The 71,372-nt window shown below is 45.7% G+C and overlaps 1 protein-coding gene and 2 long non-coding RNA genes across 6 annotated transcripts; 2 read left to right on the top strand and 1 right to left on the bottom strand.

Annotated features, from left to right (window-relative positions):
* The first annotated feature begins 36,591 nt into the window (after window positions 1–36,591).
* LOC135423600 (uncharacterized) lies at window positions 36,592–39,581 on the top strand. Of its 2 annotated transcripts, none has more exons than XR_010434846.1 (2): window positions 36,592–37,403; window positions 38,597–39,581. It is a non-coding gene; the product is annotated as an uncharacterized LOC135423600 (long non-coding RNA). The 2 variants fall into 2 exon arrangements; XR_010434845.1 differs by having other exon boundaries at window positions 36,592–37,407.
* Window positions 39,582–54,759: 15,178 nt separating this feature from the next.
* YTHDF1 (YTH N6-methyladenosine RNA binding protein F1) lies at window positions 54,760–70,268 on the bottom strand. Of its 3 annotated transcripts, none has more exons than XM_064674039.1 (5): window positions 69,881–70,268; window positions 69,472–69,496; window positions 67,888–67,967; window positions 62,338–63,861; window positions 54,760–56,275 (listed from the first exon to the last, which is right to left on the bottom strand). In XM_064674039.1, the coding sequence occupies exons 1-5, from the start codon at window positions 69,905–69,907 to the stop codon at window positions 56,249–56,251; spliced, it is 1,683 nt and encodes a 560-aa protein (XP_064530109.1). In that variant the 5' UTR covers window positions 69,908–70,268; the 3' UTR covers window positions 54,760–56,248. The 3 variants fall into 3 exon arrangements, with proteins under 3 accessions (XP_064530109.1, XP_064530108.1, XP_064530107.1); XM_064674038.1 differs by having other exon boundaries at window positions 62,262–63,861; window positions 69,881–70,267; XM_064674037.1 differs by lacking the exon at window positions 54,760–56,275 and having other exon boundaries at window positions 61,747–63,861; window positions 69,881–70,267.
* A 35-nt stretch (window positions 70,269–70,303) lies between these two features.
* Window positions 70,304–71,064, top strand: LOC135423599 (uncharacterized). The gene is made up of 2 exons (XR_010434844.1): window positions 70,304–70,357; window positions 70,808–71,064. It is a non-coding gene; the product is annotated as an uncharacterized LOC135423599 (long non-coding RNA).
* The last annotated feature ends 308 nt before the right edge of the window (window positions 71,065–71,372 follow it).

Raw genomic sequence — 71,372 nt, 5'->3', positions numbered from 1 at the left:
GCCAGGAGAAGACAGTGTGTCCTCTCAGATCTCTCCCTCCACTCACACCACTCATTTGGACCCAAATTACAGAATCTGGTCCTTGGCAGAGTTCAGAACTCCTTCCTCTAGTTTTGGCTAGATGAACTTTCCAAAGAGTTTAATTTCCAAATTAAACTCATTGACCTCCTGATATATTGCCCTCACACACCACATGGCTTTTGTTTCATCCCATTCCTTCATGTCAACATTTATATTTTTGTTTCAACATCAGCAATACAGAAACATTCAGTTTCCTGGTACTTTTTAAACATCACTTCTTTGTGCTAATCCAGCTTAACTCTGCATGAAGACAAACCTCAGGACAGGCCTTCAAAATGGCATGAACTTGGGCCACTTCAGCACTGACAATATTTCTAAGGGTTTCAAGAGCCAATATAATTTCAATATCGTGTTGTGTTTTGCAGTATTATATTCTGGTATTTTCTAGCAGTACACTCTGACAAGGAAATTTTCCTTCTCCATGTCCCTTTTCCCCCATTATAACAATACCAGGATACAGAAGCGTGCAAAAAAGAAGGTGTCTTCTCTCTAAAGTCTTTATTTTTCCTTCCTCTTCCAAGAAGAAACTCAACAGGAGCCAGAAACGACCAGAAGAATTTATCCTGCAGTCTGCTAGTTCAAGCTTGTTACTAAGTTAAAAATCAGAACTGATGTCAAGACTGGTGGTACCAGCCCACAAGTGTTTCTCCTCCAGCAAAATGATTTTTTAGAACTTCGTGATTTCCTATCGCTTTAAAATGTTTTCAAGCCTGAAAACTTTTAATAAAATGTTTTGGGGCAACAAGCGAAACATTTAAGTTAAAAAAAAAAACTTGAACTGCAGCTTGAAAAACCCCTTAACACTTTTTGTAAAAGCTGCTTTCAAAAGTGGGAGGTTTTCCTCCCCAGGAAATATGAAGAACATCATGTACAGGTACTCGTTCTACTGAAAAGACATTTTCATTTTAAAAATTCCTAAAATATACTGGCTTCAGGAATCAGTTTTAAAAACAAACTGATCTTCTTGGGGTTTTTTGTTTCAGGGTAACATCACCAGCATCTGAGCCAGGGCAGCAATACCTGCCCTGACAGCTACATATGGACCAGGGCATGACTTCCATTGCAGATTCAGCAGACAGGACCACAATATCCATATCTCTCCCTTTTGGCAGAGCTATGGTGCATTATAGCTGCAAACCTCACCCACAGTCCTTACTCCCAGATATTTAAAGGTCTGATTTGTCCTTAACAAGTGGCCCCCCATGGCAAAGAACCCCACTGGTTTCACTGGGACCATCCAGCCCAGAAGCATTCGCAGCATTAGCATCCCCTGTGCCCCCTGCAAGGCTTTTCCTGCGAATCAGTAACACTCATCTCACAGCCTTAAACCGATTTCATGGTAGGATGGAGGCAACCCACAGCCTCTGACATTGGCCTCCAACACGGTGTCACAAGCTTTGCCACCTCAGCAAGATGGGTGCTTGCCAGGAGGAGCAGGCGGCTCAGGATGCAGCCTGTATTCTTCCTTGAAAATAAAATATATTAGTTTGAAATGCACGTCGCAGCTTATAAATGCCAAGAAATTCCTCTTGCCACGTGAACGTTTCCAGAACGCTGTGCTGAATTAAATGGATTCAGCTCGCTTTCAGATCCACACATACAAAGAGACAGGTTGATAGATAAATACATTTAGGGTGCAGACAGCTCTGGTCAGTGGACAATTAAGGATGGGAAGACGACGATGCCTGGGTAGCTTCAGATCCAGAGCACAAATTATTCCTGCTAGAGAATTCTATTAGTAATATTTGCATCTTGCTAATAGAAATCCAATTACTCAGAATGACTCTGAGCACATTATCCATTTTTAGCAAAATTTGCCTTATTCTGCAAACAGATTTTTGCTTCATCGTCACTTTACTTTTGTTCCCGCGGTCCTCTGGGATGCAGCATCCTTCAAGGACATGTCAGAGGAGCGTGCTATCCCGTCATCCCCTCGCTTTGAGGCCTAGCAGCTGAATCACCCCCAGCCCTATTTTCTTTTCCAGTGTTAGATTAGCGAGAGGGCTTATGACCTGCCATCTGTCACTGCAGTCTGCTGACTGTGAGGCTCTGCTCTCTCCGCAACATTGCTGAGGAGGTGGAAGGCTTCGGCGGGGGAGGAGGGCAGGGGAAAGAGCCTTTTCATCCTGCTGCTGCTCCTTGCTCCAAAGCCATCCCTTAAAGCCCAGGGGAGGATGCACCAGGCTCACCAGGGAGGAGAAGCACCCACCGAGGTGGTTTTTTTTTTGGTTTAGCATGGTGATATTTGCTGTCCGGGGGCTCTCTCGGCGTGACAACAAGTCTAGTGGTACCTCGGAGGCAGCCTGCTCTGGACCTGCGGCTCCGCATGCTGTTTGATCACACCTGCTGAAGCTTTCCCAGCCTTGCCAGGGAGAGCCAGGCAATGTGACCATGCATCTGGCTTCCTGGCAAGGAGAGGGCTGCCTCTGGCCCCGCGCCAGAACAGTCCATCTCCTCCTGAAAATAGTGCACCATTTAAAAAAAAAAAAAAACACCAAAAATCTGCACAACCCCCCTGCTCACGCAGAGCCAGGGACAGCTTTGTCACCCCCCACCAGTGGGAGACCCAGGGGTGCTACCACAGGACCAGGAACCAGCCCACAGGGTTTGGGGAGAACACAAAGCATCAACTGCTGAATTTTCCTGCTTGGTTTAGAGTATTCCAATTGCAAAACTCCTGCCCTGAAGAAAGGAAATAACTTCTCATTGCAGCAAGGAGTCCTTAAGACAGCAACTCTCCTTGAGAGCTAAGGGAAGGAACATTCCCACCTCCTGTTGGTTTGCTTGGAAAAAAAATCTCTGCAGAGCTTCTTCAGTATTTTCCACTAAGTCTCAGTACTGTACCAGAACTCACCAGCTCCATCTCTGCTACAGCAGATGGAACTTTTTCAGATCAACTTACTTCTCTCAAAAACAAGACAATGTACAATGTGAGCAAACATTCAGTCAGTCCAGTTGTGGTATCAAACTCCTCCCCAGAGCACTTCCTTCAACCTTCTATTCCCAAAATGGTTTCTACTTCAATGTCTAGCCTAACTTGTTCTCCCAGTTTCTCTGCTGGGATATGTTCAGGTCATTTCCCCCCAGTGGCCATTAATGTTGTAAACTACAATATGTAAGGAAAACCAGCAGCCTGAGAATGAAAGACCTGATTTGGGACTTTGTGCATCATTTGGAAGAGTGAACCTGCCCATACACTGAGCTCTGGTGCTTGGGGAGGGGCTGTCCTCCAAACTGGCCTCCCAGCAGGTCCCCTGCCTTCAGTCACCACTCAGGTCTGCCAGCACTGGGCTGCTCACATCCTCCTATGCCATATGAGAAGTCTCCAGAGATGCTTCTCTGGCTGAGAAAGAAGAAAGGACTCAGGAACCAAAGAAAAGGAGCAAGCTAAACTATTTCTTCAACCTTAAATTCCCTGGGATTGTTTCAGCACAAGCTGGTTCAGCTTTGAAGATCCAAGCAGCCTCAGCCAGAGCTCCAGTAACTGGAATAAGGTGTGGGGGTACACTGCCACCTTGCCAAAGCATTTCTTTATACAGAGGCCCCTCTGTATGCACAGGTAAGTATGAAAATAATCCTTGCATGTCATGGTCAGATGCCACGTCCTGCCGCCCCTTTCCAAGCAGTGATCCATCCAGCAGATGGTATTGTTGACAAGGAGCCTGTGAAACTGGCACTGCCAGTCCTGCCTTCCCCGCGGTGGTCCATGACCTCACCACAGAGCTGTTCTGGATGTTGCTAGGCACATGTGGGTAGTCTGATGTTTGCAGGCAGATATTTCTAGAAATAAGATTATATCTCCTCCTGACTGATACCAGCACTAAGTACCACCAAGCCAGGGCTTGCTTGCCCCTGGACAGCCCCATCCGTGCCCTCTTCCAGAACATTTTGTCTGGATGGAGTATGAAGATTTTGGCCTTGTGGACACCCAGAAATCCCAGACAAGCAGCCCCTGGACACACACAGATCATCTCAGCACATTTGGGTTTTCTGCAAGTGGTCAAGCTATTTTTGCAGCATATGTGCAGCAGGCCAAACACAGCTTGAAAAATCACTGTACATGTGTTACCCGGTGTACACACACATATTTCTGCACGAGAAGCCTCCATCAGGAGCGTGACACCTTTTATCATAAGGCAGCAGGACCCAAACATCCAGCACTGCTCTGAAGCCACGCACACAATTTGTGTGCAGACACAGCAACAGTGTGCACAGGCATAAAATTAACTGAGCTGCGTTATCCCCTCCAGCAACTCTGCATTCAGGGATGCTGCAAAAATACAATAGCAAAAGAGCACAAAGGACAAAGATGTGGGTTGTAGAATTTGGCATCATAGCAGAAGCTGTTCAGCTTCAGATTTTCTAAGACAGTCTGGCCTTCTGCAACCCAAAGAGCACACAAGAGGTACCGTGCAGAGCTGGCACTGAACAAGGCTGCTGGGGGTGATGCAGACTAGACCCCTGCACATGCTGCAGGACTCACTAGGGTACCTTGGACTTACATTTCTGGACCCAGCCAGCCTATTTCAAACAGCTGCTGGAATTGCACCCAGGTACATGATCAGGTAAAGCAACAGGCGGAGACACAGGTTTCCAGTGAAAGTCCAAGCTTTCACTTTCCAGTGAAAGTCCTTGCCTGCCTCACACAAGTTGATACCAGTCAAAGGAATTACATCCCCCAACACAGAAATGAGTTGGGAAGACTTGCTGGAGTGCAAGTCTAGAGGGGCAAAGACCATTCAGCCACTGTCCCTCTCCCTGAGGGCCCATTACAGCCCATGACTGGCTCCTCTTTGCACCAAAACCACAGGGGAAAGCAGTGCCCCAGGTTGGCTCGTGGATGTTTTGCAGCATGAACCGTGCACGTCAAATTCTTGTGCATTAGACATGCAGAGAAGCCAAAAAGTCATTTGGAAATAAGGAAGTGCATAAGTTACTCTAGCTTGAGGGCTCTAGTAATTTATGCACCGAGAATTTATACAGGTCATGTACCTATTTACTTTGCTGTGCTCTAAAAAAATGCACAGTTACCTTAGCAACTTTAACATTGCAAGAGAGTACAGAGCTTTCTTAAAGAGACATTGTCAAGAGCGGTCAGCCTGACCGGCCATTCCCTCGCTTCCCTGTGCCTGTTGGATCTGCATCCTTGTGCACTTTTCCCCTCATATCAACTATACATGTTATTTTAGCAGTGAACAAACCATCTCAGAGCTCACTGACATCATCTAACAGTAAACAAAAACAAGCCTACCATGTGCGAGAATGAGAAAATGTCATCAAAAAAATAGACAGAATTTACTCATTTCATCATCCTGACATGTTCTGAAAGCTTAAAATGATTTTTCAATTTGTGGAAATTGCCTAGACTCTATAAAAACATAAAGCATGCTAGTTACACCTTGGGGCTTTCAGATTTTAAAAAAACATTGTAGAAGAAATCTAATAAGCTGACTAGGCAATAAGGACCCAACCTCTCTAATTTGTTTTAGTCAATTCTCCTCTCTCTCCAGGATTTTTCACTAGATTTTTTTTCATAGAGGTTTTTTTTCCCAAAGCCAAATTAAAAGACAGTCTCTAAAAAATGTTCCCTAGTACCTAGAACACAGAAGTAGCTCTTCAGAAGATAAACACTTTCTCTGCCCATCATGAGAGGTCTGGTCTGGCACCATGAGGTCCCACCGAGTTTGCCACCAACATTTTGCCAACCCTGTGAAATATGTGAAAAGTTTCACAAACTAAGGAGAAGTGTCTTATAAATTCCCCAAGCTCACAGTCATGGAGAAGGGCAGTGAAGTATAAATTCAGGATGTGGAGGAGAGCACAGCCACCCTGCTCAGGGAATCAGCCCCTTTCTGACTCAGATGCCCAAAACAAGTCCTGACTGACCCCGAGCACCCCAACACCAGCACAGTTCTCAGTGTGGCTTCAAAAACACAAACTTGCCATCCCAGATGATTCACAATGCACTTCACCAGCTACCAAAAACCCTCCTGCATCTTCTGCAGCCATTAAAAGCAGAGTAAAGCAATGACAGGACACACTGTCAGGGAGGGACTGTGCTACAGAAAACAACAATGATTTTCCACAAAACCCTTAGGGCCACAATCAGAAATGGCCCAGAAATGCTGCACTGTGGCACTGCTGGAATTTTGGCCCTTCTCTTCCTTCCTACCCACAATCACAAGCCATTGGAAACCACAAAGGACACAGTAAAATATCTTCTTTTTCCTTCTACCTACATAAACAACCAGCCAGCTTTCAGTATTAAAAAAAATAAAGTAATGGTTTCTCTCCAAACAACTCTGATTTTGCAAACCTTAGAGAGCACACAATAGATTTAAACAACAGCTTTTTTTTTTTTCCAACAGCTATAAATGTGATATATTTCCTGCAGCATCCTGTGAATAGTGGAGGTGCCTCTTTTTTGCACATAAAGGTTATGCATGTTGAGCTGGGGCAGAGAGAGCAAAAGTAAAGCTATAAACCTCCTGTTTTCTGGCAACCACTTTATTCATACATTATCAAGAAAGAGTCAAACTGTGTCTCCTTGCAATCACGAGTGCAAAAAAAATAAAAATGCAAAGAAGGAAGATGTTGACTCTCCCTGATGAATAGTGTATGTCCACAGCCAAATTCTACAGCTCTGGGCCAAAATGGTTGGATATTAAATGGGATGTGCCTAAGAATTAGGGGAACTATCTACCAAGTGTCCCTTTTTTCAACAAACATAGCACACCTTCAGGGCTCCATTTCAGGAAAAGATGTGGGAATGGATCCCAGAAATCACCTTCATAAGCAGCATGAGTAGACTCCCTCCATAGCAATGTGGCTGAGCTGGGAATTCATTCCTCTTTCCTCTTGCCCTTATGGTTAAGCTCAACCAAACCCTTACGATTTTCTTTTAATATTGCCCCCAATTGTCCCATCCACATTGTGTAGACGAGACAGTTCAGAACAGGCTTGGCAATAGAGTCCAAAGGTAATGCTCTCTGCATCTGCAGCAGGGCATGGAATGAATACCTTGTTAACACCCTTCCTGCACATCACAAACCCCATGGAAACCAACAGAGGCTGCTCAGAAGATAATGCAACTTTAAGCCCTGTCAGCTGTTGCAAAGAAGCCTCTCCTCTACATCCAACTTCCAGACGCGCCGGCAGATCCGCACCGAGGAGCAAGATCCCCGTGTTTCTGAGCCTCCCACACAAACAGCACGGCTACCATCCAAGGCAGCATCCCACCTGCCTCGTACTCCCTTCTCCCACTGCCCTGGAGCAGAAGGAGTCTGGGAGAAGAGAGGAGGATGGGGAAGGGGGGGGAGGTTGTGCAGAGCCGCTCCTCTCCCCCATCCTCCCCCCGTTGTCCTTCCCTGCTCTCCGTAGCAGGCAGCAATCTGCCTCCTGTGCCCAGGTACTGCAGGCAGTGCCACTTTGCCAACGCACTGTCAGATCTGTGCTGCGTCAGAACGAGCCCCACCACGTTAATTCAACTTGGTGGATTAAAAAAAAAAAGAAAAAAAAATAGAGGGAAGGCAGGACAAGGCATAGCAGATGGCTGAGGACAGATACTGCGTCCCATTCTCTCTTGCTCTGCAAGGAAAGAGCTTCATTCTCTGCTGTTTATCATGCTGCTCCTAGATGTTTTTCTTTCTATCTAAAAGAATGCAGAAATTAATGTCCAAATACCCAAGGTTCCCATGTTTTTGTTGCCTCCACTCAGATTTTGTGGCTTTCCATCCCCATTGCAGCTCTTGAGGCCACATGGCACAATGAGGGTGCAATTGCTATGAGATAATCACACCCTTGGGGTGTTATTAAGCACAAGGCTATGCCTCGTGCCTCTCACTCTCCAGGGATGTGATTATATCATGATAACCAAACTCCCCAGAGACACCTTATTGCAATTATGACATTTCTTTCAGGTTTATGTATGAATACATTATTCAGGGAAATTACTTTGATCACCAGAAACTTCCACTTAGTGTTCAAATACTTAAACTGGATGGTTTACCGAGATGAAGTTCCTTCCTTACAGTGTTTGACAGGGACAGAAACAGGGCTTTTAATCTGAGCAGAGCAGCACCAGGGCCTAATCACCAACATGCAGATGCACTCTCTCTTATTTAGGATGGCAGTTTTTCAAATGTCCAAACTAATCCAAACATTCAATCCATATTTTGGCAATTCCAATGCCTGGAGAACTAGTCCCACAAACAATTTCTCTAAAGAACAGTTTAAGATAAAAAGAGTTAAAGATGGAGTTGTTACCTTCTTGTTTCATGAGCACTCAGACCTCCTGGTTCAAGGATGAAAGAAAAGCAACAGCTCCTCTTACTGCCTTTATAAACTTGGCTGCACCACTCAGCTGGAGTGGTCCCACCTGTGTAAGGGCACCCAACATCCCACCAAGTGTTTCCAATGACCTCCAGTGGCTCTTTGCAATGACTGACCCAAATGCTCCAGCAAAACTCGTTAGTTTAATGTGTCCACCTGCCCCCCCTTGGTTATGGACATCTCTGTAGCAGCAGGAGCTGCTTGTACAGCTGGTTTTCTGCTTCCACTGCAGTGCAAGAACAATCAGATCTACAATACTGAAGGGTTAAATAGTTGAGGGGTCAGAACTGACTCTACAGATTAGTGGTGGGGCAAAACCAAGGTCACACAGAAGATAGGTCACAGGAAAGGCCAGCACCATGCCACAGATGGATAGTGTTAGCTGATAAAAGGTGCAGCCAGAAGGTCTCCAAAGCCCATAAGGATTCTTCAGGGACCAACTGAATTAAAACAGAGAAGCAGAAATAACACCTGCACCCCAATAACAATGAATATCCCCTAGAGACATATGGACTTAGCAAGAGGGTTCTGTGCATCCGTCCCCGTGTTTGTTTTACTGACCTTGGCTGAGTGTTTATGAAATACATATTGGTTATTGATCACTCTCCCCATCCCTCACCAGAGAGAACCCAACAGTTAATAGCATTGGTCTGGTGTCAGAGAAACACAGAAAACATGCACAAAAGAGGGCACAGGGAAAGTGCTTCATGGGGGAGATCAGAAAATATACGTGGAAACTCAGTGGCATCATCCATAGCATTTTTTCCTGGTTTCTGTACAGCTGGGCTACATTCCCCACAGAGAGCATGCCAGCTGAGGGGAAAGCAAAGCTGCTTTTCTCAGAGCCCAGCAACACTCCTTGCTCCCTGCTCAAAACAGCCCTGCTATCACTGCTTCTTTGAAAGCCAGCAAATCCCAATGCCTGTGCCACCTTCTATTGAAGCAAATGCCAGTCAAAGCAAAACAAACAGCATGTACCTGGATTTTTACACTCTCTTTCAAATAAAAACAAAAACAAAAACAAAACAAAAGGGTTGTGCTAGGAAAAAAACCCCTCGTATTAACCAAATTCTGGCAGATTGGTTAAATATTTGTGTTTTTAACAAGTCCTGAATGAGGTGGGAAATTTAACAAGAGCTCAGTGTGCACAGTACAGCTGAACAACCTACAGAAACATTCCCTCTCTAGGTACTCAGTTAATATCTTAAAGATATTACTCCTTCTCTTATGACCAACAGCTAAACAAGAAGTCTCAGCATTGCTCCAAATTTCCTATGCCAAACTCGTCTTTCCTATGTAGAGTTTCAGTCCCTGATCACCTGTCTCTGCTAAACATAATTGCATCCTGTCATGAGCTTTAATCTCTAAAATAGAGATCATCTCTAAAATTGCCAATGCTTGGGGGTCTGTGCCTGGTTAACACGTGCTGTAGCAGGGCTTCCTCACAGAGTGGTTTTAAACAGCAAGAATCAGGCTGTGCTGGGCTGTAAGGTAGTTCAACCTTTTATCTGAGACTTGCAAACAAGCTTTAGGAAACAGCATATCCATGAACCTCCTGGCACCCTTGTTCAGAGTGGCTTTGAGTTCTGTGGACCTGCCTATGCTGATGTCTCTTCAGCCCCAGGTGGCTGCCAGGAAAAGGTTTCTGTCAGTACCAGAGGCCAGAGATGACGCACTGGTGCTCCTAAGGCTTTGGCAAGCTCTGTCCTCCTGGGCAATAGTGCTGTTGTGCACCTACCAGCAGATTTTTGTCATACAGTCCCACCTGCAAACAGGGAATGCAAAATGCTTCCAGTCTGCACAAGACCTTCTGATAGCTACTGCAATCCTCCTGTGTCTTCCTCAGTCTTCCCACCACCTTCGGAGCCCATCGTGCTCACACCTCTTCCTCTGAGTTTGAGAAGCAAGTGGAAGCGTCAGAAAATCTGTTACACAGGTGATGCCTCACTTACAACAGCCACGAGAACACTTCTGCCACAGAAGCCAAATATATATATAAAGTGCTAAAGATAATGACAGAGTGTGCATTATCAGCCTCTCATCGCCGTGTAGTTATTGGTGACAAATTTGAATCCATGGTGAACTTCATGTATCTCACATCCTTTACTGACTATCAGCAAAGGTGACTCCAGGCAGGGGCAGCTTATCTCCAGCAGTGTACCAAGTTAATTGAAATGAGCTTAAAACCAGCTCAAATGATCAAATTCCTATACACAGGACTTTGTTTCTATCTCTTCAGCAGTGTGATCTGCAGAATTACAATGCGACAGAAAGTGGGATTGCCAAGAGAGCTGGTCAGACATGTTTGAGGAGGGAAAGAACAGGGAGCTTGGTTAAAAAGTGCACTTTATCGCTAAACAATCCCTGCTGTTTGGAAACTCTGGATGATGATAAACAAAAATACTAATGCAGAACAGTTGCTATTAACATTGCCATGAACTGGTACTTACAACGTTTGCACTGCTGCTCGCCCAGCCTTTCTCAAATGGTGTTTTTTCTTTACGCTACGAATTTGAGCAGAAACCAAACATTTATGTGTTATCAGGAAAATTGCCTCTTGCTTATCCTGTTATCACAGCACGTGGGGAGCGATGCCGTGAGGCTGCAGCAGCCGGTCCTGCAAAAGATGTGACAAAAAGCATCCGTGGTGTTCCTGTGCACCAGGACTTGCTGACAGAGGCAACTGTGAATTATGAGTAGATCCTTTCCCAGCCCACTCCAACTCCCTATATCAATTTTAGTACTAATTCATTCACCCGTTCTGCACTAATTCTGCCCCTTTATTTAGCCAAAACCTTCTACTTTTTTACACCAATAGCTTTATTCATGTCCCAGGCCGACCCAGATGTGGTAGCCCAGGCTTAAGCCAGGTAAACTGAAGCTGAAGGAGTCTCAGAGAAGGGCTACGTGGATGATGTGGGGAAGCAGACCTGTCTGTTGATAAAAGAGAGTGGGAGACCATGGTTTGTTTGGCCTTGAAAATATGAGGCTGTGGGTGATGACACTGACTCTCTCCCCTGGTTTAGAAACTGCACACACCACCACCTTGGCAAGCTGCTTAGACCTTCCCTCAAAGCACCCACTGCCCATTAGGAAGAGAATCCAATGTCCATCACGAATGCAAATAATAAATGCAATCTGTATACAAAAAAAAGCGATCCTTTGGACAATCAGCAAGAGCAATAATTATATTTTTAAAAAGCACCTTCATGAATCAGATCCTCTGTTTGCAATGATTATACTGCTCAAGAGAAGATCAGTGTGTTTCTCCAAGCTATACCACTCTCCTCATGGTAACAAATAAATGCACTTGTTATGGTGTACTTGATTCTCATAAGGACAATTACGCAAGGACAGCATCAGCGCTGCCAGAAAATGAAATCAAGGGAGAAGGCAGTGGTTGCCAAAGCTGAGCCTGTACCTTATGAAATCTGATTCTGCCCCAAAGACACAACTCCAGCCTGGCAATATTTGCAGAGGTGACACAACTCACAGCATATTCCCGTGTTGTAAAATTCATTGAGGGCAGGAGAAGCCAAAAAAAAAAAAAAAAAAATCCAAACACTCTGACGCTTAAGGAGACGATTTTGAAATAAATGCACAATGCAAGGTGATGCTGTCATTAAAGGAATAGCCAACACTTTGCAGCATGAGTTAACACAGTGCTGCAGACACTTTGCATTTGCAGCTAATCTGCCAATGATTAAATGAGCTGTTATTGAGCATTTGCCCTGTTGAACTAGGTTTTTCTTATCCTTATTAATCATTCATTTTGCACTACGGTAGCCTCCTGTCTTTAAGCAAAACATCTTTTTTTTCTTCTTTTTTTCTCTTTTTTTCAATAAGAAAAATTTAACTTTTTTTTTTTTCCTTTCTTTCCTCTGGTGACGTCCTTTATGATCCCAAGAGCAGATAGCTGAACAAAAGCATGGCCAAAACCTGGGAGAGCTCTAAAGAGCGTGGGGAAGCAAATTCTTTTCTCACTAAAACTTAGGGAGTTAAAAGTAGAGGACATGGCTGGAGCCACTAAGCTCTGGTGTAAACACGGCCATTTAAGAGGATTTGCATACCATTTATTAACCTTCCGGAAGAACTACACAGACCCCAGTCAGGGAAAACAACTGTGTACACATGTTCATTTCATTCCTGTTATCGAAATATAGCTTCTGCCAGCCACCTCCAAGCATTTTCCACAGGCAGATAAATACAGGAAACTGGGAAGGGGGTGGATGGATGCAGTCTCTTCATCGTCTTCTTCGGGTTTGGTGAAATCTGGAATTCATTTTTTAGCTACATTTTAGGAAGAAAGGTGTGAGCAGCCACTTGCTGTGCTTCAGGTATTTGTTGATGTCCAGAAATGAAGGTGAACCTGTGATCCAGGCAGTCCTGTCAGGAAGGGTTGTGGATGCTGTGTGGATGTGGGTGCTGGGTACTGGTGTGGATCATGGATCACCTGCAGTGCCGGGGGCTGTGGCAGAGCCTGCAGCACCTCGGGTTCCTCCACAAGGTCACAGTTCTACCTTCATCCCAATTTAGGGTTTCTCCCTGTGCCACCACAGTTTATGTCTGAGTTTCCTCAGGATCAAATGCAGACAGCAACACCTTCTCCCCTCCCTTGGACACTCCCAGATCCCTCCTGGCCTTATAAGCACTGTCTCTTGCTCTCTTTTGGCTGCTACAGTCTGTATTTACTGCATAAATTTCAAGGTGCTTAATAAAAATTCTCAACAGTGAATTTCACAACCTTCTGGAAAGAAAATTCTCTCTATGTGGGCACGTTACTGAGATTTTGTCTAAGAAATATGGGGGGAAATAAAGCAGAAAACTGCCCCCTCAACAGGAACTACCTCTGTGCACCCACGGCAGGTTAAGAGTAGACTGCAGGCACACAGACACAAATGTGGGGGGAGGATGTTGCATGGAGAACTTCCAAAGGCAACAACTGCCCTAGCTTCCTCAGAGGTTTAGTTGTACCTTCGCAAAAACTTCCATCCTGCTTTCTTTTGGGATGTCTGTGCTTCATGGACAGCGATCAAATGGGATGGGGTACAAAATACCCTGGGACTTGGGACATACAGGTTCTCATCCCCGTCCTACCACATGTTTGCACAGCTCCAGAGTCCCTCTGATTTATTCTGCACCACGAGGAGAAATGACCAGAGCCTTGATCCTACGACCTACACGTTCCTGGAAACACTGGTGGCTTTTACCATGGCAGTATCTTGAGCTCTGGACGTCCCTATGCCTTAGCAGGAGACCTGGTGTACTGGGACTGCATGAAAAAGGATGAAAGGCCCCAGGGAGGTACCTGGAAAGCCCAGATTTCCATCCCTGAGAATTCTCTGCACCATTGCAAAGAGTGAAGACACGAGCTGAGCTTGGAGCTGGGTGTGAATGGGGATGAAGATCAAACATCATCATAGAGATGGTCAAAGTCATCAGGGATCCCTCCAGCCCCTGCTCCTTCCCCACCACACACACAAACAGCCTCTTACTTCGGAGCTCAATACAAGATTTTATCAGCTTTAAATAAATAAATAAATAAATAAAAAACAGAAAACTTGTTAGAGAGGATTTTCCCCCTTAATTTCCCCTGCAATTTCTTTTGGGTTTTGTTTGGTTGTTTGGGGTTTTTTGTTTGTTTGTTTGTTTTTCACTTTAAACACACATTTCATTCACTTTCTATTTTGGTTTAGAAGCTGGATTTACTAATACATTTTTTTTGCTCTCATATAATAGCACGTTGGAAAGTTTACTTTGCAAGCACTGCATAGGAAAAGCCTTAAAATAAAGCTCCATAATTGATTTTTCATTGCTTTCTGGTTAAACTACAGGACCTATGCCATCGCTATGGGGTTTTACAAAACACTATTGTTATGTGTTTGTTCTCTGAGTTAGAATTTATTTTAATGGTAACTTCTTAAACTCTTAATGTAATGAAATCCTCCTTCCTAATAGCTATGCTACTACTAAAAATCAAACAGCACCTTCTAAAACCCAAGGTGATCATGCAATTGAGGAAGAAATTCTGACATCCAGTATGCTAAAGCTGTGCATGGAAAGTGTAATTAATGTAAGACAGAAAGCGAAAAAGAAAGTTCTGAAATCTCTCCCAGTAATCACATACTTCACAGTGTAGTACAAATGCAGTTCCAAGGGTTATTTTTAGCCTGGCACACACGGGTATATTGTTACCCAGCCTGCTGCTAGAAGTAATTTTAAATATCTTTCTGAACAATCAAAGAAGATGCTATACTCAAGAACAGGCACAGAAGTCACCCTTATCTTGCATTCTCCATGAGAACATTTGACCTTCCTGATTTGGGTTCATTTGACAAGAATTTGCTGGCTGCTTGAAGATCTGCATCTCATGTAGTAGAATGATTATAATAAAAGTTGGTATCACAAACCCTACACAGAACAGCATTCTCTTTACCTACGAAAAGGTGACATTTTCCAAGCTGTTACCTAGAGAGCAAAGGACAAATGGAAAAGATCAGTCACATAAAAGCAGCATTATCATAACATCCCATGGCAATTTCAGAGTTCTTTGAAGGCCAGATGCTTCTGCTCCATATCTAAATTTCCTACAATAAGAGACTCAATGGAAGCACAAAACATACCTGCATCGCAGAGCAAAAAATCCTGGCTAACCTACAATTTCAAGTAATTTTCCATTTGGAGTTGGTCAATTTTTTTCAGTGTGAAAGTGGAATGTTTTGCCTGCTGTGCCAGGGAGAGACAACAAAATATCACGAGTGAAGTTGTACAAAACACTATGGACAGATTGGAACCATGGAATTGGCTCAGCTGGACAGGAGCTCTGGCTGAGGAGCTGCAGGTGAGTCTGAATTTCCTCAGGTTCAGGAATTGTCTGGCAGGATCCAGTCTGATCCTTCTTCACAGCAAACACAAGATACCCTAGGACTGATAATCCAAAACCATCCTGCACACAGGGCAAGCTTTTAGGTGGGCTCTTCCTATGCCAGACAACTCCCAGTGCTTTTTAGAAATGTTTGGTTCTGCTGTAATATATTGGGGATATCTGTTGTTGGTGTTTGGACTGCCTTGAAGCCTCCAGAGTTTGAAAATCAAGGTTTACAATGAAAAGCGAGGAACGTCAGTCTCACACAGGATCTGAGCTTGGTTTGGGCTCAGCAATGAGCAGCCTCTGGGTACACCCCCAGCAAGCTGACATATTCCAAACTCTGCGAGCTCCATTTCCTTGCACAGATGGCAACCTTGCATGGAAGGTCCACAGCGAAGTCTAAAACTGTCATTTCAACCAAACCCTCATGTCGGTCCTGCCTCTCTTAGGCCAAAATCATGCCAGACTATCTGCAGGAGCTGGGGAAGGAGACTGGCTGTAGGAGAGTGTACACTGACTTCACTGGAACTACTGCCAAGCCAGGCTGATGGAAATAAGAGGAAAATCACTGTCCTCCAGTTTGAATTCCCAAAGGAAACCGAGCCTTTGCACAACCCTGGTTCCCACTTGCTTACCCTAAAGAGAACAAAAACAAACAAGAAACTGAAGGACACCATCCACAGAGTCTAACCAGTGCACATATCTACCTGGCCTTGCTTTGCTAAATCATCTCAAAATACAGGCTGGTTTCCTGGTTGTTTTTATTTATTTATATATTTGGGGGGGGGGGGAAGGAAAAAGAAAAAATCGATTCTTCTATGATTTACGGTGGGGTAAAGGCAAACGTGAAGCCCATGCTAAGGCTGTTCATCTCGTGATAAGGCAGCAAAAAGGTCAACAAATTACTCTCTCCCTAATGGTTCATTTGAACCAATGAAAACAGGATATTTTATCCTCCCGGGTCAGGCCTGCTTAGAAATCCTACGTCCCCTTCCCCCCTTCCCTCCTCAGTCTCCCCTCACACCCCCCTCTCTCTCCCCCACTCCCAGCCCCTTTCTTTTTAACTCTCTATCTCTGATCCTCCAAGGTGACCTTTTCTCCCACTCCTAATACCAAATTTTCTGGCTGAGTGACGCTGAGCGCCGCTGCCGCCCTGGCCAGGGGTCCCTGGGCTCCAGGGGCAGGACTGGGAGCTGCAGCCAGCTCGGGATGGGCTGTGCCTCGGTGATGCTGCTGTGCTGAGCAGGAAGAGAATCCAGAGCCAGGAAGATGGAAGGGGTAAAGCCCTACGGTTCCTGCCCTGCTCGGGAGAGGTTTATTTGGCAATTGGAGCCTCATCAGTTGCGAACTCGCAGGGGATGATCCAGGGTTCTCCAGGCTCGAGTCAGAGCTGGAGCAGCGAGCGCTAACTGCTGCCTATTAGGAATAGCTATCACATCTAATTGTTATCCTTGCTGCTGATTGAGCGGGGAAGTGGAGGGATGGGAAGTTCAGCCGGGTGACATGATGCAGTTTTAATGAGTCTCTCTTTTTCTTTTCCTTTTCTTCTTCCATTCCTCCCCCCCCCCCCCCCCCCCGGCATGGCTGTTTTAATATGGAAATATAGTAAATTCTAACAAAATCAGGCTGGCACGGAGAGCACAGACCGAAGGCAAACCTCCAGGAGGCTTTCAGCCGTCGCAGGGCAGCAATAGCACTACAGAAGCAATTAGTTCCTTAAGTTCTTTAGTGCAGGGCCTTTGGAGGGGGTGGACACTAGATTAAGCCCTGCTTCATTTGCCTATTTATTCAGCTGTCAGGAAGCTGAAAGGGTTAAATGGTCTGTTGGAGAAGAAAGCCTGACAGAGGCAGCTCTGAGTGACCGTCCCCAGCGCAGACAGCGCTGGCTCCATCGCAGCGCGGCCGCTCGCTGCAGCCCGACCTCGTGCATTAAACAGTTAAAAATGCACTTTTCCCCCTTTCCCAGCAGATGCAGAGCTGCGAGGTGGGGCGGCAGCACAACCTGACTCAGCAAAGGCTCCTGATGTCAGAGCAGCCCCACCGGTGCTGGAATTCACCCCAGCAGAGGCGAGCAAAGCCCGGGGCAGGCTGCACCCAAAACAAAAACACGCTCTGCAGAATTAGCCCAAGTTTAGAAAACGAAGATTTCTTAGCTGGGGTACACGTGTGACACCGGGAGAGGCTGGTACGCAGAATGGACTCTCTGTCTCTAAATAATGGAGAGACTAAGCTTCACATTTGGATCTGGTTGGTATTTGTTCCCTTGCCTGCTTCCCCTCCCCTGCAGCCGAGCAGCCGAGCCCTGCATCTCAGGGCTGTAAAGATCTGACGCTGCCCTGCACATTCCAGCTTGTGTTTTCCGCATTTCATCAGAACAAGATTTAAAAAGTTAACTCTCCCAGTGAAGTTGTTTTCCTTTGTACGCCTCGACACACACACTGTGCAGCAATTGTGTTTGTACCAGGGAAGGTTTTAATTACAGAATCATGTTTGTGGTGCATGACCAGTTTATCCCCAATATAGGTCACTAATTTGGATTCTCTTTTGGCTAAAGGATCCGTTAGTGCTCTCCTGTGATGTCTGACAGCCTATATCCAAGCCCGGAGCTTTTGCTCTTTCTCTGGATGATTTGAGATACAAATATAAGAGAATCTGTTTTCACAATCTAAGAAATGTATGTGTTTGGTTGGTTGTTGTTCCAGGATTTTTTTTTCCTCAAAGAATTAAAAATGTAACATATTCAAAGCGTATTTAGAGGCAGAGCTCACAAGCAATAACACACACAGAGGAGGAATGCCAGTGCTTATGGAGTATGATAGCTCAAAACACAGAGAGAGCATGTAATGCAATTTTGTTATAGCATATCATTGAATTTTGTTAATATAATAACCTGAAATAAAGTATTAAGACAGATTGACATGCCTGGGTAGCACAGCTGAGGATTCAAATATTTAAATCTAACGTGTTCTAGCTTGTTCCTACTGAAATCGATGGAAGTTCTCTTTCACAGCTGATTGCAGTGGGGGAAAATGGATCCAGCTTATGCAGAATAATGACAGGAGGGGGAATGGGCAAGTCCAGCTGAGTTTTCAGATGTTGATTTCTTAGCTCAAATTGGCTCTATTTTCTGTTTGGTTTTTTTTTGGTGGGCTTTTGGGGGTGTTATTTTTTTGGTTTGGTTTGGGTAGGGTTTTTTGTTAGTGGGAAAAAAAAGGAAGCTGTTTGGTACAACATCCATAAATAAAATAGAAACCATCCCAATGCAAGGAAGGAGAGAGGGAAAACAGTGAAAAACCTGTTTTATCTTCATCTTCATTTTGTGCCTTTTACTTCCTTAGCCAATCTTTTCTATTTGCCACTTTATCTACCCAAAGGATAAGACCATACCCTGCTGGAACCTGGGAGATCTCTAAGTCTGGTCACAACTGACACAAAAACTTCAAACCATTATTTTTTGCTCTCCAAATCTGAAAACATAAATATTGCAAAAAATATCATGACCTCATACTCAGTTTACAGATGGTCACATTTCTGGAGCAGTCACATATCTCTGTTCCAAGACCATCCTGAGCAGGTAGTCCTTCTCTTAGCTGCCTGCTAACACAATTTTTAATTTTTTTCCAGGACTGTGCAGCCTCACATTAGCAATTTGGGTCTGGGCATTCATCCTCCAAACTCACTTCAAAAGATTTTAACAACAAGGCACTAGTTCATATTTTAATCGAGACAACAGTGATGCCCCAGTTAATCACAGGAGAAAGAGGCTCCAACCCAGATCTCAGAAAGCTAAAATCTTTTGAAAAAGACTAAACTTATTTCAAATTGTTTCTACAGAGGGTGTTTATTCCCCGTCACCCTTCCTCAAGACTGTCTCCTTTGACTGACTTTAAACATCATGCAAGTTCTGGGAAAGAGAAAACTTCCATAAGAAGGCTCACACAAACACATTTAAAGCTAATTTAAAGCAAATGCAAATTTCCATGCTAAAAACATGCTGCTTCAAAATGCTTTCTCAGATTAAAAGCCGAGTTTTCAAAAATAAAGCTGTAGCAGCTACAAAAGCAGGCTTTAGAATTTTGCTAGAAATAAGCAGGAAACACCTCAGTTTTCCTTCAAACAAAACTGAATCAAATGGATTAATGAATGGCCAGGAAAATTGACAGGAAGGGTCCTGACATTTCCAATAGGAGCTTTGAAGGGAAAGAAAATGGCAATTCCCAAGACGTCTTGAAACAACCCAAAGAAATCCTTTCTGCGATAGAAGCCTGGAAAGAGGAAAAATGCATATTCCAAAATACTGCAACACCACTCGGGGAAGGGCAAGAGAAAACCATTCCACTATTTCCAATCTCCTGACTGCAAATTCAACCTAAATGATTTCCGGTTTTATCTACAAGCTTCCTATGGCTTGTTTAGTTCAGGTGGGGGTTTTGTTTCTTGTTTGTTTGGTTGATTGTTTGTTTGGGTTTTGTTTTTTTTTCCCAATTGCACTTGATAAAAATCATAAACCTTTCAGCTGCTGAATCCTTCCTGCTCTGTAGCACTGCTCGCAGCATTCCCGGGAAGGTTCATCTTTTGTGGTAAACAAAGCGCTGGGGGAGGCAGATGGGAGCAGCCGCCCGTCCCTGCTCCCCCATCCAGCGTCTAGGGGAAGGGACGAACCTCTCGCAGAGTCCGACCTTGGTGAGGACATTCCGCTTGCAGCTTCCCGGGAAAGCGAGGTGCCATTCCCTGCTCCGGATCGCTCCTGCGGTCTCTGCTTTTGCATTCAAATCACCTTCGCAGGGCACGGGGCTGGACGCTCACCCCAAGCCACGAGGCGAAGTGTAACTTTGTGTTCCTCAGCTGGAGGAAAACACCGGGAATACAAATTGGAGGCCGAATCATTTCCTGGCGTTATTTCACTGTAAATTTAAATGGCCCTAGCATTGTGAAGCTCTCTCATTTATTTTAAAAGCAGGAAAGATTTATTCTACCCAGAAGTCATTCAGAGTGGGATGGAGAACAACCAGGACTTGGTTTGCTGTTTTCCTAACAGCAGCCAAAGCCAGGGCTGCCTTTGGGCTGAATTGCAGAGGGCTTTGGGGCACTTTTATTTCTCTTCCAAAACAATCTCACTTTTTTTTCTGTATTTCCTACACATCATCTGACATAACTCCTGGTAGTCTCATGTGCTATTTACCCCTTTAAAATCCACTGGATTTTAAGCAGCAGCTTTCAGAGCCATCCCTGTATTTCTTGTCCATGCCAAACATAAAGGTCCGTTCATAGGAATTCAGGTTATTTTGGCAAATGTGGGGTCAATCTCATGGTCACAAACAAAGTGCTGCTGCTGAGGACTATTCTGAGACACAAATAAACACTTCACATTAACCTTTTCCCTTTCAGAGATGGAAAAGCAGACTGGGGAAGGAAAAATGACCCAAAGACAAAGAACAGACCTGCGGGAAAGCTGAGATTACTGCTCATGCTCCTGGCTGGCAGCCCCATCTCCATACCACTATTCAAGCTCTCCATCTTTGCAGGGTATGCAACTGGCATATGGAATTTTTAAAAGCAATTTTGTAAAGATGGGCTTCTATTTCTGTGCATGCCATAGCTTTTAATCCTGAGGCAGAAACAACCAATGCCTGAGTTTTGCATGCATGCATATGCATTACCTGGAAAAGGCAGGCGAATGTCAGTTTTGGGTTTCTACCAAAATCTTCCCTTAGCTGAATTTTTCTCAGAAACTAGAGAACAGACAGAAGAAGAGCCCTTAAAATATGTTTTTCAGGATTTAAAATGCAAACTGCAGCTTTCCTCCCTTCCCCACATGTACTGGGGGTGAAATTCAATGCTCTGGGGGACTCACAGATCGTCCCTAGATGGATCCCGAAGTGGCCAAGGTGGACATCATACCTCAGAGGTGAATACTGAATTTGAGCACAAGCTTTCTGTTGAATAAAAAACATGTGCAGAGAGAGGCTGGAGAGAAATAAAAGCAGGGATGAGAGATATTCTTGACTGACCTGCTATTATTTGAATCCAGAGACTCAGACTTACTCTGTGCAGAAAGGTTCCAGCCCCTAGGCCAGCGCTGGATATTAACTGCGCAGAGGAGATTTCAAGCTCTGCCTTCAGGGTTGGAGCTGGACTCTCTTTTGTCATATATTCATATCTCCTTTGTATGCAACCCATTAGCTTAGGCTGTGCATGGGCTGTCAGGTGTATGAATAGAGCCACGCACACACTGGATCTGCAGGAGAGTTCGGCATCTCTGGGTTTTCGTGGATGCTCAGTGTTTAGCCAGGGATGCCAGTTGCTGGACTCAGCTACACATGGCTGAGAAATTCAGCCAGTGCCACGACCATCTGATCCACTTCTTTACTGCCCACTCCAACAGGAACTAGCCCTAAAATCTGGTAAAACTGTAAACAGCCCTCCTTCGATGAACAGCAATGGATGTTTGTTCATATGTGTTCTTTTAGATGCTTATTGGCCTAACTGGCTTTTCATTAACTTAAGAGCTCTGCTATTAATTTTAATATTCCGAGTATTTATGACCTTGTAGCTATATTATCTGATTCTCTCTATGTATTCTCTCACGTTTTTGTGAGTGAACTTCTCTTTCCTGTTACTATTTACTCTGACTCCTGTGAATCACTTATTTTTTTAACCTTTTAAAGGTTTATATCACCAAGATAGAAAAAGATATTTAAAGTATGGATAACCATCACTTTTCCATTTGTGGCCTGTCTAGAAGCTTCCAGTCTTTGGATCAAACATCCCAGAGATATTGGAGTGGCCCAGGTGTCACCTTCTGTCCCTGATTCACAGAAACCCTGCAGACTTCATTGGTATCTATGTTTACTTATGTGAGGTTTTTAATCTTGCCCTTGGGTTGGCTCTAACTATGATCTGAGCAAAGTGGCAGCAAGGTGAAAGGAAGTTATTAATGTTTTCAGTGGTGACTGCAGTGAGCCCCTCACTCTGATGGTCAGCTCTGCACAGTGCAGGATTTGGCTCTGCTAATATGCAAGTGAATTATCACACATGCAGAGAAAACAGAATCTGATGGGGAGAAAAAGTCCAAGAATGAAATCAGGCCATAAAATAATGAATTTTCTGCTGGACTAGAACTGTCACGTCATGGGAAAGGAGCAAACTGAAGAAGCTGAAAATTCAACTCTTCTCCCTTCGTCAGAAGGGCGGTGGGGATGCAGGAATTCAGAGCTCTGTGTGTCCCAGCTAAACCTAACACAGACCTTCAGGCAGGGAAAACACCCTTCAGACCCTCCACATCTTTGGCTTTCTTCTCACAATCTTCAGCCTCTCTCCTTGATTTGAGGGGGAGAAAAATCCACTTGGCATTTGCAAATGGCTGTGATTCAATGCAGCGAAGGGTCTCTGCCGCCGCCAGCCTCTCTGAGCCTTGGGAACTCCTTGTGCCATAATGAAATCACATCTGCTGCCGAGTGGGGAGTCAGTGAAGGATGGATGAGTGGGGAGATGCTTTCTCAGGCAGGCTGGGCTCTACTACTTCCCGAGTTTAACATCCATGTGCTGCACCATCTGGGGTGTGTGTTGGCCCAGGCATCTGCCCCAGTTATGGTGACTTTTGGGCAGGTGAGGGGGTGGATGAGGGTGGCAGGAGGACCATTTTTCCATGGATCAGCTGTTAGAGAGTAAGGGTTATGATCCTTTCAGGCACCATCTCACAAAAAACAGTATCACGAATGGATGCCCTCTGTTTTCAACAAGAGGCTACACCAGGCTTGGGAAAGCCCCGAGAAGTGGATATAAAGGCAAACAATGAATCTCATCACCAATTCATGGTAACAAGTGCCTACAGAAGTAGCACTCTTAACAAATTTCTCCAAGCTCTTAGAGCATCTTAAGAGCAGATCACTGTGCCTCTTGCTTTATGGGTCTATGGAGGATCCGACTGGGTAAGAAATGCACATATTTAAGTTTATGGGAAGCAAAGCCTAATGCTTAGTGCCCAGCTATGTACATATTTAGCTCTTCATTATAAGGTGTATTCCTGCCATATGGGACATTCTGGCTGACCAAACCAGAATGAGTTCTGTAATTATTTAATTGCTGTATCAGGATGATACCTGTTATTAATACTATAAATAATAAACAATATGTCTTAAACTATAAGCCCCAAAGAGCAAGTCAGACAGACGCATGGGAAGAAAAAGAGGGATGTAAAAATATATGTGTCTCTAGTAAAGATGAAACAGTGGCACTGTAGGAGTCAGGGAAGTGGAAATACTGGGAAAATAATAGTGTGGTCCCTGCCTTTTGCTGAGTCTGCACAAACACACACCATATGAAATAGACCATTTGCAATAGTCTCTGTCCTGAGGACTTAAAATTCATGGCTTAGGCTGAGTGAGAAAATGCCTTTATGATGGCTGTCTCTCTTGTGTCTCACTGAGGAAAGATCTTCAGGGGTAGAAAGAACGAAGCCAGTGGATTTTATAGCCTCCAGCTGGATTTTCACCTCCACACCCACTGAGAACAGCTTGCTCATGGAAAGGGTTTGCAGAAGGAGAGAGGACAAGGACTGCCAGAATGAAGTAACGGAGGAGCAGAGACCAATGCAAGGGGAAGAGAGAGCAAGAAAAGAAAGAGGCAGGACAAGGTCTCTGCTTGTCTCTTTTTGAGGGAGAGTGGAGAGATGCTTTAGGGGGACAGGCAGGCTATAGATGGACAGGGAGACACTGCGGGAGAAACCCAGCAGGGTAAGAGGCAGGGCTGGAAGTGATAAAGAAAGGTTTCATTGCCAAAGAGGGTGACATTCAACTAATCTTTCCCTGCTGGCACTGAGCTGAGCCTGGACCTGACATCTCCACAGGCAGGTCCTATATGTGCTCCCTGCCAGAGCCACCTCCCCAGCTCTCCCTTCCTCTCATGTCTGTGTGCAGAGCAAGAGAAGGGACAGCATTTACTGTGTTTTATTTTTATGTAACGAAAGAGTGGCTTGGATAGAAATCCCTCAATATCTCCTAACCTCCCACCCCATCTCCTCTCCCAGAAAAACTCCTGCCTTTGCTTTTTAGTACCTCACAGAAATTCCCTCGGGGCTGGAGAGCCTGGTATGGATCCCCACCCATCTTCCCACCATCTCCTGCCACATCCAGCTCTTGAGGCACTGGGCTACATCTCTAGCAGCAAAGCCAAAGAAAGTGCTCTAACCCTGAAGATTTTCCCTGAGTACCTTAGGAGAGGCTGGGAATTTTGGCAATGAAAATGGGAAACGAGGGGATAATAATAATCATAGTAATAATAATAATATCCAAACACAGAATTCCACATGAAAGAACGGTTCCAAGGCCAACTGGTAGATGGCATGGAGACAGGTGGGACAGACTTCCTCCCTGATCCCTGTCCTCTAATGAAACATGCACTTTAATGTGCTGATTACATTTCCACCAACTTCTTTTAAGTGTGAAACAATCGCAGAAACACCAGAGATTTTCTGCATTGCTAGAAAAATAATCTTTACTAAATATTTAGCTTAAAGCATCCATTTCTGTATGCAAGTTCTGTGGGGTTTACGTATTGATAGTGCTAACAGATCTTGTGTAGTAGTTTTTGAGGTTTGGGGTTACACCTTGTCCATAATTTCATCAAAATATGTATTTTTTTTATTCTAGTGTGTCGGTGACGACACAAGGAGAAAGAAGAAGTAAATCTCACCGGGGCAGCATGGACAGGAGTGGCTGTTTGTTCTGGAAAGAATTGGAAGAAGAGGAGGAAAAGAAGCGGATCACTGCTGTACATTAATTGTACGAGAACTGCAAAATGGCTGAAAACAGAAGGGATTGTATTTATAAAGCTGCCTAGTTTTGAAAAGATCAAAGGCAGAGGTAGAGAAATAATCCATTGGACGTGTCTAATTGCAAAGCGTATATTGCAGAAAAAAAAAAAAATATAAAAATCCCTGGCTGTTTCTCGTCTCCTGCCTCTGCCCGGCGCTCGGGCTGTGCAGGGACTCACCCGGGAGCGGCCGCAGCCGAGGCTGCCGAGTTCCCTGCACGGCGCTGCCCCTGCGACAACCCTGGAGCCCTTTGGAGGAGAGAGCTCGGAGCAGGTCACCGGGCCGCTGGCTGTGACACCCAGGGCTGTGACGCTGGGGACACATCAGCCAGTTCCACCCTGGGCTTGCTCAGAGGAAAAAGCCTCTGGGGTGCAAACGCTCAAGTGCCCTTGGATGGATGATGGGGAAAGGCCAGATCCCCTTGAAAGACACCTCCCTCCCCAAAATGCTCCATGGTTGGGTGGTCTCCGCGGTTTATCCATCCCAAACTGCACCGGATCTCCTTCCAAATCCACCTACTGCTGTCCCCGCTGTCCTGGGGATCAGGGAGGGCACAGGACGGCAGCTGGAGGGGATCTTTGCGGGCTGGGGAGGGGACAGGAACAGGCAGGGCAGGGGCAGATGTAGGTTGGGACAGCCAGGGCAGTAACAAGCAAGATAGGGGCAGGCGGGACAAGGACAGAAACAGGCAGGACAGGGACAGGCAGAGCAAGGACAGGGCAGGGACAGGCAGGGCAAAAGTGTGCAGAGCAAAGGCAAGGAAGGACAGGCAGGAATAGGCAGGGCAGGAAGGGTAGAGATAGGCCGGGCAGGGGCGGTGAGTAGTGTCTCTGTCCCTGTATTTTGGGACAAGGACCGTGTCCGTGTGGGAGAGGGGCGGCAGAGACACCCCAGAGGTGGCCGCGGGGGACAGGGAGGGATGCTCGCAGCCCCGGGGCAGGGGGATGGCGAGGGGGAACCGTGGGGACAGGAGACGCCCTTGTCCCCCCCCGAACTGCCGTTCCCCAGCTGCAAAGGGGAGAAAGCACCTTCCCTCTGCTCATCCCGAGGGATCCCCGGAGCAGGGAGCGGGGGGCGCAGCGGCTGGATCCCCCGAGGGTCCCCCCGGCCCCGGGGCTCCCGCGGCCGCCGCCCCCTCACCCCGGCGCGGAGCTGAGGCTGGAGACTCAAAAGAGCAATTTCACAATCGCCTATTAAAATGAGGCTGGGCGGAATTGCATTTCCCCTTCCCTTTAATCCAATAAGTCAGAACTTCTTAACTGATTAATTACAAAATTAATGAGTAAAATGGCAGCGTTTGGGTGAGGCGGGATGGTGGGGGATTTTATATTTTTTTAATGTTGTGCTCTTTAAAAAGACTGATGGAAATAAAGTTACCTCAAAGCATCAGGGTGCTTTGATGCCTATAATAGCAATTTAGTTATTACATTAATAGATTTCCTCTTTATTTTTAACAAGGCATTGTTAAATATGGTCTTGTTTTGTCTGAACGAGGAATATTGGAGTTTGCATTTCCCATCATACAAATTCTCCCCGTGCAAAGAATTATTTTGCATTATTCCTCCACCTTAAATCTCAGCATTAAAGTGAGATTATCAGTGCGTTTCACAGGGGGGAGGAGGGACAAACCCCCAGGCTCATGTCCCACCACCCTGCCTGCACCACCAGAGCTTGTGTTTATATACACACTTTTCCCCCTAGAAACAACAGCATCCAACTTAGCACAACCAACCCCCGAGACGAAACCTCTACCCAGAATCCCAAACAAACAGGGCTGATGGTTTGATATACCAACAAAGCATCAGTTCAATGCACACTAAATGTACGTTCTGCCCCCCTGAAACTCCGCTGGAGAAAACACAGAGGTGACGCTGCAGCAGCAGCAAAGACACAGGAGTTTTACCCTGTCATAATCAACTCTGAGGTGCCTTCATTTCAGGGGTTGTCATGCCTGTCACAGAGGAACCCAAGGCAGAGATGCCTGCCAGGGTGGTATCTGCAGGTATCTACAGTGGCTTTTCCCCACGGTGGCCCCAGCACAGGATGCTGCGGCTCAGGAGCTGCTGCAGCGGCTCAGAGCAGAGCCGGGAGCCAGCACGGACACTGCCGGGCTGCTCACACCAGCTGAACATGTTTGGGAAGCTCCCCTGGATCAAACAGGCTCCTGCCTCCATTAGGGGCTTGTATTTTTAGGGCAAATATTTAAGGAGGGGGTGAAACTTGAGCTGGGTAGGAGATGTATTTTCCTTCTCAAAGCACTTCTGGTAAATAAAGGAAGGGGAAAGGGGGATGACAGTGATGCCCAGCAAAGCACAAACGGGTATTCATCCCTTCAGCAGTTGTTTAGTGAGTGGCATGAGGCACAGGAAGGTGCCTATCCCCTCTACTGCGACCTTTACTAGCGAGATGGGCTGATTCAGTGAGTAAGGAGGGTAAACTCACAATGCCAATACTGTTTTTCACCCATTCCTTAGAATAAAACAATCTCTCCAGAGCCCTCACAGCCAGGAGCTCATTCCTAGGAATAGCTCAGGATAAATATATTTCCTAAAAAAAAAAGAAAAAAAAATCAGAAATTTAGTGTGTTTCCCTTTTTTTTTTATAGGAAGAAGAGCTTTCCATAGCCTACCTGGGGGCACTCCCTAATGTCAGGCTGCTCCCCCAAACAGGGTGTGGAAGATACCTGCAGGAATGGGTGTGGGTTTGGAGGGAGGGGGTGCAGGGACACTCCAGCCCATGGAACAGGGCCCTCTGGCTCAGCCCTGGCTCATCCTCTGCTCATTCACTGCTTCTGAGTGCAGGAATGACCCAGCTGAAACCACTGCTCAGCTTCTGCAGGGGAAGCTGAGAGTACAACACCAGAATTCACACATGAAACGGGGAAACACAGCTACAAACACCTCTGAGGGCAAGGCATGTCCTTGCGCGTCTGGACAGACGGACAGCAGCTCAGCCAGTCCCGCTCAGAACCCCCAGGAGCTGTAGGAATTTAAAGACACATTCTGAGAAATATCTCCATAAAGTAGATCCGTACCACAGGCTCTGAATGAGTGGTGCAAGTTGCACAAACACAGCTGGGAGGACGTGGAGCACGCAGGGCGTTACAGCACACGCGGTGTGTGAACTCACATGCAGCCTGGACATACAGATATATGTGCCACTCCCACCATATATTATATGTTATATATATATATATATATAAATAAACCCCAGTGCATTCAGTACAGCCACACAGATGGAGCTATAAAGATGCCCCAACACATGGGCAGTGTTGCATGTGTGGGATGGGCTGTGGCTGCACCCAGCAGTGCCGTGGGGGCATTCGCTCCCCTTTTCCACCTCTGTGAGGCAGATCCCTGCTTGGCCACAGGGTGCCTCAAACAAGCAGCGGGGAGCAGGGCAGGGGTGCCAGGCCTGGGGGGTTGAGGGCTGTGCTGAGGGATGAGGGGAGCCCTGAGCACCCCCTTCCTGCACCCCCTCAACCCCCCCACCCACAGCTGGGCTGAGCAGAGCGGTTTGCAGGGGAAAGCAAAGCTGGAGGGATGGGAATGGGGCGGGGAGGGAATCTTGGGGACCCTTGGTGGGGGGACAGCATCAGCCAGAGATGCCTCCAGCCCTCTCACCCCTTTTCCCAGCGTTCAGGGCCCATTCACAGCCAGAACCCTCTCCCACGGCCCTTGGTACAGGCAGAGCTTGCACCCGGTTTTCCAGAGCCATTTACCAATATTTTGCAGAATCCCCGTTAAACAAGTGGCAAGCAGTATTTAAACATAGCACTGTAATTATTAATTCCCCCCACATCCCCCCTTCAAATGCGAGGGTTTAATTGGCTCCGAGCTGAGGAAGCTACAAGCAGTGTTATAAAATGAACTGACCCCACGAAATGATGAAACATCTGGAGGGAGGGCAGGCAGGGAGGCAAGAGCATCTCTGCGGAGCATCCGTACGTGCAGCCTGCGCCGATGGGAAGGGCCCTACGGAGCTGCATCCCGGCTTCTGCCTCGGAAATCCCGTGGTAAGAAAGAGAAGCCCCTCGGTGCTTACCTGCCCGCAGCGAGGCACGTCCCCTCACCACCTGCAGAAGAGGAGCCCTCTCCTTTCAAACAGCCCTAAAAAATTTCCCCGAAGTCCTCTCGGGTGATTATTTTTTTAGAGCTAATCAAGGAAATAAAGTTAAAGAGGAGGAGAGTTCCTCTTGTTTGGGGTCTGATTTGGGAGAAGGAGGGGGTGGGGGGAGTTAAAGAGACCAGTTGCTGCCCACTGCTTTGACCAGTGAGGGATTCAACCCTTATTACCATTTTGTTTTTGTCCAGATTTGCAAGTAGGGCCCCCTGCATTCAAATCATCGCCCTCCATCCTTATTGTAAAGGACAGGCCTTAGCGGGCCCCCTTTGGATTGTCCTCCATTAACAATCCCTTCTTTTGTGGAGGTGTTTCTTTTTCTATTCACACAGATCTCTGATGGTACTTCAGGCCCAGCTCTTAAAGAAACTGTTTGCAAAATTATACCTTTCCGCACGCTACTCCACAAGGAAGCGGGGAACCGTAGTTAGGAAAACATTATTGAGGCTTGTAATTTAATTAAAAATGCTAAAACTGGCAAAAGGGAAGGGAGAAAGGGAAAAAGAGCATAAGAGCGCAGAAGCAGGAACCAGGTTTATTTTCTTTTTAGCCTCCACAGTCCCTGAACAGCCGGGGCTGGGTGTGTGGGGACGTGCTCACGCTCCCGCCCGTGCACACCCCGAGTGTGTGTGAGCCTGCACAGGAGCACGGGCTGCCCACGGCTGCCCCTGTGCCCACGCTCCCGGGGCCGAGCACAGATGAGCCATCCAGACACCCCTAAGCAAATAATGTTTTAAAAATATGAATGCAGGCTTGGACATGCGTGGACAGCCCCCGGGGGGCACGGCTGTGCAGCGGGCGCCTGCAGCTGCCCCGTGCTCGGGGCAAAGCCCTCGCCTGGGGTTGGCGTGGGGGGGGTTGCACATGTGCACCCTGCCAGTCTCCTCCTAAAAAACCTCGTGCTTTAAGAGTTCAGGCAGAAATAAAGGTGGAGGAGCCGCATCCCATTCAGCGTCCCCACTATCAGGAAGGCTCAGGAGCACGTCTGCAGCGAGAAGGCCCTTCCTTTGGTTATTGTTGTTATCCCCGTCGCCAACAGATCTGTAAATGTTCAGAGAGCAACACGACTTTAAAAAAAAAAATCATAATAATTCAGCTGGCGAAGCAGGGCAGAGCCTGACCTCCGGCTCCATGGATGAGTGCTTTGCTGGGACCCCTGCTGAGCCAATGTGGACCTTCAACATCAACTCAGAAATTGGTGTGATTTGCCTGGGAAACCAGCAGTCATAGAGCAACTGGCCTTGACAAGATGAAGAGGAAATGTATAGAAGACGTTTAATGGGTCGCAAAAGGAGGAGGGGGGAGAAACTCAGCCTGGAGAGCTGTATTTTGTGTGTCTGGAGGGGCCCTTCTGCAGGGAGGGAAGAAGCAAGGCCTGGGGAGGGGAGACTTTCTCAAGTTGGGCTTCATTTCCCAGCCATCAGAAGCCATCCGGGAACGCTCTGCTCTGTGAAAGGTTATTTCCCTGTCCCTGGCTGGGACTCAGGCCCGGGCTGGGCTTCCAATAAACCCGGTGATTTCTTTAATGTCAGTGAATAGCTGACGGCAGGCCGGCTGGCGAGGCTTTGTACGTAGACGCACTGGGCTTGGATTATGCACGCCTAATCGCCTAATTTTCTTCGAGTGATCTGGAGGCCGTACTCTTGGGCTGTGGAACATTTTATAAATAGCTGTGCTTGGAGTTAATATGATTTACTGGAGAAAGACCAGTTAAGCAATTCCCCACCTAAGTAGAGCAGTAATGAACAGGCTCTGGAGAAGATGCCTTCCCCACTGGCTTCAAGAGGGGGTGGGCAGCGAAGCAGGGCTGCAGAGGGGTGATGTTTATTTGTGTGCGTGCACAGAGTGTCATTGATTTTTAATTGTATTAAAAGAATTGCAGTAGCCACAGGCTGCCTCTAGGACTGGACTTTCCCCTCAAATATGTACAGCAAAGCTGTGGCCTCCCCCTCCTGCTAGTGCTTGTACCGCCACAAAATCCCACTGCGGGAGTGAGCAGGGACAGCAGAGCCCTGACCCACTGCATGTTCCTTCCCCTTTTTCTTCCCTTTTCTTTTCTTCATCCCTTTCCCCTTTCCTTCTAGAAGACAAAACCAAACCAGAAGGTGCCTGTGCTGCCCCACTCCCCCTTCCTCCTGACTGAGGAACTTTCATTGTCGGGGGTTGCCAGCAGAGCCAGGCTGAGTCCTGAGGGACAGGAGCACCACTTGGCCTGTCCCCTCCACCAGGGAGCCAACAGTGGCTCCAGACTTGGTCAAGAGAGTCAGCAGTACCTGGAAACTGCAGGGTGCCAGGGATGCTGAGGGCAGGGACCCCCTGCCACCATCATGAAGCCCTTAGCCAAGCTCTTAACTAAAAACACCATTAATTTAGTGAGAGCCTCATACAGGAACCTCTCTCTTCCCCATTCCCTAGAAAAACACAGCCTGAGACAATGTCCTGGAGCTTGGGGGAGCATTACTGGGGTTAGGGGTGTCCCTTGGGGAAGAAGGGGGCAAGCAGCAGGTTAGAAATGATGAAAACAACCCTCTTCACTTAGAAAATTGAAATAGGAGAAAATATATAAGCTTCAAAGCAGAAGGTGGTGGTGGTGTGGGGAAAAGCCTGTCCAAGGCTGTCCCTGGCTCTCTGCAGCAGCTGGGGGAGGTTGGAGATGGGGATAAGGTGATTGGGCCTGAGCAGGGGGAGAGCAGTGAGCCTGGCCAGGGGCAGCATTTCTAGGGGGGAGGTGGTGGCTCGTTGATCACATCCCACCTGAGAGACAGGAGACACCTCACCCCATGGTGGGATAGAAGCGAGTCCCTCACCCCACCAAGATGAACCCCTCCCTCCAGTTGTGCCACCTCGGCCAGGGAGGAGCTTTGCACCCCCCTTACACCAGGACAAGGGTGACCCCCAGGCACAGGAGAGTTCCTCTAGGGCAGTCCTCACTCCCTCCACACCTGGGATCTGTCAGACCCCACTCCCAACCCCGCACAAGCACAGCATCCCCCCTGCACAACAGGCACACAATAAACAGCCCCCCCCTGCCCCCAGCACCTCCCAGTCCTCGGCCCATGCCTTCTCGAGATGACCAGAAAAAATTAGGCTGCAAACTGTCCTGGTGATTGATACAACCAAATAAACATCTCTAGGGAAAGGAGGGGGGAAGGAAAAAAAAAAAAAAAAAAAGCCTTTCTGCAGCGTGGAGCCTGAGAGGGGAAGCAGGTAATTAGCTATGTGATGGAGCAATCCTCTCCTGCCGAGGAAATTCTTGACACCAGGATTCTGCCCTGAGAAACCAAGTGTGACCCAAATGAGGATTTTTTTTTTCCTCCTTCCCCTTTTTAAAATTAAGATCATTATATGTTTTTTAAATGTCAAGCCCAGGAAGAAGTGGCAGGGGTGGGGGTTGGGGAGCTGTGGGCATTCTTCACTTCAGAAGCTTGAATGTTTCAAAGTTGCTGCTGTGCTGTTAGCTGATGGCTATTGTGTGTGTTTAAGGCTGGGGGGGGGTGTGAGGAGGGGGCTCGGACCCCCCGTTGGTGTGGATTTGCTGTCCAAAGACCGTTAGAAAGAGGCAAGAATGAATGAGATTGAATGGAATTGTAATGCACAAGGCCCTCCTCCTTTCTCAAGGAGCTGGGAGGCCAGGAAAGCGAGTCGTGGGGAGAGCAGGCAGCTTTCCTCCACATAGGAAGAGGCTTTGCAAATCAGCAAATTGTATATTTCTAGGGGAAGAGGGGAGGGATGGGGGTTATTTATTTTTTTTTATTACAGATCTGGAAAAAAAAAAAAAAAGCCCTGCAGCAGCAAAGAAGACCAAAAGGAGACAGAGAGAGAAAAGAGGGAGAGGAGACTTGATAGAAAAATCTGATTCCCAAACCTCTTGTAAGTGTAATTACTTTCTAAGAAAATGAATTGCTTTCTAAGAAAGATTAAAAAAAAATGTAGAAGAATGTCTGAAATTATATCAGAGACCAAACTCTGCTGAATGTCTTTCCTGCACAGCGAGATTTCTGGGGCAGAAACCAGAGGCCTAGAATCTGCAAAACCTTTCTCTGAGATTTGAAAGAGATCTGGGCTTCATTTTAAAGAGATTCTGCTTTCTCCTCCAGGCTGTGGGTCAGCTCCGAGGCGATGCTCGGGATGGCGACGGGGCAGCGGCCGCTGAGCGCTGCCCGGTACCTGGGCCACGTCCCCGTGGCAAACAGACAGGCAAAGGCTGTTTTTTATTGACTTATTCAGCAGAAACGAGGAGGGGGATGAAATTTGGGGGTTGTTTTTGAGCGCTCTGCAGTGTGTGTGCGCGCTGTGTGTGTGTGTGTGTGTGTGTGTGTGTACGTGTGTGTGTGTCACGTTGTCCAGGACAGGGCTGAGCGTACGTTTTCTACGGTTTGTTGTGCTGCAGCTGATTTTGGGTTCAATCTTGTACATTTTTCTAATGTGGTCATCTGTGCACGGTGGAGTCAGGGTTTGGAAATGGAAGGAAAGTGGAGGCATGTTGCTTGTCTCTGGGATTTCTTTGTTCGGGGAACAGTGGGTGGTAGGTTTAAAAAGGCAGAGAGCGACAGAGGAGGAGAGGAAGAAAGAAACGAAAAAGGAAAAAAAAATGGCCCTTTGCGAATCATCTGACTGTTTTCTTCTGGGATGTAGAAATGCTGCATTAGAGATTAAGGAAGGGCTGTGCTTAAAACAAAATGTCTCACTGGAAATGTTGGTAAAATAGCAGCCAAACCCTGCCTGCTTTTAAAGCCCGAGTCTCAGACGAAGGCTGCAGGGCCGCGGGAGCAGGGGGTGAGCCCGTGAGGGTTTAATGGTAAACTTTAGAGGGGCTGAACTGTTGGTGGGTTTGTTTTAAAGGAGAAATAAACCCTGCTCCCAGCCTGCCGAGCAGGAGCGCTCCCCCCCAGCCCCCCACCCCGCCATATGACATCGCTCAGTCACCACCCTGGGGCTTCGCATTGACAGGAGGCTCAAAATACCCCAACCCCGCTCCACCGGGGGAGGGGAGAGGAAAATCAACCCCTCGGGTTTTCGGGGAGGATTCGCGGGGGGAAAGGGGCAGGTGAAGGAGCGCGCGGTGACAGACAGACCGACAGACCGAGCTCCCCGCAGGGCCCTTCGGCCGAGCGCGGACCTCTCGGGAAGGGCACGAAGGGAAACACCGCCTCGTTTTAGGGGAGAAGCAACACGGGGGTGTCCCGTGTGTGCCCCCCCGCACTGACCGGTGCGGCCCCGCGCTCCGCTGCTGCGGCTCCGCGCCTTCAATACCATGGACAGCGAAGCGGAGCCGGGCCGGGCCGGGGGGAGGACGGGGACCGGGGGCAGGGGACCGGTGACAGAGGGACCGGGGACCTCGGGGAGGCTGAGCCCGGGCCGGATGGGAGGCCGGGGGCCGGGGCTGGGCCGCCCCGCCGCCCCCCGCATCCCGAGCATCCCTGGAGCTTGTCCCCAGCTCGGAGCAGCACCCTCGGGACTGGGTGCGGGTGCCGCGTCCGAGCCTCCCCCGGGGGGCAGGCCCCGAGCAAACGGTAAACCTGAGCGGTTTCCTCCCTGTTAATTTGTTTAGGTTGTTTTCTTTTAAATCGATAAAAGATTGAGAGCCTCGGTCTGCCGAAGTAAATAGGTCAATATGGAACGGGCTCTAAATAAGCAGATTTTTTTTTTTTTTTTTTTTTTTTTAAGTTTCAGAAGAAAAAAAACGAAGGGAAAATTCCCTTCACTGCGTAATGTCAAACGCTGATTGTCCCTGGTTTGTGCTTGCCATGAACCGCAGCGTTATAAAAGAGGAAGAGGAAAAGGCACGCAAACAGGGACGGGGGCTCAGTGCTGTCACTGCCTTGTAAATATGGCTCTTGAGCTTGGGAGGTGATATTTCACCTCTCTGCAGAGTATTTCAGAAGCCAAATGTGGCCCACCAGAATTTTACGAGCTGCTATTTGAAGGCCGTTTCCCCTTCGGAGTCTGGCCTGGCCTGGCCCGGCCATCAAAAAGGGAGACAACAACAGCCTCAAAACAATTGTTTTGCTATAGCGGGGAAGGGAATAGATCCCTCTTCCAGCGGTTATTGCCCAGCTGTCCTGGAAATGCTCCTACTGCTGAGGCAGGGAGAGGCTTCCAGCGCTGGAGCAAGACGCCTTCCATCAAAACAATTGTGTCCTGCCTTCCCCCTCCTTACCCTCTTCCTAACACGAAGGAAAATACCACAGTGCATGGAAATACACATAGGCAAATAAATCCTCCCCTGAAAGCTCTTCTAGTGAATATGCATAGCACGGCTGGCCATAAAAGTTACTCTAGGCAGGGAATAACGGTGTGTAGAAACCCACAGAACTGCACCTCCCATCACAAAAATGAGTGTGAATGTGTGTGTATACAGTTTTTTGGGAGGGGTGTGTGTTTGGAGGGGGTGGGATGGATGGTTAGCAGTGAAGAAGCAGCCTGCTTATAGAAAAACCTAAACACATGCAAGGCTTCTAAGCAAGACCTCTCCTAACTGGACACAGCCTGCTTGCTGTTGAACACTTTTTCTCTTCCCAGAGATTAAATTTGGTGACCCTAGACAGATAAATAAATAAATAAATAAATAAATAAATAAATAAATAAATAAATAAATAAATAAGTAAGTAAGTAAGTAAATAAATAAATAAATAAATAAATAAATAAATAATCTCAGTCCTGATTTCCATTGTAGCAGCCGCACTGAGATGTCTGTAAGTTTAACCAACAAGAGCCACAGCAAACCCATTCCTGCTTCCCAGCATGTAAAATGGATATGATGGAAGGATACAGTGAGACACCAGCTAAGCTGCAAGTGCAGGATGTCTGAGGGATGGTGCAGCAGGGAGAGGCGCGTGGATGCCACGGCATAGGTTAGAACAGGTTGAGGGCAGCAAATCTATACGTGCTTTCGGTGTTTTCCAGGGTGGAAGTCTTAGCTTAAAGAAAAAAAAAAACAACTCTCTCGGTTTGTGACTTGAAAGTCAAAGCCATTTCCTTCCAGGTTCTCGCTCCTGTGAGTCTGAGCTCATGTAACGTTAAGAAAAATCTAGCAATAAACCCCAAAATATAAAATTCGTATTGTATATTTAAAGGGAACCTCTTACTTTATATAACTCAGGACACATTGTCTCTTCTCAGAGAGAACGGGGGTGAAGTCCTACACATTAGTTTAGAAAAAAAAAAAAAAAGAAAAGAAAACACGTTTTAAAATTACATCCATGTCAGCTTTAAAGAAAATTATTGCTGATGTCTTTTTGAGCTTGGAAATATAACTGTAGGATGCAGCTTTCCCCTCCCCCTCTGCCCCTCCACCCCCTCCCTTCTCAACCAAAAAAAAAAAAAAAGAAAAAAAAAAAGAAAAAGCAACAGAATATATAAAGCTCCTCTGATTAACAGTTTAGGTGCAGAACCCTATTTATAGGGTACACGTTCTCCTGTGCTGCCTCGGTCCTCCAGCCTGTAGCGGTACATTATTGATGCAGCTGCAAGTGCTCAAAGCTTAAACAATATTTTTTCCAAAAGCCCCAGCAGCCCGCCCGGGAGGAAGGTGGGGACAGGCTGGCGATGGAGTCCTGAATGTTACTCCTCCAGTTTCAAGGACATCTTGCTGATGAGGATTTGGTTAATGGAGGAGAACTTATGTCCTAGCGGTGACGTCATTGGGTCCCAATGTAATCCTCTTGTGCTGAACCCAATCAGCAGATGTGCTGAGAGCCGGGATGCGGAGAAGAAGCTCTAATCCCTTAGACTGGATGAGATCAGCTGAAACAGCCAGGACTAGACCCCAAACCCCTCTGCTAGGAAGATCAAGAGAAAAGGGATAAATTGAGAGAGACGCCTCATAACCCCTTTAAAGAGCTTTGGAGAAGAGAAGAGAAAGATGGGTGGTGCACCAAGTTCATCTTGCTTTTAAAGCCTAGCGGGAGCCTGGTTTTCACTCTGATGAGGTCCTTCTGCATTGTTCCAGGGCAGGAGGAGAAAAGAGAAAAAAAAAAAAAAAAGAGAGAAAGAAAAGGAAAAAAAAAAGAGAGAGGAAAAAAAAGTCTGAAATTCAAAGATAATGAGAGACTAGGCGCCTTTCTTATTCATCTCCAGCTTGCCTACACAAAAACAAGCGTCCTGAGCCACGGGAGGGCGTTTGCACTGGATCTGAGCGAGGAGCGGAGTTTGTGCCGCCGGAGCCGCCGGGCGCCGCGTCCACGAGTGGGTAAATCCGCTACGAGCGGGGCTCCGGCTGTGAGCGCGGGGTGCGGGCGACAGTGGTGGGGAGCGACCGGCTCTATCGCTAACTTGGAACAGCATCAGGATTTTTTCCTCCCCTTGTGCAAGCGACCTTAATGGGCTTGTGATTTTTTTTTTTCCTTTTCCTTTTTTTTTTCTCTTTTTTTTTTTTTTTTGACAAAAAGAAAGGGAGGAAGGGGAGGGGGTGAGGATTTTTCAGACGCGATACCTAGAGAGAGAAATCGTCCTAAATTCATATGGCGACTCTTAAGTCCGACGGCGATCGACGAAACCGGTTTAATTGCTTTACCCCTTTTCAATCCCTCTCAATTTTTTTTTAATTTTTTTTTTTTTTGCATTGCTATTAATTTTTTTAATGGAGCAATTATTGTGCCGAACCGCAGCGGAGCGGAAAGCTGGGAAAACGCGTGTTTAACCTCCGCCGGTTTCCCTTCAAGAGGAGAGAAATCGGCTCCTTTGCCTGGCCAGCAAAGAGAAACGCATGAGCGGGATTTTCATTTCGCTCCTGGGAGGGAGCGGGGGTCCCCCGCATCCCCAAGCCGGCTGCCCGGGGCTCGGACGGCGGCGGCACGGCGGGGGGTTGAGATCCTCTCCCGCAGCCCCGGGACCGGGGGGGGCTGTGAAGCATCTCCGGGCGCTTCGCCGCCGCTCCTGCCTCCGTGCCGGGACGCGCCGCACGGCACCGGCAGCCGGAGGTTTGTTGCGAGCTGTCCTTGGCGCTACTGGCTTTATTATTACCATTAATTATTATTACCACCACCGGCAGCCGCATTTTTCTCGCTGGTAGGGCCGGAACTCGGGATGTGTTCGTCCTCTGTCCGTCCCTCTGCCCCCGGGGCTGCTCCGCGCCCGGCGCTCAGCATCTGGCCGGGTGCGATGCAGCGGGAGGGGGGGGGGGGGGGGAAGTCGGAGGGGCTCGGGGGGCGATGCTGACCCCAGCAGGGCGAGGAGCGAGGGGATGGCAGCATCACCCGGCCCGCAAGGCAAACCCTTCTCCCCTCCCTTCCTCCGCTCCCCACCGCCCCCGGCCCCGCGGCCGCCCCGGCGGAGGGGGGCCCCGGGCGGCGGGGAGGGCGGCCGGCGGTCCCGGCGGGGTGGACCCTGCACTGACAGCCTCTCTCTCTTTCTCTCTCCCCCCCGCTCTCTCCCGCAAGCCCCGCTCGCCGCCTGCCCTGCTCCGAGCGGGGACAGCCCGAGCCCCTCTCTGCGTGTTCACAGCGGACCTTGATTTAATGTCCATACAATTAAGGCACGCGGTGAATGCCAAGAGAGGAGCCTCACAGCTTCATTTTCATGGAAATTGGGGACATAAACCCTCTAATTACACTTAACAACAGCCACGGAGCGATCTATGGAGCATCCTCGGCCTTTTGACAAATAGGAGTAACAATGCGCCAGCGCCCGGCGGGGCAGCTGTCTCCTCGCATTAACGGGGGCACGGGGGGAGGCGGGGGGAGGCCCCGCTCCGGCCCCGCCGGGGCTTGCGGGGGCTCCCGGCGTACAAAGGGCAAGAGGAGAGGCAGGACAATGCGGGCAGAGCTGGGGGGGGCCGCGAGCAGGGAGCGCTCCGAGGAGCGGGGCGTGGGCGGGAGGGGGTGACAAGTGGCCCCTCGCTGCAGAGCGAGGGACCCCCCTCCCACGCAAAGGGACACCCCCGCCCTCCCGGCCTCCACAATGTCTTTCAGAGCTCTCTGGAAAAAATACCTCTTTGGAGGTTTTTTGGGAGGCGGGTGCTTTTTGCTTTATTTTTTTCACTTGCTATTTTTTGGTTTTATTTTTGCCGTTGCCCCTGCAATGCTCCTCCCTCGTGTGGGAGCTCGGCCATGCAGCCCCTGCTGCTCTGCAGAGCCACGACACAGGTCCAGGGTCCTGTCCTACCCATCTGACTGCCCTCGTAGACCCTTTGCAACTTAACTGTTCACAGAACTAAATTATGAGCCTGCTTTTTTTTTTTTTGCAAAAGCAGGGCCGGCAAGGTGAGGGGGCTGCAGCACTGCAGCCTCCCCAGTGCCACCTCCAGCCCATCACTGCAGCCTGCAAGATGGCACACATCCCTTTTTGCAGTCTCCAGAGAGACTGCAGTAGCCCACATCGGTCCTTAGGCTAGGCTTTAGACCTCAATAAATCTCTGTTGTAAGACTCGTGTATTCAACTTCCTAAAGACGTGCCAAGCCCTAAGTTTGCACTTGGGCAAGGGAAGATCTAATTATTTGTCTGCAAAAAACCTTAGAGCTGGACTCAGCCTCATACACACACGACTCTCTGCACACCCTCCTCTCTTCATCCCTGTTCCACTTTCATCAGCATTGCGTCTCTCCAGGGAACCAAGGCCATAGACAGCTCCATCCTCCATCCCTGCAGTGCTCAATATGGGACACACAACCTTGTCTGCGACGGAGATGGCAGTAACAGGGCACTTGTTCAGGAAGGGGGGAAAGGAAAGCCTTACTGCACTATGTGGGATTATTTGATTTCATGTGTGAAAAGCAGGTGCTTTCAGGTAGGGCTCCTGCGGGAAGCGGGACAAGGAGAGGGAAGAGGCAGAAGACACGGACTGTGGAGGACAGACAGCAGTTTGGTGCTGAGGGAGGGAGCTGCTCCCTGTTCCAGAGGCTGCTCTGCAGCGGGGGTGTCACACAACCAAGCATTTGTGAACAGGTCATGCCTCCAAGCCTGGCAAGAGACAGGAGTGAGGACACACTGGATGCCCATACAGCTACAAAGAGCAGTGCAGCGACTCACTCCTCTCCGAGGGACCTGATCCTGAGCACTGCTCCAGCAAGGCAGGTACCCTCTAACTGCAGTGGCTCACAGGGCAAGAGGCTGCGAGGTGCAGGAGGGCCCAGCTTCATCAGGAGCACTCTAGAGGCACAGAGATCCTTAAGAGAAGCTGGATTTTTCTCCTCCCTCTTTCCTAATAGGTTAGCACAAGTACTGAGGTGTTGGGAGACCTGCTTGCTCCCACATCCATCAAGTGCTGCAAGGTCACAGGACAAATTTTGACCTCATTTGCCCCACCATAAGTCATGGGCTATGTGGTGACGGGATTCGCTGCTGGGGGAAAAGAGCATCCCTGATCTTTTCCATGTAACCCTGTGGAGGCAGATCTCCAGCCAGGGGGCAGTTCTGCTCTTGAACTAGTCCTTGGTTCTTTGTAAAGCAGGTAGGGAGGAACAAGAAGCCAAGTGCAGGGAGACAGATCCCAATAAACCTAAAGCTGGCATTGACAGGAGGGAGCACTCGAAGGTAATCTGCAGTGCAGCAGGAAAGCTGCTGGCTTCCTCCAGGGGCCACCAAGAGGCCAAGGATAGCTCTGAAGGAATGCAGGTAACTGGAGGGGGCTGTGTGGGGTCCAGCAGACTGGACTGGGCCTGGTCCCCAGATTTTGATCAACTGATTTTGATTCTCAATCCCTGTTGTGCCAAGATGGCGCAAGACAGATGCTCATCCTGGACCAGATCCCTCTCCTGGTTTGCAGGGGAGGGTGTTGCACAGACCCCTCAGAAAACAGGACTGCCTCAATTCTCAAATATTCTCTTCTCCTTCAGGCTTCCTATGTGCTCCCCTCTTGGCCAAGAGGGGATTGGTTTAGGAGGTTGGATCACTTGGATGTAACCCTCTTCCCCCACACAAAGCCCCCTCCAATGCACCCGCATCCTATTGCTCCCTTCCCTGCCTGGCAATAGCAGCCCCTGTCCCCAGGCTGCAGCTGGGGGGCTGCTGGGGGGACTGTCCCCAGGGGCTCCCTGCTGTGTGTGCACAAGCCAGCAGCTGCAGCACGGCCAAGGGGGGCTCATTCACACACACCCCACCGACCTCGGGGGCCACTGCTCTGCAACGAGCCCTTCACAGCAGTATGACAGCAAAGGAGACAGCGAGAGTCCAACCAGCTGCGCCTGGCAGATGGAAAAGCCAGGAATGCCAGTGATGGAGCTGGCTGTGCTTCCATGCTGCACGTTCCCTGCTTGTACACCGACCCCTCTTTAGGTAAGTCAAGGCTCAGTTGCCCAGGAGGAGAAGGTTATTGCACAGAGACCACTGTATGTCCATAAAACTGCCCTCCCCTGCCTCCTCCATTGTCTTTTCTGCTCAGTGGTGGATTCCCAGGTTCTCAGGGGTATGATCCAGCTCCTCAGTCGTGGTTGCTGGTGATCCCACAGCAATTGCTGGCTGGCTTGGAGGCTTGATCCAGGCTGCTCAGATGAAACAGTTGCCCCCAGAGCAGCATCATTAGCCACACAGCAAGGACAGCACTGCCACCAAGTCACCTCCGGTCACAGGCACCACCCCCTCGACATTCAGGAGGATTTATCCAGGATCAGATGTACCCCTGTGCCAGTCACAGCTTGTCCAGTTTCCTGATGGGAAAGTCTTGGGCAATATGAGCTGGTCTTTACAACAATGGGTCTGGATCAGGCCATTCTGTGATAGAGTCAACATAGAGGAGAAATTACCATCTTATTTCCCCTGTACAATTCCCCCACACTCAGGAGAGTGATGGTTTCCTCTCAACATGGGAAAGCACAACTGGATCCAAGTTGAGGTGAGAAGGAAGAATTACCTTCTACCCTCTAAGCACCTCTTCCTTGCAGATGTACACAAAGCACCAGCCTCCACTTCACATCCACATGACAACTGCTCAGGGAACGGCTTTGCATATGACTGGTTCATCCTACACAAGTCCTGACATCAGTCACTCAGGACAGGTTAAAAAAACGGGTGTCTCTGCTCTCAAATCACCACAGGGCAGACAGAGCTGCCTTTTCACCCCACTGTGTGTGCCAGGGAGGCCTCAGGTTTGAGCTACATCAAGAAATACAGGGACCACTTGCAAACAGGATAAGGAGAAACCACCCCAGACAGAGGCCCAGCCTCGAGGAAGGTTTGATGACATGGATGGATAAACCTAAGAAAGAAAGAGGTTGGGGAAAAGAGGATAACAGTCCAGTGCACAAAAGGCTGCTGTAAGGGAGAGAACCAGCACATTTCCAGGGCTGTGTAGGTAGTCGTGGGCTCGGCCTGCACCAGGAATGATTCAGGCAATAGGAAAAGAGCCTTCTGGTGGAAAGGATAGAGAAGCATTGGGACAACCTGGGAAGGGGGAGAAATTCCTGCCCAGGAAAGATAGTGGGGAAGCACCTAGGAGTCCTAAGCCAGCACTGGTCCCTCCAGCCTCAGGCAGAAGGTGTCACAAGCAGAAGGTGGTATCACTTATCTATTTCTCCTCATAGTATAGCAAAGTCTCCAGCCACCCTCATGTTGTTTCCTAAGCCCAGAGGGTTCATCTTTGTCTCCACAGAAACAGGAAAGGTGCCACTGCTCAAGTGACAATGACAGAGCACAGGGTCTTGTCATTCTCATACAAAACCAAGGTTGAGGCATCCCAACAGTAGTGATCAAATTCAAGTACCACCTTTTTTCCTCCAGAAAGATAGAAACAGAATGTTTTTTTCATCAGTCCTACAGAAATAATCCCATTTGGGATTACTTCCTCACATAGTTTGTCTCAAGCCAGCTCAGAACCAATTGAGAGCATTATCAAGGTATAATACCCTCAGGTGACATCCCAGAGGGATTGCTATTTTCTTTCACCTCCTAATAGCTCCCTCTGGATGGACTGCACACCTTCATGGGTATGTTTGCAGAAACAGAGGAAAACACCGATAATTGGATGTGTGTAGGATTATACATATATACATATATAAAATACAGCTGTATCTGAAGAGATATGTTTACAATATATATTCATACACATAATATGTATATATTATACAGCTGTACCCCTGCCCAGGGGAGTTGCAAAGTCAGACAGGGAAGGATTTAAAGCACTCACTGAAGGACCCTGGAGTCTGCTCTACTCTCAAGGGAGGGGAGAGCAGATTTTTTTAGGCTGTCAGGATGATTCACCTCACCTGCAGCACAGCTTTCCCAGTCTGGGTTGCCCAGGTTCTGACACCAGAGACTCTTAGCACAGCATCCTCCCTCACTGCAGAGCCTGCCTGTATTTGAGTAGCTTCCCTGTGCTGTTTGTGGAGCGGCTCCAGGACTGCGAGAGCACAGGGATCGCTTTCACAGGCTGCTCCCATAACCCTGTAAGTAACCCCACCGTCAGCTGCTGCCCAGCTTAAGCAGGCAACGCCTGTTTAAACTTTCATCGCCTCTAGTACAAAGAGAGAACCGAGATAAAACCAGTTCCTGCAGAACAGAGGAGACAAAAGCGGGACAAAGCCACGGTGCCTCTTGCAAAGGGCCCGGTGACCGCAGGATGGCACCACTGTCGCTGCTCCTCCAGGGACACCAGCGCCGTGCCAGGGGCTGGAACAGAGCGGGGAGGGCTGTGCAGGAACGCTCCTGCTGACAGACTACCCGGCATTTGGGCCTCCCAGGTGGTGCTTCTGTCACTGAACCGCCGATGAATGATTCATATCCTGGATTTACACAGGCCCTGAGCTACGAATTTGGTTTCAAGATTGTGGCTTGAATTAAATTTCATTCTGGACTGAGAGGAAGCAGCTCTTGCCTCCTCCTGCCAGTCCAGCCCTGCTTCCTCTGCGGCCAGAGCCATCTCTCTGCTCTGGCATTTACAGAAACACGCAGAAGCGATGTTCTATCAGATCCTTTCACCCTCAGCCTTTTAGTCCATCGCTCCTGCCTCCCACTGGCTTTGCCACTTTGACTCAGCTCTGAAGCCCTCTCTCCTTGCAGAGGAAAATCAGGCACCCTGCAGCCTGGTACCCACCCCTCCTGTCTCCTGGGGCCTGATGGCCCCTCTGCAAAGCACAGGAGGCCGCTCGGGAAGAGGCAGGTATCCCTGGCACCGCTCTCCTCCGGATGGGAGCCATGGCTGCTGCCGGGCACACGGTGGCACTCGCTCTCCATCCCAGCAGAGCCGCGGGAACCAGCAGCCGATGCAGGATGCAGAGCAGGCGCTGGGTTACTGCTCTGTGTCAGAAGATGCGTGCACGGTTCCTTCCCCGCATACCCTGGCCCCTCCGTGGATCCTCAACACCAGCTGTCATGCTCGGGCTCAGGTCCTTTCTCTCACAGGCACCAATTCTGGATGCCAAGGGCTGCTACTTCCATGGACACGCTGGATGTTGGCCCAGAGCTCGTTTCTAAGATGACAAGGCTGGAAGTGTGCAAGAAGCAAACACTTTCCTGCTGGTCTGCAAACTACCACTGTGATAAAAGCAGACCATCTGAAGCCTTTCCTGCAGTAAGGATGGAAGGTTACAGCCTCCACCTAACTCATTTCCACAGACTTCCCAACTGAGACACAGGAACATGCTCCTTCTCCATCCTCAGAGGCAGCACAAGTCTCTTATTCCCCAGCCCTGCCCCTCCCAAGTTAACCCAGCTTCCAGGGAGAATGGATGTTTCCCTAGCACTTCACTGCACAGTGGTAACTTCCAGCCTTCTCCCACCACCTCAACCCAGGAAAACTCATGCCCCTTCCCATATGGAAATGCCAGCTGGGATAGAGAGGTTAATGTTTTGTGCAAAGCAGTGATCAAAGGCTTGCTTGCAGCTGCTGAGATTGATTTTAGCTATTGCACAACACAAGAAGATGGCTCACCTTTCCCCCAACAGCATCTCCAAATGAGGAATGATATTTAATCAGACCTACAGAACTCACCTAAAGTGATGTGTCAAATCTCTTTCATTCAGATGGGGAGGTGGGGGTACAGAAGCAAGGAAAAGGAGGAGGGGGTATGTGCCTATGAGATAATGTGTCAGGAGCTTGTACATCAGCTCACAGGAGAGAGGACTTGTATCACATGCTTGTAAATGGGCAATTTCCATTTTAGAGGGGTTACTTGTACCTTGGTACCCTCACAAAAGACTCCCCAGGGTCCTGCAGCAAGAGAGGTTGTGCAGTGTCAGTGCCAAGGCACAACCCGGGGGCAACCGAGTTGTAGGCTTGGAGTGTAAGGCATGAGAAGCTGACACTTGAATGTCTGGAAATAAATTAAGGGAGAGAGGGAAGATGTCGAACTGGGATGTAGCAAAGCAGTGCTGGAAACTGGCCAGTGGAAGCAGGAGGACATAGGGGCTGTTTTGCTGGGCTGCCTGGCAGTCCTGCTGTAGATGCTGCTGGCAGCACAAACCCTTCCCACCCAAATCTCCCCCTTTTCCCAGGGCAAGGCACAGCTAGACAGCCAGTCATTTACACTGCCAAATCCTGATGCAAAACCTTACCTCTGGAAGCCTGTCATTTCACAGCTAAATTCAGGTGCAGACCCCAGAGACAGAAAAGCTTTTGGCATCGTTACAGGAAAAGATCTAGAAGTGCTGTAGGAAGTTACATTCCAATTAGCTTCACATCAACGGTGGGGTAAAGCATTACAAAGCATTTAAAAGATCAAATGCAAAAGCACAGCTTGAGTAATAGGGACCAAGGTGATTTCAGCAAGGAACAGTTGTGGTTAATCTGATGGAGCTCTTTGAGGCTGTAACTGCTACAGCAGCCAAAGGGGAGGCAACAGGCAGAGCACAATTAGGTTTGCAGCGTGCAGTGGACAGGGCTTTGCAAAAGAAGCTAATGACTGAGATGGGGAGTCCCAGAATAAGTGGATGTGCTGTGGCTTAATGCTCTGGAAATTGCCCAGAAACAAAGATGCAAGCAGGAAGGGATTAATGGAAACCTTCTGTGTCAGAAGGAAATTATTCTCGGGATGGAGCAATACAGGCAGCTTGTCTGGAGCAGAACAAAAACCAGTGAGGTAAGACAGAAAGCTTCCTGGGGCAGGGGGCACATTTCAGTCCTGAACATCATATTCCATGACCCCTCATGCCCCAAATAAATAATTCCCTCCTTTTTTTTTTCAGACAGAGCTCCTGGGATTTTGCTTTTTTGGTTTGTTTGTTTGTTTTTTTCTCCATCACTTTCTTCTGCTCTAATGCTGTTTGCTTTGTTGGAGGTTTCTGTTTGTGTTTTTTTGGGGTTTGTTTTGTTTTCAGAGGGTTTTATTTGGTTATTGGTTTTTTTTAAAACAAAAACAGAAACTTACTACAGAACAAACCATGCCAGCAGCACGCACAGGCCCCATCTATGTGGGGCTGTGATCACATCTCGTGCTTGGAAGCCCAAGCATGAGCTATGTCAGATGGTGCCAACTGAGAGTTACACTCCCCACATCCTTCCTTGCATTCTGCAAATCTGCAGACAAATGGGAATGGCAGGTGAGGAACAGAAAGGCCTCCTTTTGTACCCATTAGCTTTGGGAAGAGTCTTGCAATATAATAGTCTGACACACACAAGAACAAATTCCAAGCAAATGGCACCTAAAAACCATCTCACTTTCTGGGGCTTAGTAACCTGAGAGCAGGGACATGAGACAAAGCTCCAGCCTTAGCCTTGTTAGTTGTTATGCTCACAAGACAGACCAATTCTCACCTCTAAGTACATCAGTGCAAAAACCCCAGTCCAAAGTGTTCCCCACCTTCTGGGAGTCACATCTGGAAGTCAGAGTCAAGCATGGCATAGGTCAGGGGGGAAAAAAAAGGGTAAAATATGCTTGTATCCTAGAACACCCAGCCCAAAGGGATCAGAAACCCATCCTGACCTCAGGGCAGCAGAGGACACACAGGTAATGAATCTGTTTGCCAGAGAAGATGGTGATGTGGGGGGTCACCACACTCATACGATTTACCACAAACCAGCTTATTTTCACATGAATTTACTTCTCAATTCAACAGGTGTAAAGAACTCTGGGAACAAGTTACCAGTTACATCATGTAACCTCGGAGTGATCCATATATATCTATACATTTAAACTAATGCAAAGGCTGTGCCCCATCACAAACATCTCTACAAAGGCATCCTAAATATGCAGTTGGGCCTATGTAAAGAGTCAAAACTTGACTAGCTCCCTTTAGCACATCTAACTGAGCTCTGCTGATGGCCACCAAAATGGCAATGCTGTCAACTCCATCAGCAATGACCAAATTAGCACCAGGGAGATGATCACGATCTCTGCAGTGGGCTTCTTGGCAGGCAGTTTGCTATTACATTTCCTCCAGCTTTGCTAATTCTGATCCTTTACCCTCCACTAGCTGTGCAGCCTGGGATGTAAATCCAATCACTGAAATAAGGTTTTTTGGTTTTTACAGTTAGGGGGTTCAATTAAAAAAACAAAGTATGGGCAGGTTTGTAATGGGGAGGAGAGCAGCCCTCCGTAACAGAGCTCGTGTTGTAAGCCAGTGTTACTACTAGAGAAAAGATAACTCTGAATAAAATCCTTATCTTATCAGAGCTTTTACACTGTCAAAGAATTGCAGAGCTTCCCATACCCATTGCTTTTTTTATTTATCTTAAAGTTGTTCCAGGAAGAAAAAGCCATCCTTGCAGAACTCCTTTGTCATGGGTGGGCTGTAACCACCCACCACAGGATGTGCTTTTTACAGCATGGACAGCTGGGCAGACACCACACCAGACCACCTGTCTGACAAAATCTGTGAAAAAGGGGCTGCTTTCTCTTGTTTGTGTCTCTGAGAACAGTACCTGATGTACACTGAGCCTTCCAGACCTCCTCCCTCCTCTGCTATTTTATTTCATTGTTAATCATCCCACTTTTCTCTTTGTTAGCATCATTAATACCTTTAATGCACTCTTATAAAAAGCACAGTGAGATTGCCAGCTAGTGGAAATCAGCAGTGTCTGGGGCTGTGCCAATTCCCTTCAGCTCAGACACACAGTCATAGTTACCACCTTTCTATTAGTGTGAAGAAAAAGCCATCACTGTTTCTCCATGTGCCTCTCCTCTTGGAAGCAAACACATATGTGTGTACACATATCTATATGTAATATACACACTCATATACATAAAGCTACTGCACAGCAGAAAAATCCCAGTGTTTACTCCAGAGTGTGATTTATTTGAAAAACTAATGGCTTATTATGTGCACAATGTTCTTATTCTACTGAGGATGAAAAGTGCCTTGGAGAATGAAGTCTGAGAACTAACTGAATTGGAAATGATGACATTAGATCACAAAGAAAATCCATTTTAACTATCCAGGACTCTGAGGCTCCTGTTTGTACAACATTTCCTGTGGGCAGAGATGCCAGAGAGGCAGTGCCTACAAATCTCCTTTTCTCTGTGATGTGATGGCTCTTGTAACTAACCTTTCAAACAGACTCAACATGCAGTCACCAGGCTAGAGATGCTTTCTGCCTCTGGACAAACCTTACCAGACTGAATAATGGCACAGCTGGGTTCCTGGGAATAATTCAAACACCTTTATTGCTCCATGAGCAACAACCGAGGGATACTGCAACAGTCACAAGCCTCCCAGGAAAGCCCATATGGGCTTCTCACTGCAGGTGTGCTGGGAAAGCTGATGGCCAAGCCACAGGGAAAGATTGTTCCTTACCAGACTGACAGGCTAAAACCAGGAATTCCTGTTTCTTGTCAGAGGAAACAAAGAATAACTGCAGTTTTAACGTTTTAGTTGTAATTTCTGTTTTACAGAGGTCAAAATTAGAAAACTGGGGGACACAGCTGATCCTCCTGTCTTTCCATTTATCTCTAACATAGCCATGCCCTCACACTTTAAATAACAAATAAGAACAGAAATCACAGGACTACTTGCACATTTGCCACCTTCCCCCCTCGGCTTTGCTCAGGTTTCTCTTCCCTGGCCCCCACTGTGCCTTTCTGCTCACCCTGCAGAACCCAGGGGGGCTCTCACGCTCCACTTGCAGGACAAGCTTTCTCCAGGCTTTTGACTATGAAAGACCTCCGTGCTCAGAGTATTTCTGAATGGAAAACTGCACCTGCTCCCCGACTGAAAAAGCACAAAAGCACAGCTTCGCAAATGTCTTATGTGTGTTACTTACCCTCTTCATCACCTCGATGGGCCACTCTGCAGAGCATCAGCCCGTCAGGAGGAGGCGAGAAGGAAAGGAGCTGTGTGTTCTCTTGAGTCATAACACAGGTCATACTCTCCAGAGCAGATGATGATTTTGATTATGTTTCTGAGAACGGTTATGCCTCACAAACCACCCGGATTTCACCGGGAGGCTTTTGGATTTTAACAGGAGGAACCTCTGTGCAATTTGTTATCTGGAGGTTCATATCCTTGCTTGTATTTATTATTTAAAAAAAACTCTAATGGATTAATAATTTTTAAAAACCTGTCTAAAGATCAGCTGCTCTATTATACATACTCTCCATTTTATCTTCCACTATCATGTTCTTTGAAATAATTGAATTAGCAACACACAGTGTTTTCCCATCCTCAGCAAGGTCAGTAAGTTCAGGAAAAAATCTAAAATGATACCTGGCTCATAAAATTTCTCTTCTTCCCCATCTACTATTTTACTCACTATGGGCAGATTACATTTCCCATGGGAGCTCATTAGTGCTGCTCTTTGCTCAGCATGGGGAAATCTTTTGGAGTTGTATTTACTCCTAGCTGACAAAAATTGCTTTTTGTTTCTTCTCACGACTCACTGCCCATCGCTCCCCAGTTCTGAAGTGGCATTTTGAGAAAGGCAAAGCTTTTGGACCGAAGAAACCCCACCCTGCTTCTAACCTTGATGCTGCTGCTGCTGAAGGAACGAGCTGCCAAGATCTGCGACCCAAGCACGCAGCCAAGGCACAGGGAAAGATTGTTCCTTACCAGACTAACAGGTTAAACCCAGGAATTCTCGTTCCTTGTCAGAGCTAACAAGGAGTTATTGCAGTTATAATGTTTTAGTTGTAATTTCTGCTTCACAGAGGTCAAATATATAAAGCTAGAGGACACAGCCTCCCTCGCCCTCACTTTTAAAATGCTGCACTCCAGAGTGACACAATGCACGGCTACACCTCCTTAATTGGTTCTTTTGTTCCAAATTTCTGTCGGCTGATCTGGCATTAGTGAGAAAAGCATAAGTCCCTGAACACTGTGAAATAAGCCAACTTAGTTAAGCAGGTACTACAGATAAAAAACAAGGCATAACAACACTGAACTTGGTGTGATTAAGTGTCTGACCACCCGAGTGCTGCCAGCAGTTCAGCTTCAGTACACCACAATTTAAAATTTCGATTTAAAGGCAGATCTTAAAGTTTTGCAGCATGAAGACTGAAAAGGGTAAAATATGAGAAAAATACACACAATTTGCCGGTGGCTTAAGGCAGTAAACCTGCTCTGGTATCTCAGAATCTAACACTATTCCAGAAATCAATATTCTACAAATTTTACAAACTTCTCTGAAATAGATTTACATTAGAAAAAAAATTTTCATACACACCAATGCAGCGAGGAAGCCAAAGAATCTCCATAAATCCCCAGACCTTCCAAAATCCACTCTTTCCCGAATGTGCCGATTATCCAGAAGTTTCACCCCAAAGAGGGTGCAGAAGCAGCCACTCTGCCTGTAACTTCAAACATGGCGAATCTGGGCCCACTACACAGCACGTGCAAGTCATTAATTAGAAAATGACTTGCCACCCAGGTGTAGACAATGATCTGATTTGTTGCTTCTTTGGCCTAACGACTCCCACCCCCTCAAGGTTTCAACGGAATTCCACTAAATACTGTCCCAACAAAGTGCTTTCAGCTGCAAGAATCCCAACGTTCAGTTTCTCTGCCACCGAGTGCTTTCAGCTGAAACAGGTTGTTACAGGAGAGCCAAGAGCAGCAGGAACAGTTCCTACTACATCAGTGATTTCTAACTTAGGAGGGTTTGCAGATCACTACCTTCCAGGGAGGTGCAGAGCTCTCCTAGAGAGTCAGATGTTATCAATAATCAACTTGCTCAAGTTATAATTTGCAGATCCACAGAACGGGGCACAGAAATCAAAGTAGATATAAATGATGGAAAGAAGCTCCTAGTAATATCTGTATAAACTGATGTATCATTTGCTGATAAAATTTACTTTTTTCCTATTCTCGCTTCACAGATGGTGAGGGGGGAAAATAATCAAGGAGGTTGCTTGCAATATGTATTGCTGCCCAAGGCAATGCATTAATAATCTAAAAATACCTGGAGAATGTATATTTGGTAAAACAAGTATTTACACCTCTTTCCCACTGTCTTCATTATTGAAATCACAGCAAAACACCAGATCCTACTGATTTAGCAGCAGTTGGACATTAGAAATGCATTTGGTGAAGACTTTACTGACTGTCTGTTGTCATGGTAACATCCCAGGTAAAAATAATTTCTCGAATAACTTATAAACAGACAGATGGCATAAACCCTCCTACGCTCTCCAAATTGAAGGAGATTCAGTAAAAGACAGTCAAAGACAGTGTTGATGCCAGTTCTGTGAAGTCCTGCATGTTGAAGAAGGCACATCTCCAAGGTCTTGCTTGTGCTGGCAGTAACTCACCTCAGAACACGAACAAAAGGGAGATCAGGGACGTTACAGGAAGTGATGAGACACAAGTCAAGTCAGTACTCTTGTGCAGGCTCTCCCAAGGGATTACCAAGGTGCCCTGAAATGATGATCCTACATAAAATAAAGAAATTAATCCCGTACTGTAACAGGGAACAAAAGCTTTTCTTGGAATTGCTGAAGCCCTGCCCTGCTTATCCTCTGGCAAGGAAATGAGAAATATCCCAGACTGCCCTCACGTTGCACGTGCAATACACATCAGTGCATCTGCAATATGCAATTTTAAAGCTTTTTTTTTTTTCAACATAAGCTTTCTGAAGACAGGAAAGCTGCAAAATCAGTAACATTCATGCCCAAGACAATCCCCTGCACCCTTACATCAGGACAAAGCACCAACACGTGAACTGGAAGTTGTACTCAGGATGATGTCACCTATGAAACAGCCCATTGGACTGAACCACGTTCCTCGTGAAATCCAAAATCTCCCTCTGCCAAGTCACGCCCCAATTAAGTCATTTCAACATTCTGACTCAACTCTCTTAATTCTAAAAATAGGCTAAGCAAGAGCTGTGCCTTCTCAAAGGAGCTGCGGACAAGGCAGGGATCACAGAAGCAGCCACAGCTACACTCGCACTATTCTTGGGCAGGATCATAAATTCCAATTAAAAACCTGCACTTTCCCAAAAATAGTGAACAGCTTTCTCCTGAAAAGAGCAGATGCTGAGCACTGTTGTCAGAAAAAGCCAGAGCTTTTTCCAAGGGAAACAGATTGTTCACCATAAAGAATTCAAAGCAGTTGAGAGCCCAGGAAAAGGAGCATTAGATCAAAACACACTTCTCCCCATTAGACATTGTTTGTGCTTCATTTTTGCATTTATCTGCTATTTTAGCTAAGCTTCCCTTGCTCCTCAGTTACTTTTCTCAATAGGTGCACAAGAAAAGGGCAGTAACACCACAACAATTGTTTTTCTTTTGATAGTTTTGTGCTATCTCTGCCTACAAGTTTTTTAATGGCCACATTTACTGGAATTTCCATCTTCTCTGGCCAAATAAAACCCCTCATTATTAAAGAGGAAAAGCAAAGACACATTGTCACAACTTGCCCATGCTCTCTAGTGCACTGTGGTCAGTCTAATGCCAATAAATAAATACTGCTCTCTTTTTCACTGAGATCTCACTAACATCTTTGAGTAAATTAATACCTTTCAGTTCTCCAAAGAAAAATCAAGTATTTTGAGAAGAAACACTCATATCTTTTAGTATCTGCATTTTTACAGTACTGTAAAAGGGTGAAAGTGAAAAAGTAGAATTTTAAATTTTACATCCCCCATTTCCATGTCCCAAGAATGAGTGAGGTAAAAAACCCAGGAAGTCTGGCCTTAGGATGTGTTATGGCAGAGAAGTAATCTTGAATATGAGCTTATTTTTGTCTGCCTGTTTCTCCCCCAATATCTCAGTGTAGGTTTAACTTGATCATTTTCTCTACAAGCTTAAGTCACTTAAAACCATCATTCACAGCAACACACATAATCTCCATAAAGGTCAGTTATTTAGTACTATTACTTTTGGTGTGACTACCTGCAAAAGGATGTCTTTTCCCCCCAGTGGTGTTAAGTTCACAGCCTCAGAGCAGTGCAATGTGCTGCGATCACCAATCAGCAACTGAACCAGAGAAATAATTTCATTTAACTCTGTAATCAGCATCTGGTGCCACCAGCTCCATTTGGCTTAAAAGTGGAAGGCAGCAGTTCTACTGTCACACCCAAACTCTAAGAACATCAAGCAAAAGCAAGTCACTTAAGGAGTGAATTTAAGCACAATTCCAAAACCATGCAGGCACGTTCCTTTAGAACTCTTACTTGGACTAAATAAAGAATAAGTAAGACCTGGGACATGAAGTTATTCCAAAAGAGACATTGGAAGAATGCTTCTTCCCCCTCACAGTGTAATTTGAACACTGCAAACCAAAAAAAAAAGCGAGTCATCTCTTGAAATTGCAATGGCAGGGACTGAAAATCAGGACCAGCAGCCAGTTCAGTTATCTGAGCACCCAACGTGGTCGTAACGAAGGGGATTATTTTACCCACTGTTAAATCTTCTCCCACTTAAATCAGATAGTGCTGCACAACACTGCAGCATCAGGAAGAAATCCCTGCATGCTTAAGCTGTTATGAATGTTTTCTGTTACCCACAAAGCCTGACAGCTGAAACTTCTTGTTTCCTTTAGTACAGTCAAACTAGTTTCAGCTAAATGCTCCCAGTTTCTTGCCTTTTCTTCTTCTTTTTTTTTTTTTTTTTGGTGTGTGTTTTTTTTAATATTTACCTGAAATCTATGAGTGTATCACTGCAGAGATTTTTTTGATCTGAAAAAAAACTAATAAAGTTGTGCCACTAACTTTCCTCTTTAGGGTCCAGATGGAGCTGAGTTCTTCTGGCTCTGGAATCACCAGTGTAAGTGTTCTGACATAACAACTGAAACAAACAGCAGGTGCTTTTATTAGATGGCAACATGTTTATAAAATGCAGTATTGCTTCAATAAGTCAGTTAAAAAAAGATATCAACTCAAATTAGTAAAGTTAGAGCTGGCAAATACAGCCAACTGCTGGAAAAGAAACTGGTCAGAGCTTTAGTTGGATTTAAGAAGTTCTTTTCTCACCCTGGTGACCCCATGGCTGTGCTGCTGCCTCCTGAAGGCTGCAGGACAACTTCCAATCCTTTCTTCAGCTTCTCTACCACACAAGGAGAAAGGGAAGCACAAGTGACAGCCACTGGACATGCACATAGTTCCTTGGAGGAACAGGCAAAACACTTAAATGTTCTCTGCAGAGTCCTGCAAAACCCTTCTGCAACCATCAAGTGTGCTGAGAGCAAACATCTGAGTTATTCAATCAAACCACTTCTCAGGTTAGACTTAATTCACCAGTCAGCATAAAGGGGGATTGTAACAGAGGAAGAAGGCAGGGAAAAAATGAAAATGACATCAAGCTTGCTAAATATGTATTGTTTATTAAGGCTTGTATTCTCCTAGAGGAAAAAGTTAATCTGATGCTGTCCATTACCCCTTACAGGCAGTAACAGTCCAGAGACAGAGTTATACGTTCTAAATACAAGTCTAAATGATACAGATTAAACTTTATTTAAATTGGAGGTCCTTTTGGAGTAAATAGTATTCAGAAGATACTTGCTTTCTAATATAGTAAAAGATCCTCTACAATAAACACGTGCAGATTCAGTGTGCTAGAGCAGCGGACATGAGCACCATTTCCATGCTTAATTGGAACTCCAGTTGGTGACAGGTTCTCCGACGGTCCCCTCACTCCACAAAAACATGACAGCAAATTCAGTTTCTTAAAACAGGTTTTTTTACTCATCCAACAGAAAAAAAAAAAATTAGACATACACACCGTCAATTTTAAACATCTGAGGCATAATCCATCATATTATCCGTACTATTAGTTCCTACGTTAAAGCTCAGCATTATTGGTATAAAAACTTTAAATGGCATTAGGATTTGGGGGGCTGGGAGGGAGTAATGAAGGGAAGGATTAAAAATGATCTGCAAGTTAACTAATAACACCTGAAAGCTGAAACAGGTTTAAACACATTGTTTAAAACCCCTGCAATGTCGATAGCATCACATTATTATTTAATTAAGCTACAAAAACCGTAAAGCAGAATTATGGCTGAGAGAAAGCATCTCGCTCACCCTCGGCAGGATATGGAATAACAGATGCACACTGAAGCACTGGTTAACAGAATGTGAAAGGGAAATATTTTCCAGAGAAACAGTTTCACTGACAATTTGATTTTCTACTAGACAGAAAAAACCAACATGGCGCATCAGCAGTTTTAAAAGTGTAATTGTACAGATAAATAAAGAGGCAGAGCAGCTGCACAAAGTGATCAGAAATTAAGGTTTGGGTTTTTTTTCCATTTCGAAATTCTGAAGTGCAGTATCTTAAGAGGTTTTTCAAATGACAAAAAAAAAAAAAATAATCAATGCATGGTTTCTTACTTCCGCCATGAAGAAAAGGGTTTGGGAGGAGGATAAAGGAAGATTTGTCATGTATTTTCCATAATCTCTATATCTGGCTAGGAACATAATTCGTGCCAAAATAAAGTCTTTGGGAAGCACTGACACTTTAGTATGCTCATGTATAGGTCCACATTAGGTTAATATAACTGTTTATCAACTTAAAAAAATAAAAACAGACACACCTTTATTAATGATTTCTACAGAATTTTACATAGAAAAAAAAGATACAAATTAATGCAGATCCACTTGGGCAAAAATAAACTACAATGTACTTAAAGATGTGACAACTTAATTTCCCCTGCACGAGAAGATATATTGGAGCTGAAAGCTTTAGTTTGTCCTGATGCCAGGATACAGCACCAGTTATACTTAATTTTGTTTCTCATAGTCGAATTTAATATCAGTTCTAGTATATATATCAAACTGTATATGTTTATTCTTATTGTTTGTTTCGATTCTGACGTTCCTGCAAAGAGAAAAAAGTTAAGATTTTAGTCAAATGAACAAGCAAAAAGTTTTTAGTAGTTTTAACAGCACTAATGTGATCCCAGATAATTACACACTTAAACCAATGCTGCTACATTTTATAAATATATTGTTTATACCCAAAAAGCCCAAGGACTTGATAAGTTAATGTTTAAGTGCAGCCTCAAGTGGAATATCTGAATGAATACCTGCACAGCCACTTCAAACCAACAGCAGATGAAGGTCACTGAGAGAAAGGTATGAAATATCAACACTCCTAAAGAGAAACAGGATCTGCAATATTCTACTTTCTGGATTATTTTAGCTACTGCAGTAGTAGCACAACCAATACACGAGCAGAAAGCAGATGGCAGATTAGTGAACTCCACAGAACCGGTATAATTTTGAAGCACTCAAATGACTTTGGAGTTTAGTCACACTCAGTAAAAGCAGCGATTTGAGCTGTCTAGAAATTCTGTTCCTAATTCTTCCTGTCTGCTCAACTGTTCTGGGAGGCACTGGGAAATACTTGACAAGTCGGGGGAAAAAAATATATCAGGTAGAAGACAAGTTATGTGCTTTTGCATGGTCTGATAAAACCCATCATGGCTGGACTGAACCACCCAAGAGTGTCCCAAACCATTCCAGTACAGCAGCTGGGGGGGATCTCTGAGCCTCTCTAGAAAGTTTCTGCTAATCACAAATCCTGAAAACAGATAAAGGCCATCTAAGGGATGCAGCACCTGCAGGTAAATCTTGGCTAAGGGAGCCTGTGCTCAGCCAGCAGCAAACAGGGAGGCCTTTGGAGCAGTGTCTGCACAGGGATTACAAAGACACACTGAGAATGCCTGAACAAAACCAGGGGGGACTTGTTCACTGTTTCAGGAGCCCCACAAGCTGCAGAAAATGCCACAGACAGCAGGACAAAACCATGCTGCTGTATTCTTTAGTCCTGTGCATTCTCCAGCTAAGGCACCAGCTAAGGCAGACTGAATAGAAAGGGCCCAGCCTTCCCATTTCCCACTCCATCCCAACGCTGTCTAGAACAGACTGTACAGTGCAGAACTGGCATGGAAAGACACAGCTCTGCAAATGCATCAATATGGCACCAAATCCTATTTCAAGCAAGAAAATTGTGAACTAGCCCAAGCAGCAACAACAGCCAACTCCTAAACGAACGCCTTCAGATTCTACTCGTTTTGTGGAATCCTTCTGTAAAAAATTCCTCTGAGAATTGTTTCTGTTGCGATATAAAGCTTATTTGCAAATATACCAAACATTATAAATGTAACAGACTGCATTTGCTGCTTCAGCTGGTCACAGCATAAAAATCAGAAGAGATTTTAAAAAACGGAATATATTGATTTCTGCCTCCAGGCAGAATATTAATATTTCAATGTTCATAATAAAATTAAATCAACAAGGTCCAGTATGAATTCTTAATCTGTGATTTAAGGTAGAAGTAAGAAATAGCAAAACTGTTTTACCAAATCAACAAAACAGACTGTGTAAAGTGGTAGAATTAATTTTAAAAATCTATATTCCTCCTGTCTTTTAACTGCTGACTGTGGTGAACTGTCAATGAAAGACATTTCTTAGTGGCAAAGCATCAGAACGTATTACATGTTGAATGTTCTTAATAAAAGGAGCTTATGTCTGCCTGACATTTCAAACAAAAGGTAGTCAGAAAGAATCTAGAACTGAATCGTATCAGCTTGTTTTCAGGCTTCAAAAAAAAAAAAGTAATTGTTCCATCCTACCTCCATTTCTAAGGTGGCACATTCCCTTTAACTCTACTGCCCTACCATGCTCAGCAGCCCATTCTTGCCCATTGCCACCTTATGTAACTTTTTAGTTTCCTGTGTAGTCACCCGCTGACCATCATAATTCGACTTGCTTTAAAAACTGAAGGTTTACATTCTCATGGACTAGTCCCACATAAACAGAGACAGGCTGGCACCTGAAACTTCTACCTGGTACCTGGAAAGTATGCTCATGGCATTCAGAAACTCAGCTCAGGCTTTATAATTCAGTAAAAAGCGCTATTTACTGAGCAAGTTCTCAAGCAGTTCCTCCTACCTTGCTGCTTGCTTTCTCTCTTGGGGGCTAATCTGAGTCTTCCTCTTTACCAGTGTCTGAAACCACATAAACTGATGCAACAATTCTTCGTGCTTCTGAGCATGGCTGCTTTTTAGAAGCTCTAACTCTCAAATTCTCTTCCTTACTGCTATTTAGCACTACTGCAAGCAAGAACAAACAGTTTTGTAAGCAACTAACAAAGCTTTGCTCGTTTTGGTTCTGAAGATCCGGAGCCTTCACAGTTTCTCTTCTCCAGTGGAATTCTCCAGTATCTCACAGGAGAGCTCCTGTTGCATTTCTCCTTCGTGACACTAATGTATGTGGTCTTCAGACACAGGGAAAATGGGTTTTCACATAACTTGCAGAAGTTTCCATCTTGGAGACACTCGTCCCTGTCAAACTTCTGTTCTCTTCGCCTCAGTCTAAAATATCTTCACCCTTCCTACTAAACTTAGTCAAAGTCAACAGGATCAAAGTATTCATCTTCAGACACAAAAATAGAAATGTTTTCTTTATATCAGGAACATGGTATTAATCTTATAATATAAATGTTTTTTAGCTAGAGCTTTGGAGGAAGGACAATATTCCATCCTTAAAAGTCCAATTTCAATGAGTGTGTTCACAGAAAGCTCACTGAGAGGAATCACAGTGTGCTAGAAGAAAAGGAGTATTTCCAAGTGCCAACATGGACCAGTCAACACTTTTCAGTATTTAATCACCTAAAGGGGAACTGCTAATCTTGGAGCTTTCTGAGGCTATGTAGCTCAAGCTCCAAGGAGCAGACCTTGGAATAGCTGGGTGCCTTGACCCAGATCAGAGGGGACAGCACAGCAGCCCAGTACAGGAACTGTGACCATGTGCTTAGGCACAGATCTGTGAGGACCAGCTGCTGACAGCTGATCTGTCACCTGCCCTACCATGAGATGCAAATAAAATTACCAAAATCTACAACAAGTTTATTGCCTTTACAAGCTTTTTAACTTTGGAAGATAAACTTAACTTTGTTAAGACTGTGCAAGCACGTTTTTAGGGACTGTTAATAATTAACACCACATTATACTGTATTTTCTTTTGAAGAAGCTCTCATATGTCACAACTTTTTTACATTTTCAGAGCATGAGTTTAACCATGGAAGTTGCCCTCTGTGGACAATGTAACAGCCCTGGAACTGACTGAAAAAGGCTGGGAGGGTCAGGAGAGATTTCAGGCCACTCACTGTTTTGCTATTTCATTCCAGACCCCAATATCCTTCCATTACTCCTTTCCCGGGTTCTGGGTCAAAAGACTGGGCTTAAATATTTTATTACTATGGCAAATCAAAAGCTGGACTTACATCCCAGCATGACCAAATCCTCCCTCAATTCCAGATACCGCAGTACTGGTACCAGTGATGGATCTTTGGCACTTCAATGATTGAATTCCATCCAGCACTGCACCTGCCAAACCCTCACCTGCTCACTGGGCACTAACACAGAGGTTCCTGCAGCAGTTCAGCTCACACACACTGGGGCTGGCTCTGCACATCAGTTATGGAAAAGCTGGTTAGCAACAAACTGGAACCATCTACAGAACTGAAATGCCAGTGCACTGCACTGATTATGTTGTTGTTCCCTAAGAAATATCTGTGTATAAATGACATTGTGGCATTCAAGTGCTCCCTGTGCAGATTTTTAAGATCTCTGGCCTTTTGGAATCACGACAGTGGTGAAACAGAGGCACAAAATTTCAACAAGTAATTAATTTTGCAGTTTAAACAGAGTATATTGAATAAAATCAGTAATTTGAGAATCCATTAAGATGGCACATATACAAACAACCATCTGAAATGTCAATTAGGTCATAAGATACCTTAACTGGCAATGAGAGTCTTCAAAAATTATTGTGAGAGGAACATTAACTTTGTTTAACAGTAAGGCTTTAACTTCCATAGCACAAACTTCTCCATGATAAAAACTTAAAGTGTGTGTGTACATCCTGCAAAAAAACTCTTCTAATAAACAGCTGGACTTCTAAAATTCATTTAGTCAATGAAGGGGAAAAATACTGACTTTCCAGGAAATAGTTTTAGAGAGTGCAACCTGACAAGCAGCGTCTTAGTTTTCATTCCCTCCCTGCTGATCTGCTTTCCCTCTCTAGCACTGTTACCTTCCTCACTTTGGTGTCCCATTTTCTAAGCTATTTGGAGGTATCTAAGAAATATTAAATTAAGACTTCATATTTTATTTTGTACTATGTCATACAAGCTAGAGCCTCGGTTTTAAATGAGGAAGAGAAATGCGTTATTTTGAAAAAATGATCCTGTTGTATAGCAAGCAGTGATGTGGTAAGAATATGTTTCAGCACTTGAACTGAAAGTGGGAATTAGTTGTGTTTATTAAACGAACCCAAAATGGGATCAGCCCTCTGAGCTACTACAAAGCCAAGGAATTTCAGTGTTCAGCATGCCACCATCAGGATCCTCCTCAGGCCAGTAAGTTATCTGTGCAAGAGCAGAACTCTCACTTTCCCCATACTTTCACTCCTTAAACATACACACTGTTCTCCCCTCCAGACTTGGCAGCAAATTCCAGGGAAACTCAGCACTAAAAACCCAAACCAATCCCACCCTACACCATAAACACTGGACAGAGGAACCCAGCCCACCTCACTTAGTCAACACTCTCTCCTATGTAAGAGAACCTCTCCAAGACACAGGTTGCATTAAATATTGAATTGCTGATTGTCTACTGAAGGAATGAAGTGTTCAAGTAAAGGCTTTTACGTTTTACCTTGTGAAACCCCATGGGGAGTACACAAGAAAAACTTCCAGTTTTAAGCTGTCCTTCCCTGCTGTGCTGAGGTCAGCTATGCACATCTATCACAGCCAGGAAAAGTTCAGCTAAAAAGTTTTTAAGATGCTGAACTCTTTTTCCTCTCATACTTCAAGGGTACATTATATGAAGACAGTTTAAAGCAATTTTAAATGGCAATAAAAACTTTAAAAAGGCAATTTTAAAATGTAAGCTGAAGGAACATGCATTAAGTCTTTGCTTTAAAAACATCCTGAAGCAAGTGCAAACTGCACTAAACTAAACCTGTCAAACAAATGCTGTATCTGCAATGCTACACAAAAAAGGTCTGGGAAACACTATCAACATCAAGCAACTTTAAGTTTTACTTAGGTAGGAACTACACACCCCAACACCTATTATTTTGTCAGGCCATTATTTCCAGAATGCCTAATTAGAGAAAGGCATTCTTGAAGCTGAGGTCATGGGATAGAGAGGGACAGAGGTCTCCCGTGGTAGACTTAGACCCATGAAAGTGTATGGAAATTTTACTACACTCTCCCACTTACTGCCCAAACTTCTCTTACTAAGGCTCCACTCAAAACTTCAAGAATTAGTAGACAGATTAAACCTGGGAACTGAAAACCTTTATTTATCCAAATAATACATGTGACTTCAGCAGCAGAAATGCAATCTTTCTAGCACTATTCCAGCAATTTTATGCAACTCTTTCTTTTCCAGAGATCAACTGAACAAACAAAATCAGGTTTCTTGCTTTTAAAGGTGACGTACAAATTTCAAATACCAGTACAGGTATCAATTCTGATATCCCAGTTCCAGTCAAACAGTGTTAAAACACCCCATAGTTAAGGCAAAAAACTTAAGTGCAATCACTGGCAGAATCCAATTCTGAAACAGAAACTATTTTCTAGTTTATTAACCATTTTAAGATAAAAAAATAAATCAAACTCCAATAAACTGGACATCAAGTCCTTTACCTGCATTACTGCTTAGGTTTCTGCTTCGAAACTCATCAGCTACGAAACTTTTCACAGACAGATTTGCATCAGTTTTTTTTGTGTTGTTAAACACACATGAAACCATAGAGACATATCAAAAACATTTCAAATTCCTACTTACATTTTTCCACCATAGCAGCCTTCACATTTCATTTTCCCCATATCTGTGTATAAAATAAATTTTTTAATAAGTTTACCTTCCGCACCACCTCCTCCTCTTCCTGGCGCTTTTCATAATGAGAAAAGTCATCAAAGATGGAGGTCGTGTGCTTGTAAGTAGCAATAATTTTAAGCACTTGTTTTGCTTTTTCTAAGGGCACCTCCTGTGTATCACGGGAGTTTGTAACGGGTTTGTTGTCATTGTTCTCCAGCCTGATGTGTCGGAGTTGGTTGTTGGGCACATCCTTCACAAAGATCCACTTGACATCAAATTTCCCCTTCCACTTGTCCTGAGACCAGACACCCGCACTGGTGCCATAGTCCACAGGTGATTTCATCTCTGCAACTCCACAGAAGTGTCCACTGCCATTGACACTGAACAGCAAGTAGACTGGACCCTTGCTGTTCATGGACCGAAAAGCGCTGTCCAGGCGTTTGTTGCCGTGTTCTGTACTACACCAAATAGAATACTTAATGGAACGATGAATATCATCCTCAGAATAGCTCTTTATTATGAACACACGTCCATTTTTAAGGTTCCATTCGAAATCTTTAGGGTTATAGCTGTGAGCAGCTTTCAGTTTTTCCAGGACAGGATGGGACTCTCCGCTGGGGACAGGGTTGGGCTGGGTGCTGCCAGCTGAGCTGCTGTCGGTACCAGTTCCTCCACTTTGGCCAAAAGCTGCGTTTCTGTTGCGAGGAGCCACCCAGCGATTTTGGGGTGGCTGCTGAGGGGCCTGATACTGCGGCTGAGTCAATGGAGGAGGCTGAGTTGGAACAGGCTGAACAATTGGTTGCTGTGGCTGTGGAACAGACTGAGGAGAAGGTATCTGTTGGGGGGCAGGAACTTTTGCCACAGGACCCTTATTGTCCCAAGTACCTATGTCCATATTATGCTTTATAGGGGGAGGAGGCAACGCTCCTCCGATTACAGGCCCAGTTTTTGTTTTCATTTTAGGCTGTGGTTTCGCAGGCTTACTGGCAATAGCAGCCCAAGAGGTTGGTTTAGATACTGGCAAGTTTACATTAGATCCATTACCAGAGAGGGCACCTGTCATCCCAGCACTGTTAACAACAGAACCTACTGTTTTCACCGCAGAAGTTGTAACATCTCCACCAATCTTAAGTCCAACCATTCCCTGTTCAATACTGTTCATCCCAGGAGCTTTATTTAAAGTATCATTATGAAATCCTGTTTGTCCATCCACAATGGTACCACCCAGTGAACTGGGTGGGTAGCTGTAACTGCTCCCATATGCTGAACTTTGAGTCTGCTGTCCTTGGGACCCGCTTGTTCCCCAAGCTGAGAAGGCAGGATTTTCAGGGAAAAAGTTAAACCGGTGTTGATAGATATTATTTCCCAGACCCCCAGGCTGTCCAAAAACAGCATCGTGCATAAAATGATGATCTCCATTACTGAGCTGTCCATAGGTGGTGAGATAAGGGATAGGAGGATCTCCTCCTGTAGACCATGGTGCTTCACTGAGAGAATAGGGGAACCCAATAGATGGTGGATAATAACTGGACAGATAAGGATCAGTCATTGATGGATAGCTACTGTTCTGTTAAAGAAAAAAAAAGTCACCAGATAAATAAACCCTTCATTTATAGGTAGCCACAACACTGTTCATCACCAAACAGAAAAGAAAAATAAGAGACAAGGCAACGTAATTCCTAATTACGGATTCTAGTTGACACTCCAAGAAAGATTCAGGGCTAAAATGGAATATCTCGGCATTTATAATATACCCCAGAACTACTGGCTCACAGATTTTGAAACCATGTAATCTTAGTTACAATACTTAAGGTTATTTAGTAGTTAATATCCCAAAGGATTCCAGGCAACTTAACTAGCTATATTTTGTAGCTCACAGAACTAAGGATATTTAGCATTTCTACACTGCTACACCAGAGGAGCTTTAGACTACTCTAGCTTAATATGACAACACATATTATTACAATCCTCATTATGGAGTGGTTTTGAGGGGCCAACAGTCTCCAATAAGCAAAACACATCTCAAGTGGTAAAACATGTAAAGGCTACTTGTGACACACAGGAGCACAGCGAGACCACACACAGGCCAAGTTTGCTACAGGCAGACCTAAGAACCACCAACTGAGATTAAGGTGACTGATGCACCACAGACAAACACATGCAAAGATGGTACATGCCACCCAAACTGTTGGGAGAAAGACCCTCTCTAGCCTTTTGTGTAAGTCTCTTCATCCCTCAGTAAAGTTACAACTATGCAGGAGTGTTTCTGACTGTCCTTCTGAACAGGCCGTCTCTCCCACTCCATGAAATCAGAGACTGAATGGTTAAAACCAGGAGACCTCCTCTGAAATTTCCTCCCTTTCAACTCTTCTAAACCAAGGTGAGAAAGCCTTCCTTCCAACTGACTCTTCTGCTGACACCTGATTTTTGAAACGTTCACTATGATTCTCATATTCAAAAGAACAAAGCCAGAATATTCTAAAGTAGGTTTTATTCCTCTTCAAATAAACTTGCAGCATATGTACTGGAGACCTTCCAAACTGACACTCTAACTGTAATTACCAGTGAGGGGGAGGGAAGGTCAACATCTCCTGTTAATGAGTCAAACAGTATCTCGCCTTTCCTTACTCATAAAGACTATTTTAAGAAGGGAAACTCTTCTTTCAAACTGAGAGATTTCAAACTTGGAAAAAAAAAAAAAGTATCTGCAAAATTAGTGAAGCTGCATCAGAACTTCAGTCATTTTTCCAAAAATCTGATTATTTCTCAGCTTTTTAAAAAAATGAAGTAAAGAACTCTCCTTGCTGAGGATAAGCTTAATACCCAACTGATACAGAATCAGTTTTACTCTTCATTTTTCAATGACTCCTTTCCATGACACCCCAAAGTCAGAGTAATTCAATATCCTTACATTCCATACACAGATGGATACCATAATATGCCTCCAAGACTTCCCTGTGGTACTGCAAACACTTCTGAGATTTAAACAGCCTAAATTCAATGTTATTGATTTTAAAAAATGATCTCTGTCACTGCTCATGCTGCCTTTATTTACATGCAAATCCTATCATTAACAAGAGTTACAGAAATCATCTGCCTATGAGATGGTCTTCTAAAATACATTGAATTTTCTGAGACTCACAAGCTAAAATAATCAATATTTAGCATATCAAAACATTTTTCTGAAAGACTTTACTTTGACAATGATGTGTGTTATATTTTAAAGTGTTATTATGAAAAAAAATGAAAAACAAATGCAGGTGAAAGGGAGGAGACATCAGTAGTTCTCTGAGATACTTATGTTCATATATTCTACAGATTTGGAATTCAGGACCAAAAAGAATAAGCCTAGAGAAAAGCAGGTGTTTTGTCCTAAAAATATTTATGCTAAAGGATTCTAGACAATTCCTGTGGCTGTCACCTCCTGTCACACAGCCTGTGAAGTCTCCACAAGGATTCTAACAAGATTAAAGGAAAGTTTCAGCAGGCATCCTTACCAAACATTCAATCTATTTGGACTGGCTTTATGCCAGAGCGTGTAAAAGAAACCCTGTCAAAAGTCCTTCCCTGCAACAGCAGAACATTTATTTCAACAAACTTATCCTTGACCTTTCTGCACCCTTCCCTACTTTTTTTATCAAAACCACCACCAAACAAAAACAACAAATCAACCCAAGCATTCTGTTAATTAGGAAGGGAATCTCCTTTCCCCCACAGGATGCTACTTGCCAGTGATTGCCAGTTCCATATGACTAATCTCTTGGTTCTGAATGATTTGAGGTGGAAGATGCTTGTGTATCAATAGTCTATTTGACTCAGCTCCCTTTGCTCTTGAAAGTGCTTTTAGTGTGCTTTACATCCCTGCATTAACTGCTGTTACCTGGAGCCCAGAACTTTTATGGTGAGAAGGCACTACTCAGACACGATTTTCAACAGAAAGATGGAAGACAATTATATTTTATGTGCTTTTATAGCACGCTCATACTCATTTTAAAGACTAATTTGTGTTTTGCAATGACCAAATTAATACAATATTACCAACTTAGAGGAGATCTCTGATGTCAAAAAGATTGTTGTGTCAGCTGGGGCTTTAATTTCTTAAGTATTTTTTAAAATATCCAACTGTTTTCAAATCTTTTATTGAGTTGTTTGTGTTTTCCAGTAATTTTTAAGGGCTGAATAAATCTGACTGGGTAACCAGATAATAAAGCTTTGTTCAGCAACATGGTTGTCTTCTGTACAAAATCTCACAGTCCTAATTAATGCCACTGTCACTTTTCACTTAAAATTGTAAGAGGACCTACACAATTGTTTCTTGTAGCATGCCAACTTCCCACTGCAGCAGAAATAAATCGCTCAATGGAGCTACACTGTCACAAAGAAAACTTTTATTATAATTATGGAAATTCTAACAGCCGGAGCAATTTTTCTATTTAAACCTAATAATTGGGCTTGTTGACAGCAAAGACAAGTTTTCTACAATTAAACTGTAACAGATGGCTCTACCTTTCTTCTGTGTTAAACATTCAGCATATTTCACATTAGAAAACACAGCTTGGTTGAAATTACATACAAATGTGATGAAGAAGAATTTCAAAAAATTAGAGGAAGGTGAAAACTTAAATTTATTTTAAAATTAATGTTGCATTAAAAAATAAAATTTTACTTCCTTTTTTCCCCCCACAAATTTTCTGCTTTTATACCTTCTACAGCACATTAATTCCAGAAGAGGGAATGCTTCCCATTAAATTAATTTAACTTTGTGTAAGCCTGGTGAACGTGTCTGTGCTGCAAGAGAGCTCAGTGATGTCATCATTATTAACAGTGGCATCTATCAGTTTCAGGATGAATTATGAATTTCCTTTCTAAAATGTAACACTTAGCCTTTCCATCAAGAAATAATCAGGTAGTTCTGGGAAGTGTCTCTCTCTGAAATGGCATTTCATACTTCATGAAAACTTTTTGCTGCTTCAGTTTCTTTACAGTTTGTTCACCTTGATGATTTGAATGTTAAGTCAAAAATTACCTCAATCACATGATATTTTCAATTATAATCATATTTAAGTCATGGATGTTAATTTAATGTACATTATAATGAGAGCTTAAGATATTCCAGAGGACACAAATGAATAACATTTGCTGAAGTGTAAAAAGTGGGACAACTCTACAGACTAGCTAGAGAGCATTGAAACCAAACTTCAACTACATTAATTTCTAGGATTATATAAATAATTGCAATCAGGAGAGCCCAAAAGCAGAACTTTAGGACTCCCACATGCAACTTGTCTATCAAAGAACTGTAAGATCCAAGTCTGTCCCAGTCCAGCCTTATCAATAACCTGCAATGTGAGGAGCAATCAGCTCCAACTACTTGGAGCATCAACTTCATTTTCACTTGTGGCCATCTGGATATGCAGAGTAATATTAGCTCTGGGAGCACAAATGCTGGTTGTATCACCAAGTAACACAATATGCTGTCATTTCTTTTTCCATTTCTATTTAAGGAATTTGCTCCCTCCACACAATCCTATGAATTGAGTGCCAACAGCATGCCTAAGGAAAAAAAAAAAAACTAAGTTAAAAATACACTAACCTGATTTGACTGCCCGGAAAGGTAAGGTTCAAAATCGTTGTCATGAACTGTGTCCTTCTGATGTAACGAACCATTTTGTACTACAAGAAAAGGGTTACAACAGATTATAACACCACGAGCAGCATTTCAGGAATGACTTCCACCCTATGCTGCTTTCTGAAAAGCCATATTTCTTCTTCAAAGCGTGAAGACTCATAAAAAGACCAGGGGATGACAGTTTTTCCCACAAAACTCTTATAAAACTAAGAGTTTTGCTTAGTTTATAAGTACTGCTTATAAAACTAAGTTTGAGTAAATTAAAAAAAAAAATCTATAGTTGAGAGCGAGTAGAAAACTCATGTGAATTAACTCTGAACAAATAGTAATTATTAAGAAGAATTTTGTGAAAAATATTGGGAAATAACATCTATTGTTCTGGTCCATGATTAGAACACTCAAACTCAGAGTTCTCCCAGCGGGTTATTCACTGTTTAAGCTGGTTAAAATAAGCTGATGTGAAGTTACATTTAATTATGAAATGATGACTTGTAAGTGCTTTGATATCCTGATATTTTCAGGAAAACTTAAGTTTCAACGTTCTCATCTGTAAAACAGAGATATCTGCCATAATCAACGTCCTACTTCAGCATAAATGAATGTCTGAAGAAAAGCATTCAAAACCCATTACTGAAAGATATAGAAACCCCAAACTGCTATTAGGTCCCTCCAAATTACTTCCTGTGTTTGCTTTAAATTTAAGAAAACATGGTCAAATACATTGTATGATAGTTGCTGTATCTACCTATTTCATAGAACAGCTGAACTAAATACAACACTACACCAAATAGGACTTTTGGAAAAAAAGTTTAAGAATTTATCAAAATATTTCTGCGAAGTTTTTAAACAAGAGTAGAGGTAAAAGAGTGTTTACAAACACAGCAAACAGTGTCAAACTTTCTGCAACTGGAAGCAGATGAACTTTTAAGGCAGTTTAAGATCTACTGAAATGCATTTATGAGTTGAATATTACTAGTTTCTAAGTCTGAACAGTTACATGCTTATTAGCAATCACAGGAACAATCAAGGTATTTCCTCAGATGGCTTGTTATTAAATTTAACTTCAAATAAAGCACAGGAGTTATGAGAAAGCCTATTATCTCACCTGAGGTTAAAACTACCTTTTATTTAAAATTCCTTAAATTATTAAGTTTGTAGGCTTATGTCAATACTTCAGCCAACAGCAGAGCAGCAACACAACTGCATTCACAGAGCAGGAAGAGAGTGTGCAAAAGTATGTAAAAAGATATATTGTACAGAGACATCCTTGTGACTTTATGTAGGAGCCTGCTTTATTTTCAGGAAATGAGGAGCATTATTTAGTATCAACACACAGTCCTTCCCCCTGCAAACTCAGCAGCATTAAGTGGGATGCAAGCAAGCTTGGAGGAATGGCAGTTTACCTTATTTTGGAAACAAAGCACATATTCCCTCATTCTCAAATGTTTTCCATACAGATTAAGAGAGATACATTTCTGCTCCCCAACAGGTACCTGTGTAATTGATCTATTACAGTAACAATTTAAGCGATCTCGGCACGATCCTCACCTTTATTATCCTGTCCCTTCGGTCTCTGGGAAGCCACGGCACATGATTAAGGGGGAGGGGGGAGGGAAGGGAAATTAAAAAAAAAAAAGTTAATTTTAGAAATATTGTCATATTGTCACTGCAAAACACGAGCACAGCGCCCGAGGACGGAGAAGAGGCTCATAAAAATTGCCAACAACATCTCGGGGTTTGCTGGAGCCGGGGCTGGAGCAGCGTGTTCCACGTATCACCCAGCACCGGCCTCCCTGAGAAATGGCCCCGGCTCTGGGGAGGCGGCGGGACCGCGCCGTGCCCTCGGGGGAAGCTGAGAACCACCGAGCTCCAGAGCAGCCCGCAGGAGGAAGAAAAGCCTCCCGGGGCCTCCCAGCCGCCGCAGGCCCGGGAACCCCCCGGCCTGCCGCTCACTCACCTGAGGGTCAACGCTTGTGGCAGACATAATTCATGTACAGGGCCGCCGTGGTTCAGCAGAGAGAGCGCCGGGAGGGGGGCGAGGCAGGGCCGCGGGGCTGCGGGGCCTGGCGGGGCCGAGGGGCGGCGGCGGCGCCTCCTCTCCCCTCAGGCGGCGGCCGGGCGGGGAAGGGGCCGGGGCCGAGGGGGAGGGAAAGGGGCCGCCTGGCGCCTGCTCGAGGCGGCTCCTCGGGGGTCGCGGCGGTGCGGGGCGGCGGTGCCGCGGCTCGGCGGTGCTGGGCGGTGCCGCCCCGTGTCTCACATGCCCGCGGGCCGGGCCTGGGGCCGCTCCGAGCGGGGGCAGCGGCGGCCGCCGACTCCAATGGCGGCGGGCGCCGGGCTGCGGTGACGTCAGCGCCGAGCGCGCGCGGGGCGCGCCGGGAGCGCACGGACGGCGATGGCGGGGGAAGGCGCGCGCGGGGCGGTGGCGGCTCTGCGCGTGCGCGGGGCGGAGGGAGCTGAGGGGGACGGGGGGAATGAGGGAGGTGAGGGATGAGTGGACTGAGGGGGATAAGTGCGCTGAGGGGATGATGGGAGTGGGGACTGGGGGATGAGGGGACTGAGGAGGATAAGGGGACTGAGGGAGATGAGGGGACTGAGGGGGCTAAGTGGACTGAGGGGGATGAGGGGAGTGACTGCTGAGGGAGATAAGGGGACAGAGGACGAGGGGACTGAGGGTGATGAGGGAGATGAGGATAATGAGGGGAGTGGGGACTGAGAGGATGAGGGGACTGAGGGGGCTGAGGGTGATGTGGCAGCGCTGACCCCGCTTCTCACCCCTGGTCTGTTCAGCCTGGAGAAGGGGAGGCTGAGGGGAGACCTCATTGCTGGCTGCAGCTTCCCCTCGTGATAAGAACTATCAGATTAAATTTATTTTTTTTCCTTCCAGGCATTTTGCAGAACCCGGGTGGAGTCATGGCCCCCTTAGCCGGGCTTGTGTTGATTTCAGCAGGGCAACTTCCAGAAGTTAAGACGACTTGTAACATCTCTGTGCTTAGTTTTGGGGGTCAAAGTGGCAAATTCTAGTCCTCACGATCATCCTTTCCTTTAGACACAGTTAAAACCAGAGTCTTCTCCGTGTACACATGGCTGGAAGTTGGTAGTTTGAGTTTGTGCTTATTATCCTAATAAAATATTTGCAATGAATGGTCCACTTTCGTCCTTTTTCTGATCAGACATCCAGACATAAGGAAGGAGGAGAGGTGCTTTCATCCTCAGTACCTGAAGATGCTTTGGGTTCTCTGTTTGCCTTAGGCTGCAAGTAATAGTTGATATTTTTCTAGAATCCCAGAATGGTTTGGGTTGGAAGACACTCATTGCGATCCATGCCATGGGCAGGGACACCTTCCACCAGAGCAGGTTGCTCCAAGCCCCATCCAACCTGGCCTGTTACAATTCCATTAGTTATGGACCAAGTCAGTAAGTCTGTGCTCTGGAGAGCCCCTGAGTGAGCT

Source organism: Pseudopipra pipra, chromosome 17, assembly GCF_036250125.1.
Source record: "Pseudopipra pipra isolate bDixPip1 chromosome 17, bDixPip1.hap1, whole genome shotgun sequence".
Classification (NCBI taxonomy): Eukaryota; Metazoa; Chordata; class Aves; order Passeriformes; family Pipridae; genus Pseudopipra; species Pseudopipra pipra.
This window is presented reverse-complemented; position numbering and strand designations above follow the sequence as displayed.

Coding starts and splice junctions, on each gene's coding strand:
- YTHDF1 (XM_064674038.1), bottom strand. CDS start 69,907: ATGTCTGCCACAAGCGTTGACCCTCAG. Junction 69,497..69,880: donor CCACAAGCGTTGACCCTCAG/GTGAGTGAGCGG, acceptor GTGGCTTCCCAG/AGACCGAAGGGACAGGATAA. Junction 67,968..69,471: donor GAAGGGACAGGATAATAAAG/GTGAGGATCGTG, acceptor CTTTTCTTGTAG/TACAAAATGGTTCGTTACAT.